The 72,089-nt window shown below is 37.2% G+C and overlaps 1 protein-coding gene across 1 annotated transcript; it reads right to left on the bottom strand.

The window, feature by feature from the left end:
• Positions 1 to 39,697: 39,697 nt before the first annotated feature.
• Positions 39,698 to 40,604, bottom strand: LOC143586962 (uncharacterized). The gene has a single exon (XM_077068387.1). It carries the CDS (start codon positions 40,602 to 40,604, stop codon positions 39,786 to 39,788), a length of 819 nt encoding a protein of 272 aa, XP_076924502.1. The 3' UTR covers positions 39,698 to 39,785.
• Between the last annotated feature and the right edge of the window lie 31,485 nt (positions 40,605 to 72,089).

Genomic DNA, 72,089 nt, shown 5'->3' with positions numbered 1-72,089 from the left:
ATGATAGCCTGATCTAAGGTTTATTCGTGAGAACCAACTTAAACCTTGTAGTTGACCAAACAAATCGTCAATCCGTGGCAACGTATATCGGTTATTCACTGTAAGCTTGTTCAACTCACTATAATTTCTACACATTCTCATACTTCCATCCATCTTCTTAACAAACACACCGGTGCTCCCCAAGGGGAAACACTCGGACTTATAAAACCTTTGTCGAGGAGTTCTTGTAGTTGGGCATCAATTCTTTCATCTCGAATGGTGCTAGACGGTACGGTGCTTTCGCGACGGGTTGTGTTCTTGGTATTAAGTCTATATGAAATTCTATATCTCATTCCGTGGCAACCGCGGAAGATCCTCAGGGAACACTCCCGGGTAGTCGCGCACAATAGTAACATCTTTCACTTCTTTCGTCTCAGCCGTAGCTTTGACGACATACGCCAGGTAAGCACCGCACCCTCGCCCTAACAATCTTTCGGATTTTATCATTGAAATGACATTAAGCCCTGAACTTTCTTTATCACCATAAACCGTCACCGTACCACCATCCAGGGGTTTTAATATTATCAACCTACTCTTACACGAGCCTTAAACTTAGTTGGCCAATCTATCCCAAAACCACATCGAACCCTCCTAAGGTCATAACATATAGGGTAACAGGGAACTCACGTCCCTCTAACTCTATCTTACAATCCTTAACCATTCTCATTATCCTAACCGATGTTTCACTAGAGGTTTCTACTATAAATGTTTCAGGCACACGAAAACATTTCATTTTTGCTAACTTACTACATGGTGTAGCTATGAAACTTTTATTGGAACCTGAATCAAATAATATTGAAGCAGAAATACCATTTACTAGGAACGTACCTATCACAACATCAGGGATCTGCTTGGCTTGTACCTGCGTCATCATGTAGGCCCTGGTCCTTGGCCTTGATGGTTCAACACCTTTTTTTCCGCTTCCTCCAGCTTCAGTACATTCCCTGGCCATTTGACCTGTTTTACCACAGCGGAAACTTGTTGGTTTCTCACTGCACTCATGAGCATAGTGCCCCACCTTTCCGCACTTGTAATAGGCGTTTCATCCAACTCTGCACTCTCATTTGTGCGCCTTCCCACATTTGTGACAAATAAAAGTTCCAACACCCTACTTATACTCACCACCGTGCGTCTTTCCACATGTCTTACATGATTTCCTTTCCCACACAGTCTGTCTCGTATCCTTGGGGTTCCACAACTGAGTACCTGGTTGTTTATCAAGAGCAACACATTTCTTCTCTTTCTTCTCTTCCATCACCACATCGTCCACAGCCAGATCATCATAAACCATATCTGCGAGTTCAACAGCATAGTTGAAAGTAGCAGGTTACTAGCCCTCACTAAGGTGCGAACATTCTGTGGTAGTTCTCTGATGTAACACTTGATTTGCTTGGCTTCAGTATTTACCATGTCAGAAAACAACCTCGACATGTGGTTGAATTCAGTAGTGTACTCGCAGTGTGTGATCTTACCCGCCTTCAGATTCAAAAACTTCATCTCAGCCCTCTCAACCTCAGCATCAGCACATTACCGCTTCATCACCAATTCCTTCAGGTCATCTCACCTCATAGCCTTAATCTCTTCTCGGATCTTTGTCTGTTCCACAATTTCCCACCAAAACATAACCTCATCACCAAACGACTGGGTAGCGTAACCCACCGCTTGATCGGGTCGACACTCGCTAATTCGGATAACCTTGTCCATTGTGGTTATCCACTGGAGAGTGGCAATTGCATCTCCTAAACTAGTCAGCTTTGGCGGGTCACAACATTTGAATGACTTGTAGTTACACCCACCTTGGCTCTCTTTCTGTCATCAACTTTCATAGATAGAACTTCACTCAAGTCACCTTCCTCATTCTCGTCAATTTTCTTTCTCCCATGTCCTTTCAGCGGTCTTTGCAAGGCTTTCAGAAGATCTACCAGGATGTAAATTCTTCACTGCAAAGCTTGAGCAATGGCGGCTTGAATTGTAGGATCAAGTTGATACCCTTCGTTGTCACTCTGGTCCTGCCCAGTTGCATTTCCTTCTTCTCTCGTGTTAGTAACTGGTTCCTTAGAAGGTCCTCGAACAATACGTGCATTTCCAGTACGACCTCCTTGGCCAATAACCTTTCTTGCTCCAGCCATTCGTATTCTATAAGGAAACACAAACGTCATGACTCAATGAACTATTTTGTACAAGGATAGTAAGGTTAACAGGTAATAACAGTGGTCAGCTGTGATTAGATGATCACGTTACTCTCTGTGTCCTATACACTTCCCGTTGTGAGTCCACTTATGCTAGGTTCTACTTTTAACCGGTTGATCAATCAATCACAATCCACAAACAATCAAATAATCCAATCCCTAAAAATTAGGCTAACTTTCTTTCATATTCTTACATTATACATGAAATTACTCATGTACTTTACCTTTACTTAGCTTGATTGAGTGGCACATGACCCTCTTAAACTAGCAACTTCTTTCTTTCTTATTTATGTCACATTCTCTATTCGAGTCTAAGAATGTAGAATCCTTATATATCTCAAATTATGCTCTGATACCAACTAGTAAGGCCCCGATCTCGGTGCCCTACTTTGGACATTTAATTTACTCATAAATACAGTTCTAAATATCATAGTTAATTAAAATTTTTCGCAGAATAATATAACTCAACCAATTCTTGTAAACCATCACAAGTTGTCTTAACATAAAACATTAAGTAAGACATCATTTCCACCTTTAGGTGCCAGTCATTCAATCCATGACATGTTCCATCCTCATGCTAGCTCTTTTAACCTATTTTCTTGCGTGCATACTAAAAGTCAGCTATGCCGCGTAAGTTCTAGTTAATCAGGCAACATACAATTCATACACTTACTTACATATGCGCATCCGAAGATACATATTATATACTTTACCTGTTTACCTTTCTTTTGTACATACATTCATCCATACATACATATTTTCATACTTTCATACTTGCATACTTATTTATGTTTTAAAGGGCATTTCGCCCATTAACCTTCGCATATATTATTAGGGTCTGCAACCTTGTAACATTCGCAGAATTTAGAAGAGTCAGCAACACTTTAACCTTCGCAGATATTATTGGGGACTGCAACCCTTTAATCTTCGCATATATTATTAGGGTCTTCAACCCTTTAACCTTCGCATATATTATTAGGGTCTGCAACCCTGTAAGTAAACAACCATACATATCTTTCCATACATTCATACATACCATACCTACTTTTAGTTATATATATATATTTTCATATACATGTACGTATAACATTCGTATAGCATACACTTACCACTTAAGATAAGTGTATTAACTAAACACATAGGAATATGCACACATCCCTGAAAAACATAAATGGTTATGTAATGAAACCAAGTTGGATGTACCTTTTAAAATAAATTCATAAGTTTGCATCATCATGAAAATGGTTATTATATTATAACCTTGATTATTATCTCTTACTTTATCAAAATACACAAAATGACACGTTTCTATAACGATATACACAAAATTACACGCTCATACACAAAATGACACGATCTTCTAGTGTTTCGATAGTTGTAAAACAATCTTAGTATTCAATTCAAGACCACAACCAAGGTGTGTTATCAGCAATATCATTTTATAATCGATTTTGCAAATTTGGTGTTTTTTTATGATAAGGGAACCGAGTGGAGATCAACATTGAATGGTTCTTTCTATTTTATTTATCGCTACTATTAATTTCTTTGATTTTTATTTGAATTTTTTTAATATGAATTAATTTCGATGATTTCGTATCCCAGCAAATAATTTATTTTTTCTTCATTTGAGCTTGACAACGGCGATAGAGGTTTGGATTTTCCAATATCATTTATATTGATTAAATAATATAGTTTTCACCTAGTGCAAATTACACCGAAAATAAAACTTTTAATTGGATGTGAGGAAGGATTCTCAAAATCCCCCGATCAAATGTTTTATTATGGCTGTGAATTTCAATTCCAAAGAATTCAACAAATAATAAAATATGACTTGCAAATTTGATAAACGATTTGCAAATTTGGTGATTTTGTTTGACGTTTGGGGAATTAGATGGAGATTGACGATGAATGGCTCTTTTATTTGGTTTCTGTGACTTTGCTTCTGACTAATTAATTTTTTATTGGATTTCATTGCTACAAATTTATTCCTATGATTTAGGTTTTCCATAAATTGTTTGATAATTTTTCTTCTTCTGGGTTTGGAAACAACGATGGAGGTTTGTAATAGCATCCTTCCTTATAAGAATCACTATAGTTCAAAGGATATCATTATCATTTAATATAAATTCTACTAGAAATAGAAATTTCGATGAGCAAAAGGATTCTCAGAATCCCTAAAACAAAAGAATATAAAAAAAAATTTACCATTCTAGTCCAATCGCCTATATCATGCTCAACTAAACATGACTTTGTAAGGAATAAATTTTAATTCCAAAGAACTTCATGAACCAAAAAAGGTCGTATTTTTATTGTGTCATCTATACGGTACTAGTGATACCCAAATCCACCCGACAACCAAGACGAATTATCACAATTTGATAATTGATTTGAAATTTTGCAAATAACAAATAAAAAAACACATTATTTCTCATTATTCAAATACTAAAATAGGCTATTAAACTAGCATGGGTCATTTTCTATATCATAATAAAATAAGCCTATTTTTTCTATTTTTAAATGTGTGATACAGAATCCGGTTTAAGGGTGTTTGGGATTCCATATTTTACTTCCACGTAAATTTTTCATAAGCAAATAAGTTACAACTTTGTAACTTATTATCTTCTCACAATAACACACAATACCAAACACGTTTTAACTTTTTCAAAAGTTAGTAAGTCATAAATTGCTTAAAATAAGCAATCCCAAACACCCCTTAGTTAATAAATCAACTCTGTGATTTTGTTTCTTGCGTTACATGCTACTTCTGTATGTTTTCTCTTCTAGTTTGTTTGATTAGTTAGGATGGAATGACAAAAATAAGATTGATTTCACAACGTGTTTTAATTTTAATTTGATTTATAAAAAAGTTAGTTATTATGTAAAAGAGAGCATACCAAATAGCATTTGGTGTATTGATATAAAAATGTATATAAGACTTTGCTTTTTCATGTAAGGTTTCAATATCATGGGTGACAAATAAATCTGGTAATTTAAGGGAGGTGTGCAACATCGAAAACCCGACCTGACCCACATAAAGACCAACCCGAACCGATACTTGACAATTACAACTCGAAGGAAATAATTTCATCAAATCGAAGTGGGTATGCAATTATCAACTGTCTGATGAAAGGTCTAACTCAAGTTACGTTCATAATCACCTAGTTTCTTGATCGTATAATGCGGGTTTCATGATAATATTATTGTTGTTGTACTTGACAATTTGTAACATCCCGAGTTACGTATGGTATTTAAATGACTAGGGTTTAACTGCATTTTAGAAGATAAATGTAATTATCTAAAGTATGAGGGGCCAAGTGTCATTAGATATAAATTAAGCCACCATCTCATTATCTCATTAAATTGTTTCTTCATCAAGTTCTTAAAGAGAGAAACCTCCATTCTAACCCCAAATCCCCTTTTGTAAGGCCCCGATCCCGGTGCCCTACTTTGGACGCTGGATTTACTCATAAACACAGTTTTAAATATCAGAGTTAATTAAAAATTTTCACGGAATAATTAAAGGCAACCATTTCTTACAAACCATAGAATTCTTGTCTTAAAACATCACAAGTTGTCTCAACATAAAACATAATGTAAAGCCCCTATCCCGGTGCCCTACATTATTATTTGATTACTCGTAAACACAATTATAAATATCATAGTGAATTAAAACTTTTCGCGGAATAAATAAAACGATGACCAATCATTACAAAACATTACAAATCTTGTCTTTAAACTTTCAGATTGTCTTGACATCATAACGTTTCTTCACTATATGCCAGTCAGTTCTGTCTATGCCACGTGTTCTCCTCAAGCTAGCTCTTCATCCTATTTGCATGTGTGCATACTAAAAGTCATCTACGCTGAGTGACTTCTAGTTAATTAGGCAACATACATTACATTCATATATATATATATGTATATATATATATATATCCGTAGATACATATTACATACTTAACTTGCTTCTTTCATTCATACGTACACTCATAAATATATTCGTACTTCCATATTTTTCATACTTGCTTTGTTCCATACTTTTATACTTACATTCTTTCATACTTTCATACTTTCTTTCTTTCATACTTTCATTCATACATAACTACCTATATGTTTTAAAGAGCATTTTGCCCGATAACCTTCAGGTTCGCTCAACCAATAAGTGATGTTGAAATCCCGAAGCGTTTCCAAACACCCAACATGAAGGTTTATGATGGCTCAACCGATCCATAGGAACATGTGGCTCAATACAGGGAGAGGATGGAAATCAATCCCATTCCTGAAAGGCTTAAAGAGGGTTGCCTGTGCAAAGGCTTTGGATCCACATTGACTGGATCCACTCTTAAATGGTTGTTAAGTCTTCCTCCCTACTCTGTTACTTCATTTTCACACTTAGTTAATTTGTTCAATAGCCAATTTTCTTGTAGTAGAAAATTTGAAAATTTGACTAGTGATTTATATCGCGTTGTCCAACCTCGTGATGAATCCTTAAGGGATTTTGTCACTAAGTTTGGAAGGGAGGCCTTAGAAATCCTAAATCTTGATATGGCTACGGCTGTTGAGGCATTCAAGATGGGGTTACAAAAGGGCTCCCCATTTTATGATGATCTTGTTATGACCCCATGCAGGACATAAGATGAAGTCATAAACAAGGCACTCATGTTTATAAGACTAGAGGATGATAAGAGGATCCAAGAACGGTTAGGAGCTCCAACAAAACATGAGTCACCTGACAAGAAACAAGGATCCTCATTCAGGAATAATGATCCCAAACAGTACTCAAAGTTCAACAACCGAGTTGTCCGAGCGATCGAAGAAGAAGATGATGATGATGATGATGAAGATTACCCGAGAATTTCCAAGTATTTCTTCTCTGTTGATACTCATGGTTTAATATGTGCTATCAGGGATCTTGGAGAAAAAGCAAGATGGCCATGGAAAAATGAGAAGTCAACATCCTTCAAGGATAAGTCCAAATGGTGTGCATTGCACGAAGATTTCGGCCAACCATTTAACCGATGATTGTATTGGTCTGGGGAGAGAAATTGGGTATCTTCTAAGCAAGGGCCACTTAAAGGAGCTTCTAGGAAGAAAGAAATCAAGGATCCATGATCCTAAAGAAATTCCATAGAAAGCAGCTCCACCACCACCTGATGCACAGATCATCAGTTTTATCTCTAGGGGTTCAGACATTTGTGGAACCTCATTCTGCTCGCCGAAGAGGCACGCCAAGGAAACCAAGTTGGAGAATGGTGAAAGACCCATCCGAACAACCATGCTAACTGATCAAAAGGTTATAACCTTTGATGAAGAGGATCGCATGCACCTTCAGGATCCTCACCACAACAGTTTGATCATAACATTATTTATTGCTAATCACTACGTTCGCAGGATCCTCGTTGATGGCGGAAGTTCAGTGAACATAATTTAGGCCGATGTGCTCAAGAAAATGAACACGTTGGGGGACATCAAGCTACCGATTTACATTGAGGGAGTAAATTCTTTCAAATATTTTGTGTTATAGATAACTTGTCATGTTGCAATGTGATTCTTGGCAGGCCCTGGATACATGAGATGAAAGCAGTAGCCTCCACCTATCATCAATGTATCAAACTCCCAACCCATGGGGAGTAGTGAAGATAGATGGTAACCAAGCGAAAGCAAGGAACTACTATACTTCCTCTACGAAGCCAGCCACAAAGCAAACCATCGCATAGCAATCAATGCACAGTTCAAGAGAGGTACTGGAGGCCCGGGAGAAAGATTTAAAAGAGGTATCCTTGTACCCCGAGGATCCAGATGTAAAGGTGTTTATAGGATCCAATATCCTCAACAATATTGAAGAGGATTTGGTATCCTTCCTCAAACAAAGGAAGTCCATATTTGCCTTCAAACACTCTGATATGACAGGTATATATAAGGATATTATTACTCATAAATTAGGGATAGATACTTCTATCAGGGCTGTCCACCAGAAGCGGAGGAAATTTGCGCCTGAAAGAATTATCATTATCCAAGAAGAAGTTGAAAAACTTCTCAAAGAAGGTATGATACGTGAGGTAAAGTATCCACGATGGTTAGCCAATGTTGTGGTGGTTTCTAAGAAAAACGGAAAGTGGAGGGTATGTGTCGATTTCAATGATTTAAACAAGGCATGTCCCAAGGATCCTTTCCCCTTACCACACATGGACTCTATGGTGGATGCCATGGCAGGACATGAAATGCTCACTTTCAACAAATTCAGATGGAACCATTTGATCAAGAGGATACAACATCCATGACTCCTACCGGCATATATTTTTATATTGCTATGCCGTTCAGACTAAGAAATGCAGGGGGCAACATACCAAAGATTAGTCAACATGATGTTCAAGGATCAGCTAGGCAAGACCATGGAAGTCTACATAGATGACATGGTAGTGAAGTCAAAGAAAGTTGAGGATCACCTCAAAGATCTTGAAGAAGCATTCAACATCCTAAATCAGTACAATATGAAGCTAAACCCGTCAAAATGCCATTTTGGTGTCAAGGCTGGGAAGTTCCTAGGATATATGGTGACCAAGTGGGGAATAGAATAAAGCCCTGAACAAATTGAAGCCATCATCAATTTTGAAGTCTCCCATTAATGCTAAATATGTTCAGAGATTGACGGGAAGGATAGCTGCCCTCAACAGATTCATTTCCATATCCTCAGAGAAGTGCAAAGACTTCTATGATATTTTGAGGAAGAATAAGAAGTTCGAATGGACTTAAAAGCATGAGGATGCACTGAAGGATCTTAAGGATAATCTATCCTCAGCACCGGCCTTGATGAAGCCAATAGATGGTGAGTCGTTATCCTTATACTTAGCCGTTTTAGGTAATGCAGTCAGTGTTGTTCTAGCCAAGGATCATGAAGGTTAACAACATCTGGTATATTATGTAAGTAAAAGCCTCTTAGACGCAGAGGTCAGGTATTCTCACCTTGAAAAATTAATTCTTGCTTTAATTATGGCCTCAACCAAGTTGAGACATTATTTTGAAACACATACTATTATTTTGAGAATAATTATCATGTTAAGAATGTGCTTAGAAAGCCAGAATTGTCAGTAAGGATGGCCAAGTGGGTCGTGAAGCTGAGTGCATATGATATTCAGTATGAGCCTTGAACAGCCATTTATCACAAGCGCTTATAGACTTTGTGGCTGATTTCAGTAGTGGTATGCAAAAGGAAGCTGATATAGAGGTCCAACAACTAGAAGAAACTAAGGATCCTTGGATCCTCTTCACAAATGTATTTTCCAATGTAAGAGGAACATGATTGGGTATCCTACTGAAATCGCCACAGGGGGGCATAATACCCCAGTCGTAGCATGCGAATTTCAAGCCACCAACAATGAGGCAAAATACGAAGCACTTATCGCAGGTTTACTTTTAGCCAAACATATGAGGATCAGGTATCTTCAAATTTATACAGATTCTATACTTATAACTAACCACTTTCATGGTTCTTATACTGTGAAAGGTGAGAATATGATCAAGTATTTAGAAATCGTGAAGGAATTAGCAAAATCCTTCGAGTTGTTTAGTATCATGCAGGTACCGAGAAAAGAAAATGTTGGGACAGATGCCTTACCAAACTTAGCATCATCTTTGAAGATCCCGGATGATATAAAGATACTTATCATTCACATATTATCTCCGGAAATTGGGGGACAGGAAGTTATGGAGGTGACAACGGATTGCGCAGAAGAAGTTAAGGATCCTACATGTTCTCTAAAAATAGGATCTTGGATCCTTCCAAAAAAAAAATTCCTCGAAGATGGAGAAATCCCTACAGGGGAAAATCCTAAAGCTTTCAGAACAAAGGTATCACAATTCATTATTTTACAAGATATTGTATATAGAAAGTATCTTGCAGGTCCCTACTTGAGATATCGAGGATCCTGAAATACAAGAGATACTTCAAGACTTCCATGAAGGAGATTGTGGCAATCACACAGGGGGAAGAGGTCTATTTTCCAGGATACTTAGGACTGGATACTTCTGGCCAACAATGAAGAAAGATGCCATGGAGTACTCAAGGAAGTGTGATGCTTGCCAAAGGCATGGAAACATTCTTCACCAGCCAGTAGAACCAATGTATCCTATATCCTCTTCATGGCATTTCATGAAGTGGGGAACGGATATTGTTGGCAAGCTACCAAAGGCACCAGGCGGAAAAGTCTTTATGCTTGCTATGACAGACTACTTCTCTAAATGAATTGAGGCAGAAGCATTCGTACAAGTCCGAGAAAGGGAAGTTATATCCTTCATTAAAAGAAATATTATAATTAGATTTGGTATCACATCTGAAATTATTTGTGATAATGGATCCCAGTTTATTGAGAAAAGAACTACTAACTTTTGTGATAGTCGGGGTATCAAGATGATCACTTCTACACCAGTTCATCCTCAAGTCAATGGTAAAGCAGAGTCAAGAACCAAGATTATCATCAATAACTTGAAGAAGAAGCTAGGATCCAAGAAAGGCATGTGGGCTCAGGAGCTTCGTTATGTTCGTTGGGCTGATAGAACAACACCAAAGAATGCAATAGGTCAAACACTCTTCTCATTTGTGTTTGGATTAGAAGCTGTAATTCCTACAGAGATGGTGGTTCCCACTGCCAGCACAAACATCCGTGATCCTCAGGCCAACGATGAAATCTTATACAAGATCTAGATACTGTTGATGAGCTTAGAAACCTAGAAAAGATCAGAATGGCTGCATACCGATAATGGATAGTTGGGGCATACAACAAGAAAATCAGGATTTGAAGATTTCAAGAAGGAGATTTTGTCTTAAGGAAGGCTTTCTAAAATACAACATATCCAGCATATGGAAAGCTAGCACCTAAGTGGGAAGGGCCCTACTTGATTAAATCAGAAGCAAGAAAGGGGGCATATCATCTCCTAACCATGGAAGGTGATCGACTTCCAAGAGCATGGAGTGCTATACATCTTAAGAAATACTTTGTCTAGTCAGGATCAAGGATCCTTATACGATCAAGGATCCTAAAGTTGGTAAATTTTATTCTATAATTTATTCATTTTAAATTTACATTACCAACTTAAGGATAATACATTCTAAACATTTATCTTGTGCAAGCTTTAAGTTTATACAGATTTCTGTAAGGATCTCAACGGTTAAGAGGTTGGACACCTCTCCCCCACGTCTAAGCTACATCTTTATTTCCCTGGTCTAATCCCACGATTAAGGTGTGATCCCCGATGATCACATCTTCCAAGGTTTAAAGGTTTTCACCTTTCTCATGAATTAGAGTTTCTACACTCTCACCTGTAGCGCACGCTATCCAAAGTATAGTTCAGGGCAGTGGGACCAGTACACACTTGGTGGCTGACAATTTAATTGCTTTCGGCTATATGGAGGATCCTACGGATTAACGGTAGACGTACCATACACAAGGTTTTAGCGTTTTCACGTCATTCACAAGTAGGCTAAATCTCGGTTCGTGCGAGTCCCTAGTTAACATCCGTATCTTTGGGCCGGTCCCCAGTTTGGGCTTGTCTCCAGTTATTTGGGCTTGTCCCCAGTTGTTGGGCTTGTCCCCTGTTTATTTTTGGGCTTGTCCCCAGTTGTTGGGCTTGTCCCTAGTTTATTTTGGGCTTGTCCCCAGTTGTTAGGCTTGTCCCCGGTTTATTTGGGCTTGTCTCCAGTTTATTGAGTTTAATCTCAGTTAATATGATAAGTCATTTGCATGAGGTATCCTAAGTATAATTACAAGGATCATGTAAACGTCGACACTTGTGGTAACTTAGGTCTAATCAGGCCTTATGGTATGATCTCTACTTATCAACTTACATTTATTTGGTTTAAGTATTTATAAGTTCATATATGTAAGGATCCGGGATCCTTAATCTGTATTTACAAGGATATTCTATCCTTAAAACTTTTTGTTAAAAATATTTCTTAAAACTAGTTTTGGATCTAAACTATAACAGCTATGCTTTCGGAATAATAAACAACAGGCAAGTAGTCAAAAGTTTAAGTTATTATTAATAAAGGTCACCCAAGCTTACCAAATATCCTTAACCCAGATTTCACCATAGAAGGATGGACCATCCACCCGGGATAAACAAGTGTTACTAGATGTTCATGATTTGCAGGGAGAATAAGAGAAGTTGGATATATAGCCGGAAGGGAAGTTCCCAATGAAACTCAATAGATACATGATAATTATATCTAGCTTGTCAAATTTCATCTAATTTTGCAGGAAGTTTGAATTCAAAGACAAAATGACAGTTGTGATCTTATCACAACCGCCATTTTGGGGGCAATTGTTAGGACACAGAAATTTGACGTTGTGGATATATTATCCTGGCATATGTTTTGGATCAGTTATCCTTAGCATGTGTTCCAGATCCTGTAAGGATCAAATATCCTCAGTACTTATTACTTACTAATGATTGTTCTCTTTGTTATATTAATATAAATGCAGTACAACGGCTAGTTACCAAGTCCAACGTATAATTTCACAATTAAAGTCATTAAAAAACGTGGTCAATACATGAAACGGCTACAATGAAGTAGTGGCTTGATTATAGGCTAGAAAATAGGGATATTTTTTATCTTATTCTTGTATATAATGAAGATATGGTCAGCTAGGTTAAACACACAACACATCATACACGACTTACATACTTTTCCCTGTAATTCTAGCAGTATACACATACACTTAGCAATCCTTATAATCATTGATCATATCTTCCAACCATTGTAACACCTTTTTTTATTAATAAAGTGATGATAGACGATTTTTCATCACCCGGGGTTTTGTGCTGGCGACCATCAACCAATCAAGGGCTTTTCCTCATAACAAATCTCTGTGTTCAACCTTATTTCGTTTACATATTCATCATTGTTATACAAGCACTATACCTCACTAACCGAATTTGGTTACATTATCCTTAAACCAACTTTTGACCAAAACAGTGAGCCTCTTTGGGTGTTTTTACTACTTCAAATCTTGAAATGTGTGTTTTTTAATAATGGGTATATGTGAATCTTGTTGTTTGAGTTGAATCTTACTAATTTGTGTTATTGATGCGATTCGGAATGTCGGACAGTTGTATGCTACAGGTTAGTGGTTTTGTGTTGTTGAATGTTGTTTGAATTTGTTTTAGGTAAGTGCAGGATAGTTTATTGATTGAAATTGAATTTAATATATATATATATATATATATATATATATATATATATATATATATATAATGTAATTTGTGTGGATAGTTTATTGAATGAAATTGTTATACAGATTGTTTCTGGATTGAAATTGTGTGATAGTTTTTTGAGTGAAATTGATTTTAAGTTGTGAAATTTTATTAATTAATAGGTTTGGGCTATTGAAGATTTGTTGAATGAAAATTTGTGAAACTATTAATTTTTTGGTTCTGTAGTGTCTTAAAATCATTTGGACGTTGAAATGATACTTTAAATTGTTGGTTATATAATATAGAATCATTTGAACATTGGAATTGTATGATCCTTTGTTGAATGGAATTGATTAAATACCCTTGTGATTGTTGTTTATTGTGTTATTTTCGTTTGGTATTTTGGTAAAATGTAGAACGTGGTAATGATTTTGCCATTGATTAGGTGGTGGTGTCTTATGTACAATGTTACATTTTTTTTCTTTTTTACTTGACTTTTGGTAGGTCAAGAGTCAAGAATATTTGGCAAATATGTCATGCAACAGTGGCTTTGTTCGACATAGTGTAGGTGAGGAACACGATGATGAAGTTGATTCAGATATTTTAAGCAAACTACATTCTCATGTTTGGGAATCTGATGGTATTAAGAAAGTAAGTTGTAAAGCGTGTGGAAGGAGGTACAAGACTGCTTCGGGAACATCTAACTTAAAACGGCATATCCCTATGTGTTTTGATCTTGATGAGCCAGGTCCACCAAGAAAACGTGCCCCTATAGATCTAGAAATTTATAAGGAGAAGATAGCAATTTCTATCATTAAACATAACTATCCTTTTAGTTATGTTGAACATGAGGGGAAAAAGAGATTTGCACAAATTCTCACATCCTGATGTGAAGGACATGACAAGAAACACTACAAATGCTCATATCTCTCATATCTTAAAAGTATATGATCTAGAGAAGATGATTCTTAAAGACAAATTACAAAGTGTAAATAGTAGGATATGTTTGACTTCTGATTTATGGACTTCTCTCACCGCAGACGGATAGATGACATTGACAGCTCATTATGTTGACGATGATTGGGTTCTAAGAAAAAGGTGCTAAACTTTAGACTAATACCCCCCCACCCCATAGTGGTTTCATTATAGAGGAGCACATAATCAATTTGTTAGAAGATTGGGGTATTGAGAAAAAGATTTTTACAATCACACTGGATAATACTAAGTATAATGATGTTTTAGTAGCTTCTTTAAAAAGCCATTTGCTTTTGAATGACGTATTGTTGTGTGATGGAGATTTTACTCATGTGCGTTGTTCAGCCCATGTGTTAAATATTGTTGTTCAAGCTGGATTGAAAGTAATTGAAGGATCCATTGAAAAGGTTCGAGATTCGGTTAAGTATGTGAGAGGAAGTGTGCTCGGAAATGTAAGTTTGCAGATTGCATTGAATCACTATCATTACGATGTGGGAAACATGTTCGTCAAGATATTGTAACGACATGGAATTCTACCTATCTTATGCTTGATTGTGCATTGGCTTATCGTCGGGCTTATTCTCGGTTAGCACTAGTTGATTCCAATTTCAATACAAATCCATCAGAAGAGGAATGGGCAAGGGTGGAAATAATCACCAAAGTTTCGAAACCTTTCTATGATATCACGATTTTGTTTTCTGGAAGCTCGTATCCTGCATCCAACTTATATTTCCATGAAGTGTGGAAAATTCAATTGCATATCGAAGATGTGATTCGCAATACGGATGATGTTATAAGTAAAATGGCAAAAGGCATGAAATAAAAGTTTCATAAATATTGGGAAAGTTATAGTATGGTCTTGTCTTTTGCGGTTATTCTAGATCCATGGTACAAGGTTAAGCTTGTTGAGTATTGTTTTTCGAAACTTGACATGGAAGATGAAGAGCGAAAAGAGAAATTGACAAGTATTGTTGATGGCATGCATAAGCTATTTATGGAGTGTGATATTCAATCAAAGACAATGCATGATTCTTCGATACCCGAGAGTTCAAATGTTGGTGACGACAAGTCTTAGTTAACATTGTATTTAGAGTAACCCCGACTTGACAGAAAACAACAACTTGATGTTTTACCGTACTGGAAGGATAATCAAGGAAGGTACCCAAAATGGCTCCAATGGCTCGCGATATATTGAGCATCCCAATTACTACCGTTGCTTCCGAATCATCTTTTAGTATTGGGGGTCAAGTTTTGAACAAGTATCGAACTTCACTACTATCATCAGATGTTGAGGTGTTGCTATGCACTCAAGATTGGTTGGATGTTTTAGAAGGTATTAAAATATTGTTATCGTTGCAACTTAATTTTATGTTTGTATATATATATATGTTAATAACATTCATTTTTGACATATTTAGATGAAAACGAGGTTGATATTGAGGAACAACTTGTAGAAGACATAGAAGCATTGATTCCGATTCATAATAGTAGCAACTTATGTTGATAAAGAAGGTATAAAAATCTCATTCTCTTTGCAAATTAATTTTATGTTTGCATATTTGTTAATAAACAACTTTCATTTTTTTCATATTTAGAAGAAAATGAGATCAAGGTGAGGAATGATGAGGAGTTGGGGAAGTTGTTGGCTGGTGTGACGATTTCGAATGGTTAGTTGTTAGTGGTAGTTGGATTAGACTTTTGGTATTTGTAACTATTTGGCTTGTTATGAAATGATAAATGGTTATTTTGTTATATGTTCAAATTTGTTTAGCGATAGTTGGACACCTGGACCTAAAACCAAAATTTATTATCCCAAAATTCAGGATGCTACATCTTCATATAATGCGCATATTTCCTTAGTCTATTGAGTTTAAACACCGATTATATTATACTACTAGTTGCTATTGTTGAACCATCACCTCCTTCCATGTTTTCTTACACGTACAACCGATGACATGCTTCCAATTATACATATTTTTACCACAAAATATTCCTCATATTTAACATGTCTAAAAAACAGTCCTTAGAAGCCCACCTTTATATTTTATAACTAGAAAATGATGTGTGTGAACAATTTTCAAAAATATGGCTTTTAGAGTGTTGCGAACAAGAAGTGCACTTACAATGTCGGCTTATCACATCATAACGACAACATAAACTACTATATCAAAACACAATTTCAATGAAACAGTTAAATATTTTCGGATGATGCTACACAACTAACATTTATTATCTTTAACGTATTAATCTTAGAGTTAAAGTGTTGTCTATAGTAAAAACAACTTAATTATTTTTTAAATGTTATTTATTTATACTGTGATATAACTTTTTTATTAGTTTAGAAGTAATGGGAAAGTTTACTCGTAAAGATTAAGATTTTGATATAAAGTTATAAACAAATCAAAGAAATAAAAAACACACAACAAAAACAGTGATGTTTAGATCTAAATCAGCATAAGGTTACTATGGGTTTAAGTAGGAATGGTGAATGAGTCATAATGGATCAAGCTAAAAGTTGGAATTGGTCCAAATGGGTTGAGATCAAAAACCCCTAAAAAAAGTTTAAAAAAAATTGATAAAAAATTCATAAATCAAAATATAAACAAAAAACGAAAAATCTGAAAAAATTGAAATGTTTCCGTCATTATCCTCGTTCAAATAAAACCTAAAACCAGTTCCGACCCGACCCTAACCTGTTCTGACCCAAACCAAAACAACCCTTTTTTGAATAGACTCGTTCTGACCCAAACTCGTTTCAACCCGAACCCGTTTCGAACCATGACCCATTTCGACCCATGACTCGTTCGACCCAACCCAACCCATTTGCCACCCCTATTTGTGAGCAATCAGCTCACGCCCGGTGTCACACCCCAACCTACGGCGAAAATGCTGGGGCGCAAACTGATTGTCACAACTCTCAAAGTTACTATCATGCACAATATAAGTCTCAATATCTATTTAATAATTTCAAACAAATATTCATGTACATTAAAGTTATAAATAAACAATTACATTAAACATCCAAAATTAAGTTCTTGTATCCTTTGTCTAACATGCATCCTAAGTTGCTTCAAACAATCTTGATAATCACGTCACACGATAACCTGCATATGCGTTGAAAATAATTTAGTTTGTCAACACAAGGTTGAGTGAGCAACACACCAGTTTAAATGTACATATATTATATAACAAAAATATGTAGTTACAACAAGTCATATGAGAATAACAAATTAACCAAATGAGCAAGTATAACTGAGATGTCGAGAAGTACAAATGCTAACGACTGGCGTATGATCATACTAGACTGAGATTATGTTGTACCTCTCCGAATGCGGAAGCATACAAAGCAAATAAGCACATAAACACGTAAGGTATAAGTTGTTAACACATAAGACAAAGTTGCAGTTTTGTGTATAAGTATATAAGAGAAATACAATTTACGCATATGTCCCCAAAACGTGAGAAAACAAGTAAAAAGAGGGGAATGTGGTACTCACCTCAAAGACGAACCAACAATTATTTAGATAACAATAAGAATGGCGAAAAAGGATCACGCGTTGACGATATATCCTTGATTGATGACCAAACGAGGGTGAATTGAACGTAACAGGTGGCGGCCAAAGAGTGACAAGAACACGATTAAACAGACAGCTAAAATCCAGTTAATGTTGGGGTTAAGTTGGCGAGGGTTATGAGGTTGTTTCTGGAGATTTAATTACATTAACATAAACGATTATATGTATATCAAATTCTTAATAAGTTTCGGCTGGGTCATTTTAAGAATGACGAATCAAATTGATATAGTTTCTAAATTCAGTTCGTTGGTGGGCCGATTAAGGTGCGAATATTCTATTTCCCAAATTAATTTTATGATTTAACGACGTATAGAACACGAAATAACACCGGGTATTTGAAAGGTAAAATGGGTTCGGGTTGGGGCTTGGATCAGGTTTACTGGGTTGATGGGTTAAAATATTAATATTATATATAGTTTGCATAAAAGCCCCTAAAGTTTGAGTGTGGAATAACTATTGGGTAAAAGTTTAGTTTTGGGTTAAAATGTATATGTTTCAAAGTTAAAGTTTATATAATAAATATATTTATAATAAACAATATAATAATTAAGTGAGAGATAAATAATATTTTTATATTGATTTAAATTTTCCAAAAACGAAAACGGGTCTGGTAAATCTGAGTTCTTACACCCGGCATTTCCGCCTTAAGTTGGGGTGTGACATATCCTAGCTGGACACATGCCGATAAATATAAATAAAGAAAATAATAATCATGTATAGCTAACAATAGGATATAATGCACATATGCATTTAATTGTGGTATTTTCAAACTAATAATAATATTTCATATTTAGGTAGAAAATGATATAGAGTGCATTGTAGCATATTCAAAGAAGTCTTGCCTTTGGTAAAATGTCTCAACATCTTTTAGATGTACTTTGATGGATTGGTAAACATATAATTACATATGCACTCAAACTATAGGATGAGAAATAATCATCTCATGTCAAGGTCTTTCAAAAATTCTCCTTCTAAAAGTTCGAAAGTTTCTCTCGATGATGTGTACATCATCACTGTAAACTGTGATTATATGAACTTTTAAGAGTAAAATTTTGATAAATTATGGTTGTCTATATCCAACTTTTCTCCCCATCTATCAAAATATATCTTGATATGTACCACGCTAAATCCAAATAGTTTAGTTCATATGTAATAAGCATAACTCCATGCATTTTTCAATCCATCATGAACTTATTTCCATCTTGACAAATTATACATGCATATTCACTCCTTTTGAAAGTTTTGGTACATGAATTTATCAATTAACAAATTAATTGCAAAATCTATAATATCCAATTCATTTCCTTTACATATTGTACCATGATTACACATTTTGGATATCATAATCACCAAGTTTAGCTTCTTCCTTTCATGTTTATTGGTGCACAAGGATGACATCTTTAAGATGTTTCAAATACCATTATATACTCAATTAACCCTAGGATGTTTATCGGGAGTTCCAATTATATTCAAGTCATCAATGCATAAAAATAATCATAATGTATTCATAATTGATTCAGTATACAATAGTCATAGAGTTCTCGAGAACTTACTTTACATGAATTTATATATTTAAATCCTTCAAGGAATTCCATGTAAATTTCCATATCATGTGAATCACAAAATTCATAAGACGCATATCAATTCTCTTTTTTTATTACCAGACTATTTAGGTGTCCAAAAGTCAATGATTCCACCATTGGAGAATACGTCTCCTCATATTCAATCATGGATCTTTGCAAAATCCTTGTGCCACCAATTTATGCCTTATATCATCACCTAATTAAATTTTCATAACTCACATAAAAGACATGTTTGCATCTAACACATTCTACAACTTTAGTTGTACGGACTACTGGTCCGAAAACTTTTCGTTATTTAGAGAATTCAACTTTGCCATATTTGCGTCTTTCCACTTTGGCCGATCATTAATATGTTTTCATTCATAATCTTAAATCTTGATCCTCATCATTTCATAATTTAAAGCACTATATTGTTTACAAAAGCCTAACGACGTCGATTTTATTCTGATTCCATATATCTCATAGACATGATAAAATATAATGAGATCTCTTTATTTTCAGGTACCTGAGGTTTTTCGGGAACCATCATGTCAAATGTCTCTTTAAGAGACCTTATTGTTGTACCTCGACTTGACCATCTTCATTACTTGATCCAATATTCGAGGAATTATTATTCTTAGAATCGACTAATCTAGCACGCTTCAGGCATGCCCTAGACTTCCTAGTCATTACCAATGTATGGGCGTCCTTCCAGGACACTTAAATTAGTTAGAGCATAAGCAGTTGATTTATGCGACATGGTCACTCACTCTACATAGGTCAGTGAGCGCGTCTGGTAACTGATTCACTAATTTTTCAATGAACTATTCTTTGTATTATTTTTTCACATAGTTTACTTTGAGGATCAATGATAATTAATTCATACTCACTCCTTTTTTCAACTGTTTTTCGTCACCCCTGATGTTGGGAATTTTAGTTCATTGAAAGTGAAAACCAATGAGCCATAAACACATCTCTCATAAATGACTCTTAAGTATTTTCTTATAGGATCCCGCCAAATACATATTCCCAACTTCATTTGAGGTCTCATCTTTGTGCATTGTGGTGGATCACTTTGAATATATATTGAACAACTAAAAAACCTTAGATGTGAAATATTTGGTTCCTAACAAAAAAAAACAACTTTAATGGGGAGTAAATGTTATGGCTTGATGTGAATTAGTTTTAAGACATGTAATATCATATGTTCTCAAATACAAACATAAACATTTGCTCTCGTAATCGTTGTCTTTGCAACCAATTATAGACGTTGAATAATCTTCTTTAAAAAAACAATTTGCATAAGAACATAATCTTTATGATTGATGTTCAACACTTTTCCCAGTGATCATTAAGTGATTCCTTTTTACCAAAACAAATATCAAATATGGAATAATGTGCTTGCTATCTCATTAGCTAAGCCAAAATTTCTCACAAACTTTAAGTGGTGAATTTGATAACCATTTAGACGATGCATCGAATTAAAACACTAATCATGTTAGGATATTCATATCCTTTATAATTTCCAGAATATTTATGGATTCACACCCTACTTTAGTTGGTAAATAATAATTCTCTTGAGAGAAAACTTTGTATGTCTAATTATCATGAAGAATCTTTCAGTGTTTCAACACATTTCACATCATAATTGACTCGATGTGGTGTAACCGGTCATGTCAACTAATTGAATAATCATGACTCATAAACTTCAGGTTTATGATCATACATGTGTTATGCTTATTTAATACAAAATAGTAAATACGAGGGAACAATTTGCTATCATTTTGAGCAATCACGTCTAGCACTTTACATCTCCATATTTTGTTATAAATGATCAATCTCTTTGCCATTTACGGTGTGTAACAACTCGGGTTTTCCACTACGTGAAAATTGAATTTTAGCCACACATGTGGTCTGGGCGATTTGCCACACTTCGGCTTAAATGTGTGGCTAAAAGGTCTGTGACCACGTTTGAAACCTTCCAGACTAGTTTCAGCCACACATGTTTTTCTTCATTTGACCATTCTATACATACTCAGGTACTTTTCGCCACACTTTGAAGAAAAACTGTGACATAAGCTAGCCACATTATAAAAATGTGTGGCAAAATGTGACCTACAGTCATAGATTGTTTGTCTTTGATACATGTGACCAAAAACACATGTATAGCCACACTCTAAGGGAAAACTATGACATTTAACTACCCACATGTTTTAATAGTGTGGCCAAATGTGACGAATGACTAATGTATTGATAAGAGATGTGTCTAAAAGGTAAAAGATATAGCCACTTATATTACGTTGTGTGACCTAATGTCACATTTGTTATTTTTAATAATGTGGCGAAATATGATGAACAACCATTGTATATAATAGTAATGTGGCTAAAACGATTAAAATATACGGCCACTTATACGAGGTTGTGTGACCAAAGAATAGTTTAGTTTTATATGGCTAAAACGCTTTATTTTCCTAAGTTATTTTTCCTGACTAATAGTGACAGCAAAACAACAAATGTAACTATTATTAGTTAATGGCCACACTTTATGCTTCATGTGGCCATCACCTTCACCTCCTCCCAATTACAAACCTAATCCATAAACATCGATTGAAGCTCATTACTCTTCTTCATCACTTTGATTCTTGCTACAAACTTCATCAACCATCATGCGATCAAATCTAACGGGGGTTTTCAACATGATTAATTAGAACCCTAGAGATATCATAAACATGTTAGGGTTTGAGTTTTGTTGAGAGCAGTTGGCTGACAAATTCGTTATTGTTTATTGATTAGTCTGTAACTCGATGTTAAACAATGATTATTGATGGATTCTTGATTTTAGGATATAGGATTCTGAGTCTAGTTTCCAGAAAGGTAAATTTTGCAATTTTTGGATGAGTATTAAGTACCTTTTCTGATTTTACAAAAACATATGTCAAAGCTGATTTGGAGAGTTATATTCTGGTCCGTTTTTCGGACACCATAACTCCCTAATGACAAACCCAAACGGGCTGGTTCCACTTCTGGAACGTAGTATTATGAGTTTAAAAGATAACCCAATTGGTCTTACACAATTTGGTTTAATGAGTTGATAGAACCATTAAACTAGTTTTTGTTGCGCAATTTGCTGAACTGTTAGTACCTATCTGTAAAGGTTGAATTATTGTGAGTTTTCTATACTTAAGAAAAATATAATAAAAATTGTTTGAGAAACCTGATTCATATATCATATTGTGGTAAATTTTGTAGAATTTATCCTTAATCTTTTCTTTGTGAATATAATCAGTTTGTACATGCCAAAATCTATCTTATGAACTGAATGATTATAAGTTAAGTTGTATGATGAATATTTGGTTGCTTTGCCATGATATGATGTATGGATACATGTTAGGACTTTCGGTAATGTTGACATTACTTATTATCAGCAACGATTCGTCGGGTCAAGTTTGTGTTTGTGTGTGAGTTCAAACGTGGGTCTTAGAGTCATGTGTTGTTGAACATACTCTCATAACTTAAAACACTTGTACTAGGTAACAGTTAGCGAGTCAAATGCATTCATTTGATTTTGAGAAAACTCTGTTACACATGACACCAGGTTTTGGATTGAAAACACGGACATACTTGCATACTGGTTTTGAAAACACTAAACGTTTTCCTATACTTGTTTTCTGGATTGAAAACACAAAACGTTTTGAAGTATTGGTTATGTAACCTGCTGAAATGGGCAAAAACGAGCCGAACTGCTGATTTTTTATTGCTGAATTGCTGCAAAACTAGTCAAAACGCGTTAAAACGATCTGTTGAGTGCTGAAACGAGTTGTTAAGTGCTGAAATGAGCTGTTAAGTGCTGAAACGGACTGAAAAATCGCTGAAACGAGCTGTTTAACATGATGTTTGCTGTAAAAATGAGTTGTTACGTGCTAAAACGAACTGAAAAATTCCTGAAATGAGCTGTTTAACATGCTGTTTGCTGTTAAAAAGAGCTGTTAAGTGCTGAAACGGACTGAAAAATCGCTGAAACGAGCTGTTTAACATGTTGTTTGCTGTAAAAACGAGCTGTTAAGTGCTGAAACGAGCTATTAAGTGCTGAAACGGACTGAAAAATCGCTGAAACGGGTTATTTAACATGATGTTTGCTGTAAAAACGAGCTGTTACGTGCTGAAACGAAACTGAAAACTTACTTAAATGAGCTATTTAACATGTTGTTTTCTGTTAAAACAAGCTGTTAAGTGCTTAAACGGGCTGAAAATTCGCTGAAACGAGCTGTTTAGCATGTTGTTTGCTGTAAAAACGAGTTGTTAAGTGCTGAAACGAGCTGTTAAGTGCATAAACAGACTGAAAAATCGCTGAAACGAGCTGTTTAACATGATGTTTGCTGTAAAAACGAGTTGTTACGTGTTGAAACGAACTGAAAACTTGCTGAAACAAGCTGTTTAACATGTTGTTTGCTGTTAAAACGAGCTGTTAAGTGCTGAAACGGACTGAAAAATCACTGAAACGAGCTGTTTAGCATGTTGTTTGCTGTTAAAATGAGTTGTTAAGTGCTGAAACGAACTGGACTGGAACATGAACTTCAATGATAAAACTAAAACATTTCCTCGGTTGTCCTTGTTAAAAAAAAGACCTGAAACCCGTTTTGACCCGTTTCGACCTTGACCCGTTTCGACCCGGACCCATTATGACCCGAACCTTTTGACCCTGACCCGTTCTGACCCGAACCATAACAACATTTTTTTTAGTTGACCTGTTCCAACCCTGACCCGTTTCGACCCTAACCCGTTTCGACCCAACCCAACTCATTTGCTGCCCCTATGTTTAATGTATATTGACGGGTTAGGCGAGTTGTACCTCTTAAGATACAATTTAAAATTATATGCATAATGGGCCATTAGAGATTTCAATGCCCAATATGGCCCATTAGGATGTGTATGACTTGTTTTTGTCTATTATGGTCTAATATGGTTCCCTATAACCCGATATAACCCTTAAATATCTAATGTTGCATATCACATGACATAATAGGCCACTAAAAAATTTCAAGCCCTAATATGGCCCATTAAAGCGACTATGACATGAAAAAGGCTATAATGGTCCACTAACACCAACAAGGCCCAATAAGACCTATTGATGAAAGTATCACATGTTATCGGCTATTAACATCTAATTATGACTAATGGTATTCCTATACAACTTTATTAGAGCAACTATGATGTGATAAAGGCTATAATGGGCCACAAACACCAGTTAAGGTCCAATAAGGCCCATTGATGAAAGTATGACATATTATTGGGAGTTAACCAAACTATGACTCACTAAACTCATATTCAACCCTTTTAGAGCAACTATGATATGATAGAGACTACAATGGGTCACTAACAACAATCAAGGCCCAAGACGGCCTATTAATGCAAAGTATGACATGTTAGTGGGTGTTAACACCAACTATGAGTCACTACACTCCTATACAACCTGTTAAATTTACTATGACATGATATAGATATATTGGGCCATTAACAACAATCAAGGCCCAATATGTTCCATTAATAAAAGTATAACATGTTATTGGGCGTTGACACATGACTATGGCTCACTACACTCATATACAACCTCCTTGTAGCGACTATGACATGATAGGTGATATAATGGGCCACTAATACCAAATAAGGCCATTTGATGAGACCAACTATGACTCACTACATTCCTATACAACCTGTTAACGTAACTATGACATGATAGAGACCATACTGGCCATTAACAACAATCAAGGTCCAATAAGGCCCATTGATGAAAGTATGACACATTATTGGGCGTAACCAAACTATGAATCGCTAAGCTCATATTCAACCCTTTTAGAGCAACTATGATATGATAGAAACTACGATGGGTCACTAACAACAATCAAGGCCCAAGACGGCCCATTAATGCAAAGTATGAAGGCCAACTATGACTCACTATACTCATATACAACCTGTTAACGTAACTATGACATGATAGAGACATTATTGGCCATTAACAACAATCAAGGCCCAATATGGCCCATTAATAAAAGTATGACATGTTATCAGGCATTGACACATGTCTATGGCTCACTACACTCATATACAACCCTCTTGTAGCAATGGGGACATAATAGATGCTATAATGACCACTAATACCAATCAAGGCCCATTGATGAATGTATAACATGTTAGGTCATTAACACAAATCAAGGCCAAATAAGGCCTATTAAAGAAAGTATGGTGTGTTTCAGGCGTTAACACCTAACCATGACTAATGACACTCCTATACAACTCTTTTAGAGCAACTGTGACATAATAGATGCTATAATGGGACATTAACACCGATCAAGAACTAGTATGACCCACTAATGAAAGTATGGTTTATTGGGCGTTAACACTGATTACTACACTCTTATACAACTCTTTTAGAGCAACTATAAATATCACTTGTATTTATTTTATATGTTTTTATATTTAAAATACAATATCTTATATTATTTAAGGTTTAATTAGTTGTTATATATATATATATATATATATATATATATATATATATATATATATATATATATATTTACACTAACAATTCTTTATTTTAATTATTAAAAATAAATTAAATTCATATTTAGTTCATATTAATTTCACTTCCCTCAAAATTTCAAATTAAATTTACCCCCCTCTTTTCTTCAAAAAATTTTGAATTAACCTCCCATTCTTAAATTTAATTTGACCATATATTTAACCTACCTTTTTTTTTCTCTTCATTCCTTCTTATTGTTCTTCTTCTTCATCTCTTTACACCCACCATAATCCTCAATCATTAATTCTCTAACTCACTCAATTCTTAACCAAATCCTTTGATTCCGGGCTCTAATCTAATTATTTTTGCGATAGCAATTCACGTGTGGTGTCGGTTTCCATCAATTCTATCTCGATTTTTGTCGGATTCGTGTTGAGTGTGAAGAACCCTAAGAACCAAGTTTGGGGATTTTGAATTTTAAGTGTTATTTCTTGTATTTGAAGCTTAGTACATCGTCTTTCATCGCTAAAAAGGTATGTATTTCACTTGTTTGATGACAACAGTTTGCTGATAGATTCGTTTTCATTTATTTATTTGTAAGGCTCCGTTACCGGTGCCTCACATTTGGTCGTTGGATTTACTCATTCACATAGTTCTAATGTCAGAGTTAATAAAAACATACGCGAAATATTATAACTTTCATAAAACATTACATATCAATCCATAACTTGTCTTAATAACACATTGTCTTTCAAATTTAAACATAAGTTAATAAACGTCTGGAGTCTTCGGATGCCAGTCTCTTATTCGTTTGCCACGTGTTCCCCTCAAGTGAGCTGCTTCATTCTACTCACCTGTGTGCATACTAAAAGTCAGCTACGCTGAGTGGGTTCTAGTTAATTATACAACATACCATACATTCATAACTTCATACTTTCGTACAAACTTTATATCCTCTTACTTCGTACATAGTATATATTCTTACCTTCACACTTTATTCTAAATTCTACTTTACATTATTCTATTATGCCTCGAATACTATTAGGGTCCGGTTCCTTTTTCTCCCTTGAGTATTATTAGGGCTCAGTCCCTTTTCTGCCTCGAGATTATATAGGGCTCGGTCCCTTTTCTGCCTTGAGTATTATTAGGGCTCAGTCCATTTTCTACCTTGAGTATTATTAGGGCTCAGTCCCTTTTATTCTATACCTGGCTACTTCTTACATTCATTCATGACATGCGTACATACCATTCATACATCATACATAGCATTATATCCATAATCATAACTTGACCATAAGTGCAATATCTGAAGATCGTTCACGTACCGACAAGCAGTAAATCATACCTTTCACATAATTCACATAAGGCATACATTTATCACTTAGGATAAATGTATTAACAATCACATTGAGTATGCACACAGCCCCGAAAACATAACAAGGAATGGGGCTAGAAACTCACCTGAATACGGTTATGTTCACCGTTAATAGTTATTCCCTTCTTGAGCTGTGCACGGCTAACTGTATAATATTTACATGTATCAATTAACTATGCCACTTAAATCGCATTTCTATCTTTATATAACTCACAACGAACGGGGGTCCGGGGGAAGCGCCCCTGGCAGCGAGGTCCTAGGGGCGGCAGCCCCTAGCAGGATCCAAGGGGCAGAGCCCCTGGCTGGGCTTGGAAAAATTTTATTTTCATTAACTGTCTTTACACATTTTCCATTATGATTTTAATTTATTTTCTAATTCGCTAACTTATAAAGTTCGAGGGTTTCTTTGTAATTAACCCATTCTTTTATAAGTCCAGGGACTGTTCTGTCCTTTCACAAACTTCTAGTTCGTTATCGGGTTCATAACGAATGACCCATTCGTTACTTTTATAACGAATCAAACCGGTCCATGTAACGGATTGGACCCCATAGAGAACTGGTCCTTTGACGAATTGAACCCTATTGCGAATGACCCCTCAGTAACGAATTGAACCTTCTAGTTCGTTATCTTCCTTTAACGAATGAGTATAACGAACTGAGGTTAGTTCGCTATCTTTACTATAACGAATCAGGATACGAACTAGGGCTAGTTCGTTATTCTTTCCTTAGCGAATCAGCTGATGAATTACCTCTAGTTCGTTAATCCTCCGTTAACGAATTAGGGTTAGGTCAGAGAATTTTAGAACATTCTCTGACATCTCTTAACCTCGTACCACTTTTCCGGCGGCGCCGCGGAAAATCGGGATTTCGCCGAAAAACGAGATCTTACTCGTTTTTCATCGTTTTTTGTCCGTTCGATCCAGATCTGAACTAGGGTGACCCTAAACTCATATTATATTCGGTTTATACCCGATTCCACCCGGATCTCATGACTTTAACGGTTTATAGTGTCGGCTCGTCGTTTCGTGACTAAATCTAATGGTTTTGAGTTCATACAATATCATACTATCATTACCTCGGGTCGGTGCTCGGTTTCCTTCTTAGTTTCGGTTTTGAGAAGGGAAGAAACTAGAGAGAAAGCTTAAGTGTGTGTTTTGGTGGTGTATGGAATATGTGTAAATGAATGATTAAATGGTGATTATGGTTTATATATTTATGGGTCATGGGCTTAAGCCCATGGTCTTTCCTTCTTTCATTCTAACCCAAGTCCATAACTCATATCCATTTAACCAACACAAGCCCAACTCATATTCTATTTATCTAAACCGATAACGGCCCACTATAAAATAGACGAAAATTATTTTATTATTATAACCAAAAGTTGGATGTTACATTATTGGTATGTAACTTGATGTTAAACGATGATTAACGATTTTTGATTCTAGGATATAGCACTATGAGTCTAGTTTCCAGAAAGGTAAAGTTTGTAATTTTTGGACACGTTTTGAATAGTTTTTATGATTTTACAAAAACACTAGTCAAAGCTGATTCGGGGAGTTATATTTTGGCATGTCTTTCCGACACCATAACTCCCTAATGACAAAACCAAACGGGTTGTTTCCAGTTCTGAAAGTTAGTATTATGAGTTTTAAAGACAATCCGATTGGTCTTGCACAATTTAGATTAATGAGTTGATAGAACCATTAAACAAGTGTTTGTTGTGCAATCTGCTGAACTGTTGGTACATATCTGTAATGGTTGAATTATTGTGAGTTTTGTATGTGTGAGAAAAATACAATAAAATTTTTTTGAGAAACCTAATTCATATATTCTACTGTGGGTAAATTTTGTAGAATTTATACTTAATCTTTTCTTAGTGAATAAAATCAGTTTGTAAATGCTTTAATCTGTCTTGTGAACTAAGTGATCATAAGTTAAGTTGTATGATGAATGTTTGGTTGATTTGCCAAGATACGATGTGTGAATACATGTTAGGACTTTTTAGTACGGTTTTCATTGATTATTATCACCAACGAGTCATCGATTCAAGTTTTTGTTTCTGTAGACATTATGTCTAATGTGATTGTGCGTGATAGTCGTTGTGCTTTGAGGTTTCGCCTCACATTAACCTTTTACTAGTTATGATGCTAAAATTTTAACAATTTTAGGTTCAAAAAGTTAGAGCCGAAATGGAAAAAGATGAAAGGTAGTCAAGAAACGAGTTGGAAGAACCGAATGGAATAAATGGAAAAAGAACTTAAGGAAAATGAAGAAAGGAGGCAAAAACAATTTGATGAGTTTATGAGAAAGTTTGAGGTCGGTAGTAATTAGTAGTAGTTTCAAATATTTTGAATTCATAACTTATTAGTGAAGGTTTGTTAATGTAAACTTGTTTTGAATTTATGTTATTGTGTTTGTTAAACTTATGAAATAGCCACATTTATCTATGTGTGAACAAAAGTATGATAATAGCCACACTTTATATTACAAAAGCATTATGTGTGACAAATGGTAAGACAATGGCCACACTACAAACTACAAAAGAGTGTTTGACTGGGAAGTTCACATTTTTAGCCACAATACCTCACTATGTGTGACGAAAAGTTTGACAATAGCCACACTTTAAAAAAAGAAAAGCATTATATGTGACAAACGGTAAGACAATAGCCACACTATAATCTACAAAGGAGTGTTTGAATGGCAAGTAAACATTTTTAGCCACTTTTAATGTAATATCCCGTGTCTATATGATATAATTAGCCATACTATTATTAAATTTAAGTGGTCATTGCTTTGTTATATCCACACGATATAGGTCACAATGCACGCTTAACACAACCCTATTGGCCACATTATTATAAAATTCATGTGGCTGAAACATTAATTCATGTGGCTCTATACGTGCAATGCTCACTCATAGTAAATAGTCATGCGGCAATTTTCTACCGTTTAGTCACACTTATTGGAGAGGCTTCTTGATGGCCAGCAACTAATGCCTGTACCCTTTAGCCACACTTATTACCACATAAGGCCACTAAAAACTGTGTGTGGCCATATCATATATACAGTGTCGCGACCTTTGGTCACATATGACTTGAACCAAATGTGTGTGGCTAATGATCTATCACATATGACTTGAACCCGGCATTTCCGCCGTAGATTGGGGTGTGATAGTAACCCACACGATGGGATGAGTTATGTGGACCATCCAATGATCTAAATAATTATGGTCCGGAGCATAATTATTGAAGCTCTCGCACGGAAATCATGATACGTAAAATTGTGTGTCATAATATAAAATCGAAATGAGTTGGGATAACAGTACAAATGTAAAGATGATAAGGACATGGTGCATACGTCGTTGGTACATCATATATATAAGTGTCCTTATCGGATTTTCGTTTGGAGCGTTGTTTTAACTATTCAAGGTTTTGTATTCTGATTAATTATAAAATTTATATTAAAATTTTTCTTTTCCTCAAAATCTAATGGTTTTGTTATAGTACCCTTTAATTTCGGGACGAAATTTCCTAAAGTGGGGGAAACTGCAACAACTCGGGTTTTCCAAATTTATATTACTCGACACGTTTCTATATTCGGGAAATTTTAGTAATAAAACATCGCGTTATTCGAATTAATATTATATTAATATTACTTTTTATTATAATTTATTTAATATATAAATTAACTTTAATTTATATGCAATTTATACCCAAAAACTAAACTTTAATCTCTGTTTGCTTCCATCCCTAATCTTCAAGGGCCAAAGTGCAACATCTGATTTTCTTATTTTATTATTATCCAAATCCAACCCGTATCCATAATCCAATAATCCAACTCGTGATTCGTTTACGTATCTTACACCTTAAGCTTCGATGAAAATTTGGAATTAAATCGCGGACTCTCCATTCTATATTTGGCCTAACCGACGTGAATAGTTAGGAAAACGCGATAAAACTATATACGTATTTCTCATATTACAACCCGTCTAAAACCCGTTTATGATTATACATTAAAACGATCATTATAATTCAATTAAACCTACACGCGGCATCCTCAGACCATCGCAGACATAACCCTCGTATTTAATTATATTTTCTTGATCATCTTTATTGCATTCTTGGACTTCTTCATACCGACGAGTCATCGAGCAATTAACCCGTCAATCTTTGTTGTTAAAGGTAACTAAATACATAAGTATGTTCGTCTAGTTGTGTAGATCAATAACCCCATGATTAATTTAAACCAATATAGCGGGATTAACGGATTGATGAATCTAGGGTTTATGCTCATAAAAGTTTGTCTGGTCTGCTAATTATAGTGTTTCTGTTCTGGTCCTTAACCAACTATTACGCCCAGCTCAGTTGGCTGTCTGGGTGTGTGCTAATTCTTGGAGCCGGTCAATGGCGCAGGTTCGAGTCCTGGCCTTGGCAGTTTTGATTTTATTTTTTTTTTAATTATTTTATGGATCTAAAAGGTTTTAGCAATTTAATATAATTAATATTAAATAAACGTTATTCTATTAAAATCGACATATAAACCGATCTTTTTCCGAACTTTGGTTAAACGCCATATATATTTATATATATGTAATAGAGTATTAAATGTTTTTTTTAAAACGTCCCATTTTAACACGAACCAAAATTAATGAAATAAAATAGAAAATGTCATGAGTTAAAAACTTATCCGATATTTGGCTAGATTAATATATTTATAAAATTAGTAGCAAGATTCCATTTTTAAATGGTCAGTCAACACAAAAGTTAAGCCTAAACAATTTGATGTATTTTATTAAAATAACTTGTTTTAAACCGATTCATTTTAACCGGAACTCATTTTTCTAAGAAACCATATTGGCCCGACCCAAATAGATGTATTTTTTAAAACGGCTCATTTTGACATGAACCAAAATTAATGAAATAAAAAATTAGAAAAAGCTAATTTCTAAAGAAACAAATATTAGTGTATGATTCAAATCATTAGATTTTGAAAAGAAATAAAATTAATGAAATAAATATTTAGAAAATGTCATGTGACACTTTGAAAACATTTGGTTATATATAAAAGAAAATTTGATAAAAATCCACTCTTTTATTATATAGGTAGAGATTTTGAAAAAAAATAATGAAATAAAAAATTAGAAAATGTCATGTCACACTTTGAAGAAATTTGGTTAAATATAAAAGAGAAATTGGTGAAAATTCACTCCTTTTATTATATGGGTAAAAATTTTGAAAAGAATTAAAATTAATGAAATAAAAAATTAGGAAATGCCATGTGACACTTAGAAGACATATGGTTAAATGTAAAAGAGAAATTTGTAGAAATCCACTCTTTTATTATATAGGTAGATAGATAATATTTTATATAATCTTAAACTTGGCTAATTTTATAAATAAAATCATAATTGTATCTTGATGATATTCTTTCTTAATGTTGTAAAAGAAACTATTCAGTTTCACAAGTATATACATGCATAATTCAATCAAATTTTCTTTAAATATGTATTATATATTATAGTAAATCACATCATGTTTTAAAACCGAGATTAGTGTTTAAATCATACGTGTAGCAGTAAATATACATATGTTTGTGATAGGGAACTGGAGTTGAATAGCAATATCATCGAATTGTTTTTTTTTTTAAATATTGATTTCAAAACGATTAAAGATTAAGTGGACACTTTAATCATAAAATAAATCTCATTTTTTTCAAAGATTTTATAGTATACAACTGTTAAATTTTCATCCCACAAAATCGTAACATTAGGAAAATACCAACTAAATTTTAAGTTTATATATTGATATAGAGAAAGGTTCAAATAAGATGTTTGTTTTTCCTAAGAAGGCTAATAAGGAGAGTATTTTAGTGAGTACTACCTTAATATTAAAAACCCACTTAATTTAATTTCAAAAACCCACTTAAATTTTCACTCATCTCCTACAACCACCACCGCCTACCGCCATCCACCGCCACCACCTTGCCGGAAAAGTATTCGGAAATTTCGTCGTAAAATAAAACACAATGGAAAACATTATGGAAAAACACAATGAAAAAAACACAACGGAAAAAACACTACGAAAATAAAACACAATGACAAAAACACAATTAAATTACACAATGTATAAAACACAATGCAAAAAACACTATGAAAAAATAAAACACACTTGTATAACACAATTTTGTAAAACACAATTTTGGTAAAACACACATTGTATAAACCCACGATTTTTTTTATTTTTATATTGCAATATGGTACTCATATAAAAGATAAAAAAACACTCGTTATTAAGGTGAATTTTTTTTTTTTTTTTAAAATATCGTATAAAAAAGTTATGGACGTTTTAAAATGATGGGGGGATTTGACATGTGCCTTGCATGTTGAGAGAGAAAGTCAACAAATGTGTTATCCCTATTATGTCATTATCCTTGTTTTACATTTGATGATTTCTTTAATCTAATCTCAACCATTCAAGTTTAAAATGAATGGACAAGATTATTTCATATCATTCCTACAAAAACTAATCTTCTTATTATAACTCAGAGAAAAGATCAAATAAGAAGTTTGATTATCCTAAGAAGGCTAGGAATGAGGGTATTTTTGTCTAATACCTTAATATTGAAAACTCACTTTATTTAGTTTCAAAAACCCACTTAATTAAAACACACTTAATTAAAAACCACTTAAATTTTCACTTATCTCCTACAACCACCACCGCCCACCGCCACCAACCGCCACCACCTTACCGGAAAAGTCTTCGCAAATTTCGTCGGAAAATAAAACACTATGAAAAACACAATGAAAAAAACACAATGTAAAAAACACAATGGAATAAACACTATGAAAATAAAAACACAATGAAAAACACAATTTTGATAAAACACACTTTGTAAAAAAACCCACGAAATTTTTTTTTATTTTTATATAGCAATATGGTACTCATATAAAAGATAAAAAACACTCGTTATTATGGTGAAATTGTTTTGAGAAAAAAAATATCGTATAAAAAGTTATGAGCGTTTTAAAATGATGGGGGTATTTGACATGTGTCTTGCATGTGGAGAGAGAAAGTCAACATATGTGTTATCCCTATTATGCCCTTACCCTTGTTTTACACTTTATAGTCTCTCTAATCTAATCTCAACTATTCAATTTTAAAATAAATGGACAAGATTATTTTCTATTCTTCTTAGGAAAACTAATCTTATTATAACTCAACCTTTGATATGTATATGAATTTAACGATTTAGTATATATGTATGCCTTTTTTTTTCTTTTCAAAGAGAGATATAAATTACTTTATAAGAACACGTACTATATAAATAAATATTGATAACTTTGTGAATGAACTTGATTGTGGTAAAGATATATTCATGTTTTACAAAAAATCTATATGACAGATGTGATGGACAATATCTCCCATTCATGTAATTTATCGGTCTATATTGTAACATATTTTGAAAATTTATATTACATATTATATTAAATTAAAAAGTAATATATATATCTTGTAAGGATATCTATTATCACCACAACGCCGACCCTCAGATATATACTTTACTATGATAAACTTGGTAACTAGATAAGATTATCAGAATATTAGAATTCATATATCTCATTAAAAATAGGTTTGAACTTTTAAGATGAAACTCGTCGGACTTTCATACCCAAAACCAACAAAGTTCAAAACAAAATTAAAATTACCTTTGTCAATGAGTAACGGTGGTTCATACAACAGTTTGATTGAATGTTGGCATGAGAACGATAAAAGCACTTCGTGTTGATAACGTGTTGTGATATAAGTCTAATAGACAAACAATAAGAGATACAAATATAAAGAGAATAATAAGATGTGTACTACAATAAGGTATAATGAGATGGATATATAAGAAAAGATAACTTGGACAATAAGTCTAATTTATATTAGGTATTGATAACCATTATAATATATATTTATAACATATAAATATGAGCGTACAATCTTTGAAACCCTTTAAGTTTTTCCTGTTTCGTCAATTTTATAGTTTTATTTGTTCCTTTTAAGTTTTTTAAAAATACTATAAATGTGCTTACATGATCATTTTATCTTACTTCAAACTTACTTTTAATAAAAATTTACAATCTATTATACGTTTGTCTAAAACTACTAATGTATTTATAAAATATATAATTTGCAACCTTTAAACGTGTTTCTTATTGAAAATTTTAAAGTGAAAAAGAAACAAATAATGCTCGAAATCGCTTGATTTTTTATCGAAAAATGTTCGATTCGATTTTGACTCGTTTCGGTTTTCGCTCGATTCGAATTTCAGCCGTTCGGTTCGGTTATAAACGAGCCAAGCAACGAGCAAGCTTTCGCTTGGTTTGGTTAGGCTCGTGAACAGCCCTAGAGCAAACGAATCTTGAACAACAAGAACAAGAAACAAGCCCAAACAGCAACAACCCTTTATCTGCTACAACCCCACTAGCATGCATCCACTTGACTCCAGCCCAGCAACTTGAATTATCCGGAGTTCCAGACAATACCTCACACATACAACATTAAATTTAATTAGTATCATTTTATATAACGTGTTATATCTTTCAACAAGATGAAATACACCAAGATAGCCTGTTTTTGAGCTAGATCATAAGGTTTAGTGTTCTTAATTTAAACCAATAGATCTTGAAAAATTGAAAGTGGTAGATGGTAAGGTGTGAGTCTATATATTGTTTACATTGATTAATTTGAATAAACGAGTTGCGTGATATGGTGGAAAACTCTAAGTTGCTCATATTTTAATGATTTTTTTTTTGAATTGATCTGAAACAAAGTTATCTTTGGCTCGTCATCTATCTTTGGTGGCTTTGTTTTGCCTAAAAGATTCTTTACTTAAAATGAAAATAAAATTATTAAAAAAATTAAAAACTACATTTCAACTTAGTTATCTCATTTTTGTTTTGTCACAAGCTATTTGTGTGAAAGTCGTTCTGTCAAAAAAAAAAGAAAAAAAAAGATGGAAATAAGAGAGAAGTTATGGTGAATTTTCTAATTAAAACAATCATGTGTATTTATTTATTATTATTGATTTTATTTTTATTTTTTTTTTGCCAACATGTGGGTCTTGGAGCTTATTTTTTAAAGTGGGTCAATGGTTAAGCATGCTAGAAAGAATTATGGAGAGTAGAGATTGATAACAAAATCGGTATAGTCCTATCAAAAACTATTTACAGGAGGGAATGAAACCTGAATCCAGTGGGCAAAACCAAAACTCGAAGCATTTGGGATGTGCATGGGTCGAATCGAGTATGGGATGACTTTTTAAAATTTTTAGTGGGTATGTGACGGATATGAGATACGGTGATACACTCGTTTACCCCGATTGTACATCCGACATGGTTTTCTTTCTTTTATATATATTTTGATGTATATGTATAATACTTATTTTAAATATTTATACCCGACATGATTTATTTTCTTTTGTTTTTATTTTAATTATCGTTTTTATATACACTCGGCACATACCTGACGAGTTTTGGGTCAAGTATACCCGACGAATATTTTTAACAAACTAACAAGTATACTCGATACCCAATGGATTTTGAGCCGGGTTTGGGAGAAGATTTTTTAATCAGATATCAGGTTGCGATTACCTAAGCTTGACGCGTTGGCGTCCCTAATTTTGTTAGTGGTAAATGTCATAAGTTATTGTTGCTTTTGAGGTTAACAATTGATAACTCGGGCATGGTTGGCAATTCAACGATCATAATAAATATTGTAAGAGATGGCTATAAGAATATGCCATAAAAATAGATCAAGGAATGTGGGATATCACCGTTCCAATCTATAATCTTCTATATAATATATATATATATAAACGAAAACACAAAAATGTTATGTGTCGTGATGTGGTTGCTTCCTTTATTTCTGGATCAATGATATTTTTTTACTTTTTAAAATTGTGTTTTTTGGTTTTAGACTATAGTATTAAAGTCAATATCGATTAGCATTGATGATCATGAAATTGAATTTCTAAATTTCGCCTTTTTTATTTAAATTTGTTATTTCAAAAACTTAAATTTTTACGGTTTTGATTTGTGATTTGTAGGCCCTAGGTTTCTCCTGATTTGTCGAACCACCGTTTTAGGTTTGTTAGATTACCCACTGTCACAACCCAACCCAACCCAACCTTTCAATTAAAAACTAATTTCTCTCTCTTTCACCTACACAACTCAACCCAATCTAAAATTTCACTCACATTCACAACCCAACCTAACCTAATATTTTATTAACTAAATAAGATTTATCACTATTATTTATTATATTAAAAAATAAATACGTTTAAAAATAAAAATTTTAGAAACTAATTTACTATTTATATTTAATATAAATAAAAATACATATTATATAAATAAAAAATTACAATAAAATTTTAAAATGTAAAAACACATAATACTAAACATAATCAACTATATTAAACATAATGACACATACATAACATACAGACTATTTAATTATTCATCACTAAAAAAAACTTTTTCCATTTAATTATTCATCACTAGAAAACTTTTGCCATATATGCTCAATTAGATCGTTTTTAGAGCAACATGAGCTTCTCTATTGCGAAGTTGTGCTCTATTGGTCATATAACTTGATAGGCTTGCAATTCGTTCAGTAGAGTATTGAAAAGGTTGATCATCATCTTCAGCAGATGTTCTTCGTCGCCGATTGGTAGGCTTGTCACCTAGAAACTCGGATGGATCATAATAGTGAATGTATGTGTCTCGTTCATCCTCAACGATCATATTATGAAGTATTATACACGCAATCATAATTTTTTACCCATCATTTCCTTGTCCCACACAAGACATGGGTGTCGAAGAAATGCAAAGCGAGCTTGTAGAACTCGTTCAACATCTTTTCTAGCAGCCTCTTGATGTTTAGCGAACAACTTATGTTTTCGAAGCTGTGGAGAAGTAATGGACTTGACAAAGGCAGCCCATGAAGGGTATATGCCATCAGTGAGATAGTATGCCCTATTATGTTCTCGTCCATTCACGATGTAACTAACATTTGGTGCACGACCTGACAATATGTCATTAAAAAGATGAGATCGGTGAAGGACGTTAATGTCATTGCACGTACCTGGTGTTCCAAAGAACGCATGCCATATCCATAAGTCATATGATGCAACAGCTTCTAAAATTATTGTTGGTTTACCGCTTCTACCCGTATATTCCCCAGCCCAAGCTGTGGGACAATTTTTCCATTCCCAGTGCATACAATCAATGCTGCCTACCATTCCGGGAAACCCACGTTCTTCCCCAACGTGGAGTAGTCTTGCTAAGTCATCATCATTGGGCCTTCGAAGGTACTCTTGACTAAAGCATGCAATAACTCCTTCTACGAACTTTGTAAGAGCATTCCTTGTTGATGTAGCACTCATTCTCAAATATTCATCATCCGCATCTGCTGACGTCCCATACGCTAACACCCGCATAGCTCCAGTACATTTTTGCAATGGTGAAAGACCTTTCCTACCTGTGGCATCTCGCCTTTGTTGGAAATATATGTCATTGGCTGTAATAGCTTCCACAATGCGAAGGAAAAGTGATTTTCGCATGCGAAATCTACGTCGAAAAGTTGCTTGATCATATGTTGGGTTTTAAACAAAGTAATCTTCCATCAAACGTGCTTCACCTTTCTCACGTTCTCGATCACAATACCTCCTTCTTGATGTGCCAGGCATAGGCATATTTAAGAGTAATTCACACATGATAGCATTAAGTTGTAGATCTACTTGAAAAAGTTGTTCTTCCCACTCATTACACTCACTTGAACTCAATGAATCAGAACTCTCAGATGAGTTTTCACTACTAGACATTTTTAGGATATGAAAGCAACTCAACGAACTTTATTTATACATGAAAATAATGTTAGATAATGTTAGATTTTTTATCTAAAGAAAATCTCACAATCCAATCAGAATTTGACAAATGGAAAAAGAAGATAACTCAAATTTACTATATTATTTTAGAAATATATAAATTTATAATATTAAATAGAGATAATGTTAGATTTTTATCTAAGAAATCCAACGATCCAATAAGAATTTGACATTTGGAAAATGAAGATAAGTCAAATTTACTAGATAATCTTGAAAATACATAAATTTATGACAGTAAATAGAGATAACGTTAGATTTTTATCTAAAGAAATCTCAACAATCCAACAAGAATTTGACAACTGGAAACGAAGATAGGGTTAAATTACAAGACAATATTGCACATACAGAAACATAATTGCATTACAAGTGAAGTAGAAATTCAATATCTTACAAATGCATTAAAAACGAAATGAAAGACACAATAAACTAGATTCAGTTTCCATAATACTTCGACAATAGAGAACGTTTGATTTGATCCTCTTCAACCGACAGATGCTCCCTCTGTAACAATGCCTGAAGCAAATGAAGGTCCATTTTCTTTTGCTCTCTTTCATCCTTCCTTTGTTCCTTTCTTTGTTCCTTCTCAATCCTAAGTTGTTCCTTATGTTTCTCAAACTCGAGTTTTTTTTGCAACAAATCACATGTACTAGCTTGAGTAAGCCTCATTCCACGAAGCTCTTCAACAATTTCATTGGAAACCTTACCATTTCCTTTCTTTTTTTTGGCTTCATCTCTGCCCATTGGACGTTGAATCAATGAACCACCACTAACTGGCGATTCTTGGTTGGAATTCACATAATAATCCCCTTCTTCTAAAGTCATTGTTCTTTTCGTACTACCATCACTTTCCTCATCACCCGCTTCACTTTCAGGACGGTGACGTGTTGTGCCACGAGGTAACTCTAAAGCCCATTTTGGGTACTTACACATAACTTCATTGTAAACAATGTAGTCGTTAAACTTTTTCCCACTTTGCTCATATATCTTATGAGCATCACTCTCGATATCTTTTTGTGACGTTCCACTTGTTGCTCGGCGATATGCTTCTCGGTACGCAGCAACCCATTTCCCAGCTGTTTCATTAAGTCGACTAAAACGACCTTTCATTTGATCAACATTTCTTTCACCAAGCTGTTCTGGATTTTCTGCTTGAGCGACATCATACATTTTCTTTACTTCTGCCCATAGTGATGGTTTCTTCTTGTTTTTTCCGTGAATGCTATCTACACTAGCAATACAGTATGCCGACATTAAAGCAACATCTTCAGCAGCCTCCCATTTAGCGGTTTTTGTTTGTTTTTCAGTATTTTGTGATGTTTGAGGATTTTGAGTGAAAGGAAGTTGACTTGGATTTGAAAAAACGAAGAATTTTCATAGTATTGATTATTATGATAATTCTCAGAATTGCCTAGATCCGTATATGAATTTGGAAACAGATCCATTGTTTTGAGTGTATGAAATATAAAAGAGGGATAGAAAATTAGATTTGGATGTGAAATTTTATCTATACCCAACACTATATATATAGAAAAAACTCATAAATTTTTTAACTTTTTATTATATTTTTTTGGATAAGGATAAGTTAAATGTTAGATATTTTTGGATAACTAAAGTTATAAAAAAATCTATCAAACAAATAAAAAATTGACATTTGGCATGGTAGGATAACATTTTAAATAAAAAATAATTTACTAATAAAAAACTAATAAAAACATTAATGAAAAGTAAATAATTAAAAGGAAAAAAAATAATAAAGTAAAGTAGGAACAACTAACAATATTAAATAAAAATTAAATAAAAGGTTTTAAAATAATAGAAAAAGAAACAAATATTATTAGCATGATGACAAGATATATTAAAATAATATTACAATTTGGTTGCAATCGTTAGTTGATGATGCGATCGGGTTGTGACTTTTATTTTTATTTAACATTTTTTAAATGACAACAACTTTTGTCCTTTAGTAAAATATTGCAACCCGTTGAGGCAAATGGTCCTGATAGTGAGTAGTCTTAGGTATTCTTTTCTTAACACATTGTATCTTGAGCTTAGTTTGAACACTAATATTAATTTAATAAGAAGCAACTGCTAGAAACACATGAAGCTTGGGCCGTAGCCAAGAGATTTCAGCTTCATGTCCCGTAAACTTTATATGTATTATTTAGAGATCTAATGTGAATTTTTAGGCCAAATTATTTAGTATATGTAAGTTTTATAAATAGCGCGTTGGCATTATGCTATTTTATATCTAAAGAGCTTATTATTACATATTCAGATCACACTTTAAAGTTTCGAACTTGCTAGAAAGTGATGACTGGCTTGGTGCTTTGAAAACAACAAGTTTGTTTTTCTTTAATTAGCATAAACTTAATTAAAGACTATATAAGTATTTTTTATTAACATTTTTTGCCAATTGTAAAAGTAGGTGTGTGAAACCAGTAACCGTTACGATCAAAGAGAGGTTAAAACTTTTTGAGAAGTCGGTGTAAGAGTTGGAATCTAACGTGAAATTACGGAAAACCAGGTATTATTTATGTTATGAAATCCTTTTTTGTTAATTTAATAAAAATGTTGTGACATGTTTGGCGTTTAATTGTATTTCGACCAATACTTTTTGTAGCGTAGACAAGATAATAAAAACGGATATATATTATTGTAGGGCTACCTTTTTGAAATAAAGGGAAGTTGATTTATGCTTCAAATCTTGATACTTTTGTATGATTGTATCTATTTTATATTAACAAAGAGACTAAAATTATCAATGCTAATGGGCGTATGCTGATCTGGGTTTGGATCTTACTGTGTACACACTGTTAAAAGTTTGGTATGTTGTACAGTATAAATGTATGATGTATGAATTTATGCCCGTAAATGAACCCAACTTTTAGTGAAATGTTTGTGTTTCATTTGATGGGATGTTTGTTTATGTTCGGTCATTATGACGAACATGAACACATGTTTTGTTTGTTCATTTATGTTCATTTTTGAATAAATTGTGGATGATTTATCTAATTAATGTTTTATATTTGTTCGTTTGTGATCATTTAAGTGGGTTCGTTTATGTTTCTTTGTGTTCGTTTACATTTTTTTTAAATTCATTCTTCTTTGTACAATGATGTTAATTTATGTTTGTGAATGATCTCACACAAAAACTTAACGAACAGATATTTGTGTTGATGTCTGTCCGTTTAAGAAATAAATATGTTTAAAGTTAAACGAATGGCACGAAAAACGTATCTAATACACAATTAAATAATTTTTAATTTAGTTAAAAAACTTTGTACAAATAATAAAATTATAATCAACCTAAATAATTAAGGAACCGGACAAATATTTTCACACAAACAAGAAAATTTATAGAGGAATGACAAACGAACTAATAGTTATGTATTAATATAAACAAACTTTGGTACTAAAAATTAAATAAAATCAAATAATCAAAATAAATACTAAACTAAAAATTAAATAAAATCAAATAATCAAAATAAATACTAAAATATTATTATGGAATCAATTTTATAAGTCAACATCAAGTACATTTGTCGTTAATACTATAAAACTAAATGATTTTAAAATTATATACGAAACATAATGAAACCGCATACAATAACAAAAAAAAACGATAAACATCAGACATGTTAAAAGCGTTACATACTACATATTTATTAGATGCACGTGACTGCAAAAGAAACCCACAACAACAGCTCATACAAACATAGTAAAACCCACAAACTAAAATTAAATTCCAAATATAGACATACTAATCTCAATTCAAAGAGCCCTAAGTTTAAAAAATATGATAAACATAATTTGTTGATTCATGTAACCTTTGATTTTAATACAAAATTTACACCTCAAACTTTATATTTAAGTTAACAATTTATCCTTTTCTTAGTGAGTCTGAAGAAGCTTTGGTTGAAGGAGAGAATAATAATGAAAAGATGCACTTATAGAGATGTTTCGGATTGATTATGTAGAAAATTCAACATACATCAACTGTATCCCGAGTCTTTACCATCGTCGATTAGGACCGAGACACATATTCCTAATATTATTTTTGTGCGGACTTTATCAATATTTCACTAATGAGGAGGCTGTTTCTGAAGTCGATCTCTTTTTACAGTGGCCCCCAGAAGGCGGTCCATTTCAGCATTTAATCGACGAAGTTTTGTTTTGTGCAGCCAAGAAAGGCGGTAATTATTAATCCAATTCATTTTTACTTTACGAGTTTATTCAATTTATATTTCATCTCTAACATATAATACTAAAAAAAAGTAGTGAAGAGGTATGTACCCGCCTCAACACCGAGCGAGGCGGGTCAACCCACAAGATAAAGACAAGAAGCGTGAAATCAAGACATTATGAAGGCACTAAGCCAAAACCTACGCGCATGGCGCATATCACATATGCTCAGGCATCATATGCCCAGGCACCACACATGCTCAGGCATCATATGCCCAGGCACCACACATGCTCAGGCATCATATGCCCAGGCACACATATGCTCACGCATATCACATATGCGCGTGGCGCATCAGCGCGCGGCGCATATCACATCTGCGCATGAAACATCTGCGCGTGAGAATAAAGAGAAGACCTCGCGCATCCTCAGGATTGGCGCATATCACACATGCACATAATCAACCTCGTCCTTATCCAAATCAGGATTATGGCAACCTTGATTGTGCACGTCAGACAACCTTCCAGAATGTATCTTTTTAAGGAATAAGAATATACTGATGTTGACAGCTGCCAAATGAAAGGTGGACAACTCAGCATGACACATGTGCTACCACGTGATTACAACCAATGAGAAAGCACCAGGTGTCCCAGAGGACACGTGGCGCAAAGCGATTGGAGGAGGCCAACAAGGCTGAGCCCAATCAGTGGAAACCCTAGCACTATAAATACAGCATCAACTCCACAAGGAGAGACATTCAATCATAACACATTCATTCACATTCAAGCATATTCAATTACATTCACTCACAGACAGTTACATTCAGTAACACTCTCAATCACAGGAAACTACAGAGTATTCAGCTATTAAGCAATACTCTTCAGATTTCCTTACTCACATATTATTATCTTCTCCCACAAATACTTATTCTCACACCGGAGGGTTACCCCAAAGAGGACCCTCTGTCCCTTTCTGAGGGGTAAGTTGACGGTGTTGTTCGTTTTGTAGGTGGAAGAACCCAGATCCATCAAATCCAAGAGAAACCATCGGTGAAATTGCATAATCACACCCGAGGAAAGTAGATCGTCTACCAGTGAGACGATCCACGCTTCTTCATTGGCGCCATCCACTGTTACAACGGCAATCAGATATCATCATAACTATACATAAAAAAATCACCATGGTTTCTGGCGTTCATAACGTTGATCAAGTTCTGGAGGATATTGAACGTGAGGATGTTAATGAGGGACAACAGTTTCTGAGGGCGCCGCGTGATTCTACGCGCACCACCAGTAACCGTCCCTTCATTACAACTCCTCACGGCCAGACTGAAACTCCTCCAGACGATCTTACGTTACAAAATCTTGCCGGCGCGAAACAAAAAGGACCAATGGGTCCAGAAGATGAAACAAATGATCCTAAAGAATGGCTCATAAATGAGCAGCGGCGTTTAATGGACAAGTACAATGAGATGGTCAAGCAGAAAAAGCTAGCCGACTTAACACAACGGCAAGCGCTTGATAAGCAAACTGTTCATGGAACAAAAAGGCCGCGCGCGCCGGAAGAAGGACATTCTGTTCACACTGCACACACTGAGTTCAGTGATGAAGAAGTGCATAGCATGAGGAAGACGCGAGATACTCATGCAGGAGGCTCACAGCTCCGCGCACCTGTGAACATGGCGCCAGGAGCCAGAGCCGATCTGGATCTACACATGCCGTACAGCCCACCAGTTAGAGGGCAAGTGGACGTGACCACACCGTATAGACCAGCCATCTTGGTGAAACATTCAAAGTTCACTGAGCGCATCGCGAAGGCTCCCATCCAGCACAAAACCAAGATGCCAAGTGGTTTGGGTAAATATGACGGCACAACAGATCCAGATGATTTCTTGCAAGGTTTTTACAACACGGGAAACCTAGAAAGCTGGACGATGCCAACATGGTGTCACATGTTTGCTCGCTGCCTCACGGGCGCGGCGCGTGTCTGGTTCGAGAGCTTGCCGACTGGACAAATTGATGGTTTCGAGGAACTATTGGAAAAATACCAAGCCCACTTCGTACAGCAGCGCAGACACACGCGCGACCCTGATGACATCATGCACTGCGTGCGCAGGAATGATGAAACGATTGAAGACTACATCACTCGTTTCAATCAGGAGTCTCTGGCGATCGGAGGGATCACTGAACAACTACTGCGCGTGGCCTTTATACAAGGCGCGCGCAGTGATCAACTCCGCCGAGCTCTCGTAAGCAGAGATGGCATGCCCACCACGTGGGCCAAGTTAATGGAAGCATCGCGAGTTTTCGCGAGGAATGAAAAACAAATTGCCCAAGATAGGGCAAGAGAAAGAGCGCATCAAGCTGAGTCACCGCGCAGCAAAGAAAAGAGGGGCAAGCAGAACTCTGTATGGTCCAGGTTGCAACCAACCAGTTTTTCTTCCGCAGAAAAGCAGGCGCAACCAAGCTCACCCCAGCCTCAGAAAGATGTTCGTAATCGCGGGGAGGGTGACAAGAGGGAAGGCGGCAGAGATCCTAGCAGACCTCTGCCAAGAATATGGACTCCCCTCACTAAAACGCCTTCACAGGTGTTAAACACTGAGAATGTCCAATTCAAAAGCCCCAAGCCACTACACTACAAGGGACCATCAGACAGTGGCAAGTACTGTGAATTTCACAAGTCCACAGGGCACAACACTGATGCATGCCACCACTTGAAGGATGCAATTGAAAAGGACGTGAAATCAGGCAAGCTGGCTCACCTGGTGAAAAACTCAAGACCAGACGATGAACAATCAGGAGCCTCAGCCAGCAAAAAGTACAAAAGAATCTGTGTAGCCGAGGGAGGAAGGCAAGGGCAGACATCAAGAAAAAGAAGCGCGCAAATCCAAGGAGATTCGAGCAACAAGTAATCTTCCCAAGAATCAGGGGAGGCCCTTCCATCAGCAGTCCTCTTGTTATCACTACACACATTGCTCATTACGAGGTGTCAAAAGTCCTGGTGGACACTGGCAGTGAATCAGACATCATGTATGAGCAATGTTTCAGAAAACTTGACCCGGCAGACCAAGCAAGGCTTGAAATTGTGAACGCACCAATCTCTGGTGTTTCAAATGAAATCATTCATCCCCTAGGTCAAATACAATTTGAGCTAACTATGGGGGATGAGAAACACAAGCGAGCTGAAGTTGTTAACTTCTTGGTCTTGCCCACCACTTCTTGCCACAATATGATCTTGGGTAGGGGAACGATTGCACAATTCAACGCCATACCGTCGCCAGCGCACGGCGCGTCGGGGTTCCCAACACCAACAGGTGTAACTTTTGTATACCGAGATCATTTGTGCGCAGTGACAAGTACTCCGCGGGAGGGGAGAATGAAAGTTCCAATGGCAGAAAACGCGCCAGAGGAATGGATTCTCAACCCGAAATTCCCGGAGCAAAAAATCACAATTGGCGCTACGATATCAGACGACACGAGGGTGAGAATGAAAAGATTGCTCACAGCATATATGTCGGTTTTCGCGTGGCAACACTCTGATATGACTGGGGTTCCGCGAGACCTGGCACAACATTCTCTCAACACCTTCAAGTCTGTAGAGCCAATTGCTCAAAAGAAGAGAGTCATGGGGGATGAAAAGGCGAGGGCCATGAATGAGCAGGTTGAGGATCTACTGCGCGCAAACATCATCCGCCCGATACGATACCAGACGTGGGTAGCCAATCCTGTGATGGTAAAGAAAAGTAACGGGTCGTGGAGGATGTGCATTGACTTCAAGGACCTCAACAAAGCGTGCCCAAAGGATTGTTACCCACTCCCAAACATCGACGCAAAGGTGGACTCCGTGGCGCCATTCAATCTAAAATGTTTCCTGGATGCCTACAAAGGCTATCACCAGATTCAAATGGCACCACAAGATGAGGACAAGACCGCCTTCAGAACCGACAAGGGTGTTTTTTGTTACACAAAAATGCCCTTTTGTTTGAAGAATGCGGGCGCCACATACCAAAGACTTATGGATGCCGTTTTCAGCGAGCAAATCGGGAGAAACCTAGAAGTCTATGTGGATGATCTGGTGATCAAGAGCAGGGAGGAAAAGCAAATGCTCAAAGACATCGAAGAAACCCTTGGCCGCCTAAAGGAAGTTAACATGAAGCTCAATCCGAGCAAGTGCACTTTCGGCGTACTAGAGGGAAAATTTCTAGGTGTAATGGTCACCAAGGATGGTTTCAAGGTGAACCCTGAGAAGGTGGAGGCCATCCTTGACATGCCCTCGCCATCCACCATAAAAGAAGTTCAGAAGCTGAATGGTAGATTGGTATCAATCAACAGGTTCCTAGCGAACCATGCAAGCAAATCTACCCCATTTGTCAATACATTGAGAAACTGCTTAAAGAAAAGCCAGTTCAAATGGACTCCTGAGGCCGAACAAGCTTTCAGTGAGATTAAAGAATGTTTGATAAATCTGCCCGCGCTCACAGCTCCACTTCCTGGTGAAACTTTGACATTGTACCTATCAGCAGGAGAGCGCGCCATCGGCGCAGTATTATTGGTGGATCGCAAGGGAATCCAAACGCCAATATACTATGTGAGTCGGGTGCTGACAGATCCTGAGACGCGCTACTCCATCATGGAAAAGTTAGTTTTATCACTAACACACGCGTCGCGCAAGCTTCATAGATATTTCAATGGTCATCCCATTGAAGTTCTGACTGGTTACAACATCCAGCAAGTTTTACGGCGCCCCGCGCTCTCGGGAAGGCTGACAAAGTGGGCGCGGGAATTAGGCGAGCACACGATCGCCTATAAGCCCCGTCCAGCAATAAAGGGACAAATCTTGGCTGATTTCATTGCCGAGGTCCCCGAAGGAAAAATTGAAGAGGCTCAGCGCGAGGTAGACCCTCCGCGAGCCAGTGATAAAGAAAATGTTTGGAGATTGTTCACTGACGGAGCTTCAAACAACGAAGGGTCCGGCGCAGGCCTAAAACTGGTGGATCCAGAGAATCATGAATATACTTACGCCATCAGGTTGGACTTCAAAAGCACCAACAATGAGGCTGAGTATGAAGCCCTGCTGGCTGGCCTGCGCATCGCGCACAAATTCGGGGTTAAAAAGCTAGAGGCCCATGTTGATTCATACTTGGTAGCAGCACAGGTCAATGGCCTTTATGATGCCAAGGAGAACACCATGCCTCTATATCTAGAGCAGGCGAAAAAGCTCATCGAGCAATTTGACTGCTTCAGAATCATTCATATTCCGCGCAGTGAAAACAAATCTGCAGACGCGCTGAGTAAGATGGCATCAACCAGTTTTGATCACTTTGGCAAAGATGTCAGGGTAGAAGTAATGAGCAACCCGTCGGTGGTAGCGAAGTCTGTCCTGGTAACTCATACAACCCCTTCATCATGGATAACTCCAATAACGGAATTCTTGAAGGAGGGAAAGGTACCAGATGATCGCGCGCAAGCGAGGAAGATAAGACATAAGGCGCAGAACTATGAACTGCTTGATGGTACATTGTATCGACGCTCTTATCTTGGGCCGCTCATGAAGTGCCTAGATGCTGAGGAAGCAAGCTATGTGATCAGAGAGATACACGAAGGAATCTGTGGAATTCATGCTGGCCCGCGCATGGTGGTTGCCAAGGCAATGAGCGCAGGCTACTATTGGCCAGGCATGTACTTGGACGCTTTAAAAGAGATCCAAAAGTGCAAAGCATGTCAGAGCTATGCGCCAAACACCATGCGGCCAAAGAACAACTTGATTCCGGTGACCTCCGCATGGCCTTTCCATAAATGGGCAATCGACATTGTGGGTCCCCTACCGCAAGCGCCTGGGCGAGTAAAATTTTTGGTAGTGGCAGTAGACTATTTCACAAAATGGGTTGAAGCCAAGCCACTAGCAAAAATCACAGCTGAAGCGATGAAGCAGTTTATCTGGAGCCACATCATATGCCGTTTTGGCTTGCCCATGGAAATTGTGAGCGATAACGGCAAACAATTCACTGACAAGAAGATATCCAGCTGGCTCAAGGAATTGCGCATCAACCAAATTTTCACTTCAGTTTATCACCCCCAGGGGAATGGACAAGTGGAACGCGCGAATCAAAGTTTGTTAAATGGGCTGAAGAAAAGGTTGGAGGGAGAATCCCATTCTTGGGTTGAAGAGCTACCTAATGTCCTGTGGGCACACAGGACATTAAGCAAAACCAGCAATGGCGAATCCCCGTTCAGCCTAACCTATGGAACAGAGGCAATGATTCCAGCAGAAGTTGGATGCCCATCCCATTGAGTGCTCATGATGAGCAAGATTGATAACGAGCGCGAAAGAAGGTTGGATCTCAACTTACTTGAAGGGCGCAGAGAGGCGGCTATCATTAGTGAAGCCAAATACAAGAAAAAACTGGAAAAATATTACAACCAGCGCGTGAAAGAATGCCACTTCAAGAAAAACGATTTTGTCCTTCGAAACAATGAAGCTAGCCGCGCGATACCCCCAGGAAAAATGTCACCCAATTGGGAGGGACCATATCAAATCTCAGAAAAATTGGGGAAGGGCGCATATGCTTTAAAAGATTTGAATGGAAAGAAGATCCCGCGCGCATGGAACGCAGCACAGCTTAGAAAATGTTTCATGTAAAAAATATCAAGTTTGTAATCAAGGCTTCTTAAGCCATTATGAATAATGATACGCGCTATCTTCTCTTAATGTGGATTCTACTACCTTTTGCATACATGCTTCACACTTCCCTTTATTAGTTTTGAGCAATATGACAACATTGTATTGACATCAAAACGAAATAAAAACGAAGTAAAACATACATGCGCGAGCTACAAGCTCAAACGCGTTAACGAGTTTTAACTCTAAAACGTCAGGGCCTTAGCCCAATTCTACTACCTTTTGCATACATGTTTCACACTTCCCTTTATTAATTTTGAGCAATATGACAACATTGTATTGACATCAAAATAAAATAAAACGAAGTAAAACATACATGCGCAAGCGCGTTAAAGAGTCTTAACTCTAAAACGTCAGGGCCTTAGCCCAATATTGTGAGCCTTAGCTCAAACAATTCACAACATCCATCCTGCATGCTGCGCAGCCTGACCATAAAACACCTAAACACAACTAAGGCAAAGCAAATGCCAAAACATGGTTGTTAAGGTCTCAGATCGAGGTCGCGCATAAAGTTGTAATGGATATCTGAGTAACACATTGACGCGTAAGGCTAAAAAACTCATAATTCCATAAACGCGCGATAACGTCGCGCAAAAGAGGAATAATGAAAGCGCCAAGACACGTGTCAACACAATCAAGATATGGCAAAATCACTTACAATATGACAAGGGTTAAGTATAATAAATTCTTTACAACCTTGTTCTTATTCCAACGTGCAAGCATATCTTATATTCAACAAGCAAACATGCGATATAAAGAGATGAGTGGGAATGCGCAAGATGCGAAGAAGGGAAAAACAAAATTTCATTCCAAAGCATTGAAATTTACAAGTTTACAAGATGAGATACAAACTACATATAAAAAAATAAAAAAAAAACATGAAGGGCTTCTCAAGTCTCCACGTTGACATCAGCCTCTTCATCATCCTCATCATCGCCCTCAGCATCTGGCGCAGCCTGCTCCTCTTCATCTCCAAACTGACCATAGTCAAGTTCTTCATCTTGAATGGAGTCTTCTGGCACAACAGTGTCAGGAGCGGATCCTTTGGCCACGCCAGAGCCGCTAGCAACGCCAGCATTCTTCGCGCCATCATCGCCGCTACCAGCCCCTTCGCACTCGTCAAGTAATTTCTTTAGCGCGCCGAGGTCGGGCTGGTCAGCAAGCGCGGATATCTGCAAATCATAAGCAAAAATATGAGTACAAAAAGACTTAGAAATAAGTCAAGGTAATCTCATTAAGGTTAAAATACCTGCGCAAGGATGGGAATGGGAGTATTCATATACTTCTCCCCCATCGCGGCCATTTCCGCGCAGGCAGCGTCGCTCTGATAAGGGTACTCGGATGGGTTCTTCTTCAACATGCCATATTCATAAACATCCGTGAACCCTTCAGCTCGGCCCACCAGGCGCGCGGCAGCGTTGCAATCCATCACCAGGGCCTGAAACTCGCCTGAGTATTTCATCGCGTAAGCGCAACGAGTCATGCCCTGTGAGATCAGCCATTGGCGATCCTGCGCGAGGCCAGCAACAGACGTCTCGAGGGCAGGAACCTGAGAGTTTAATAACTCAACAGTTTCCTTAGTCTTTTTTAGCTCCTCTTTGTCGGACGTTGCTGCCGCCAAGATTTCTTCTTTTTCCACCCGCGCAGCATCAAGTGCCTCCTGGCTAGACGCTGCCGTCGCCAGGGCTTCATCTTTATCGGCCTGCGCGGCCGCCAGCTCCCTCTTCAGGCGCGCAACCTCACTCTCCAGTGATGATTTTTCAGTTATAGACTGGACAAGAGCTTGGTCACGCGCCTCCGCCTCAAGCTCCAACTCGCGCGCTCGGCGCGAGTACTTGGCCGCGTCCGCCTCCGCCGCATGCAGCTTCTCCCGCGCAGCCTGAAGCTCATGACCGCGCTTCACGAAGGCGCTGTTGGCACTGGCTCTGTTCTCACTGAGCTCGGCCTGGAGCTTCTCAGCTCTCTCGCGAGCATCAGAAAGATGCCAAGCAGACACCTTAGCCTCTTGCTTGGCTTCCGCAAGAGCATCACGTACTTTTACGTAATCAGAGCGAAGCTCTTGGGAGGCAGCAAAGAAGGCCGACCCAGCAAACATATGGTCGTTGAGCAGGTCGTCGCGAGCGCGGTCCTCCTGGAACCTCCTTTTAGATGGAGGCACAGCATGAGCCCAGAATTCCGCACACACACCCATGGACTGAAAGGTGCTGTCTTCAGTAATATTCCATCTCGGGCGGTAAGTGTGATCGGCTTCCTGCAAAAAACAAAGAAATTATCTAAGTCATCAAAACATTAAGATGGAAGTCCGCGCAGCGGAGCAAAAAAGAACCTATACCTGCGGGGATGAAGCAGAAAAGTCATCGCCAGCCCTACGAGAAGGCTCCGCCGCGAAACCTCGTGGCGCTGCAGGGCTGGCGCGGGCGCCCGCGGAGTCTTCAACTTCAAACACCTCACCCTCCTCTGAAATAGGCCTCTTCTCCTGCGACCTAGAATCAAAATCGGTCTCGCGGGGAGGGCTGTGCGCAGGAGAAGGTGAGGGAGGTCTCGACGCCGCCAAGTCGGCGCGCAAAACGGCCTCCTGCTCCTTAGTAATGCCGATGAGGGGAGATTCATCGCTTGCAGTAGCAGGAGCAGTACGGCTTCTATGAAAAAATCAACAACAAGAAATGGTTCAGGACTTGATCTAAAAGAGTCAGAAAATAAGAGCGCAATACGTACCTTGGCGGAACTCCGTTCGCGCAGCAAACATCGCCATGAAGTCCATTCTACCCTTCTTTGAGGGTAAAACGGGGGACTTCGAAGCGACCAAAATGCTAATTCTGGTTTTTCAAGTAGAAATTCTGTCGTTAAGAAACTAGTTGCTGAATTTTGTGAAAGTTGCATGAAACAACGTGATTGCTAATTTATTATCGTGTTTTGACCAAATTGCCCTTGAGGGGAATGATTGCTAATTAATTTTCGTGTTTTGACCAAAATGCCCTTGCGGGGAATAATTGCTAATTGATTGTCATGATTTGACCAAATTGCCCTCGTGGGGAATAATTGCTAGTTAATTGTTATGTGTTGACCAAATTGCCCTTACAGGGAGTAATTGCTAGTGATGTACATTATGAATACATGACACGTAAATAATTGCTCACACATGTAACGTATCACAAATACACTTGTTAAAGTCACACACGATTCACAAACGAAACACGAAACATGTTGTGTGCATAGGTATTATGTGCCGGGTCTAGAGACTCGATAATATTCCGACACTTAGAAAAATCTCTTTGTTGTTTTAGAACGCTAGAGAGAGTTTTTCTGTGACGCGCATCTTGGTGAATTATTTTAGGAATACTTCGCAAACAGTGAGTTTCACTTACCCCTTTAAACTGTTTTAAACGCTTTTCACTTGGGGGAGATAACATACTCCGATAAATGCATTTAAGATTTTGTTAGTAAATTATATATCACTTGTAAAGGCTAAGTGGCAAACGAAACATTTGAAGTCCTACACATCGAACCGGTTAATATTTGGAATAGCGAGTCACTGTTGAGTAGTACTACTGGGTTTGACAAACCCCACCCAACGCTAAACTCGACTGGAGGTCGAGCGGGTGTAATTTTGGCTAACACGTACCATGGTCTGGATGACCTGGTGACAAGGCACTTGATAAACAGTCAGCTTCGGTGTCGAACACTTAGTAATACTTGTTGTATAGGCTAGCTACCTATCGATATATAATTGATTTAACACTATCTGGTAACGCTTAACGCAAAACGCTGAACGCAAGACGCTGAACGCAAACGCTAACGCTTTATTTTATTTAAACTCGTGAACTCACCAACCCTGTGTTGACACTTTTAGTATGTTATTCTCAGGTAGCCGAGGCGGGCGCGCGGTTTAGGATCATGCATTGTTTGAAACACTTTTAATTATGCAAACTTATTTTAAACTGTTATCTTTGGGTTTTAAGTCGTCCTGCGTGACGCAACATTGGTTTTTTATGGTTTTTACGCTTCCGCATTTAATTACTCGTAAACATTTTCATGGTTTTGAAACTTTGTTTTATGGTTTGATTATAACCAATGATTCCGATCCTGTTAGTTCACACCCTATGACGATAAAACTCCGTTAGTGGATTTTGAGGGTGTGACAGATTGGTATCAGAGCCACTGGTTATAGCGAACTAGAAGCTGCATGCATACTAGACTATAACCGCGACGACCCATTAGTTATAATGATACGCACTGCATATGTTTGTGTAGTCTTTGTAATCTTATCTCTTTACCTCTTTCACTCATACGCGCGCATACACGGCTTACCTGTAGGGATGTCGACGCCACCCTCATCATCATCCGATTCGATGACTCATGCTCACGGGAAGGAACCGCAGTTACCTACCGCATCGCCACCCCGAGTAGTCCCGGAACTCGAAGCTTCCGCACCGAAGAGGTATCGCTTATCCGGAGGCATGTACGAAACGAAGTTAGCTGGGATTGGTACCCTAATATGATCAGACGTATGATCTATCGTGAACAAGTTCCCCCATTACCACCCCCGAACCATCATGCTTACCCCAACACCCTACCACCCATAACCGAACCTGTAGAGCGAGTTCTCGCAGCTGTTGTTTCATGCTTGGAGCGTGACGTGGGTTACATGCGCTATACGAGAGCGAACGTTTCCGGACTGTTAAAAGACGGAACCGAGACTAAGGAGGAAATTGCCCGCATGGCAGCGACCATGAAGGAAATGCAGGAGGCTACTGATCAACAGATGAAGATTATGAGAAAGATGCAAGCCGAAATAATAGACTTGCAAGAGCAACTCCAAGTAGCAAGGACCCGAACCGAGATAGCTCTAGAGCGTTGCGATGTCTTACAAATGCAGATTGCTCAGAACGCAGCCGAACCTGAGGCAGAACCTGAGGCAGAGCCTGAGGCAGAGCCTGAAGAGGAACCTGAAGAAGATCCCGAAGAGGAACCTGAGGAGGATCCCGAGGAAGATCCCGAGGAGGAACCTGAAGAAGAACAGGAGGAAGAACCGGCTGAGGAGGAGGCACACTCAGAGGTGTCCTCAGATGATGACATCTAGTAATGATAACACCTAGATGGAGGGGTTGTCTCCATCCGAACTATTATTTTCTATGATATTAAGGATTGGTTTAAATACTTTGTAGCGAATACAATGGTTTTAATCATGAATTATTATTTGGATAAATATATGGTTGTGATGTGATGATGTTTCTTATTTCTTTCTTACCTATCTTTTTATTACATGTATGGTGTGTTGTATATGAAAGAAAATTCATGTTTAACATTTTATACTGTGATTCTAGGAAATGGATGGAAGAAACGCTGGACACGAACGTGGTAACATCAACTTGACTGCAGCAGAACTCCAAACTCTGCTGAATGACCATGCGGCGGCCGCTTTAGCCGCACATGTTCAGAACCAAGCTGGAGGTCCAATTGGAACGTGTACCTTCAAGAACTACCTTGACTGCAAGCCCAGTACGTTTAAGGGCACTGAGGGAGCTATAGGCTTCCTGCGTTGGGCTGAGAAGGCCGAATCGGCGTTTGAGATGTGTAATTGTCCCCCTGCCAGTAGGGTCAAATTCGCTGCTGGAACACTTGAGGATTCTGCCTTCACTTGGTGGAATTCGAACGTACAGATTCTTGGATTGGAACTAGCTAACGCGATGAACTGGGAGGAGTTCAAAAACATGATGCGAGAAGAGTACTGTCCAAGAGAGGAGATTGCAAAGTTGGAGTCAGAATTTTGGTCATTGAAGATGGTGGGTTCGGAAATCGAAGCCTACACTACCCGTTCTCACGAGTTAGCTGTGATGTGTCCTCGGATGGTAGACCCGCCGAGTAAGAGGATTGAAATGTATATTGATGGGTTAGCACCGCAGATTCAGGGCATGGTGACGTCATCCAGACCAGCCACGGTACAACAAGCGATCCGGTTAGCTCACAAGCTGACGGATCAAGCAGTGACCCAAGGTGCGTTACCACCTAGGGGTTCAACCACTAAAGCCCGTGACAACCCGAACACAGGCAACAGCAGTAACAACAACCTGAACAGCGGAAAGAGAAAGTTTGACAATACCAGATCCTCATCCTCGAACCCCCCTCAGCAACACCAATACCGTAAGCCCGAACCCATTCAGAGCTTCAACAATCAGGGTCACAACAACAATAACAACGGTAGCGGGCAGGGTTCGAGCGGATATGCTGGGAGATATCCGAAGTGCAACAGGTGTAATTACCATCATGCTGGCCCGTGTGACCGTGTCAAGTGTCTGAGATGCGGAAAGATGGGTCACCAGGCAAAGGAATGTAGAGGAGACCTTGCGGCAAAGGGTGCTCCTAAACCACCCATGACAACCAAGGGATGTTTTGAGTGTGGACAAGAGGGACATTTTAAGAAGGACTGCCCTAAGCTGAAACAGAACGACAACAATGGAGGTAATGGAAGTGGCAGTGGTGGTGGAAACAATGGTAAAGGAAGAGCTTTTGTTACTGGGTCGGGTCAAGCCCGCAATGATCCGTACGTGGTGACTGGTAAGTTCCCTGTGAACGATTGTTTTGCTTCTGTATTGTTTGACACTGGAGCTGATAGGAGTTTTGTGTCGAAAGCCTTTAGCCAACTCTTAGACTTAACCCCAACCCCGTTAGATGCTAAGTTTCCTGTTGAATTAGCTAACGGTAAGACTATAGTAACGACTCATGTACTTGCGGGATGTAAGTTAAAACTGTCAGGTCATGTCTTTGATATCGACCTTATTCATTTTACGCTTAGTAGTTTCGATGTCGTGGTCGGCATGGACTGGTTATCCGAGAACCGAGCGGAGATTATATGTCACGACAAGATAGTCCACATTACTACCCCTTCCGACGAGATCATTTCGATCTGGGGCGAGAGAAGCGGCATGACCACCAGCGTCATTACCCTCATGAAGGCGCAGAAGTATCTACGAAAGGGTCATCCGGCAATTTTGGCGCAGATTGTTGAGAAACTCGCGGAAGAGAAGCGAATTGAAGATATACCGATTGTGCGAGATTTTCCGGAAGTTTTCCCGAAGGATTTGCCTGGACTCCCTCCTATTCGTCAAGCTGAATTCCAAATCGAGTTGACACCCGGTGCAGCACCCATAGCACGAGCCCCGTATCGGCTCGCACCGGCGGAGCTTCAGGAACTGTCCACTCAGTTGCAAGATTTGTTGGATAAGGGTTTTATCCGACCTAGCTCATCGCCATGGGGAGCCCCTGTCTTATTTGTCAGAAAGTAGGACGGGACTTTCCGAATGTGTATCGACTACCGGGAGTTGAACAAGGTGACGGTCAAGAACCGTTATCCTTTACCACGAATTGATGATCTGTTTGACCAGCTCCAAGGATCGAGTTACTACTCGAAGATCGATCTGCGATCCGGTTACCATCAGCTTAGAGTGCGCGAGGAAGATATTTCAAAGACGGCTTTCAGAACATGGTATGGTCACTATGAGTTTTCGGTTATGCCTTTTGGTCTAACTAACGCACCAGCCGTATTTATGGATCTCATGAATCGGGTGTGCAAGGAGTACCTCGACAAGTTTGTAATTGTGTTTATTGACGATATCCTGGTCTACTCCAAGGACAAGGCTGACCATGAGGAACACATAAGGGTAATTCTGGAATTATTGAAGAAGGAACAACTGTATGCTAAACTCTCGAAATGTGAGTTTTGGCTTCGCGAGGTTCACTTTTTAGGACATGTGATCAACGAGAATGGTATCCATGTCGATCCCGGTAAGGTAGAGGCCATCAAAAACTGGGAAGCACCTAAGACCCCGACTGAGGTGCGGCAATTCCTAGGACTGGCTGGCTACTACCGGCGTTTCATTGAAGGATTTTCAAAGATTGCTCAACCCCTCACCGCTTTGACTCACAAGGGTACTAAGTACAATTGGGGGTGACACGCAAGAATCCGCTTTTCAACTGTTGAAAACCAAACTGTGTAGCGCCCCTACTCTAGCCCTACCCGAGGGAACGGAAAATTTTGAGGTACACTGTGACGCATCGATACAAGGTCTCGGTTGTGTGCTGATGCAACTCGAGAAGGTTATAGCTTATGCCTCTCTACAACTACGGGTTCACGAGAATAACTACACGACCAATGATTTGGAACTCGGAGCAGTGGTGTTTGCCCTTAAGATATGGAGGCATTACTTGTACGGTACCAAGTTTACCATTTACATCGACCACAAGAGTCTCCAGCATATCTACGATCAGAAGGAGCTGAACATGCGACAGCGTCGTTGGGTCGAGCTACTTAAAGATTATGATTGTGCCATCAAGTACCACCCTGGCAAGGCCAATGTAGTGGCCGACGCCCTCAGTAGAAAAGAAACTGATAAACCCAGGCGAGTGCGAGCATTGCAACTCACGATTCATGCCAACTTACCCGATCAAATTCGCGAGGCGCAACTCGAAGCTTTGAAAGATGATAATCTTCCATCAGAACTCATGCGGGGCATGAACAAGCAACTTGAAACCAAATCGGACGGGGTCCGATATTTTGAGAACCGGATTTGGGTTCCACGATACGGAGAGTTGAGAACTCTGGTGATGGACGAAGCACACAAGTCCCGATATTCTATCCACCCTGGCTCAGATAAAATGTATCATGACATAAAGGCACTTTACTGGTGGCCAAACATGAAAGCCGACATTGCCACCTACGTGAGCAAATGCTTGACTTGTGCCAGAGTCAAGATAGAATACCAGAAACCATCTGGCCTGCTACAGCAACCGGAACTTCCAATGTGGAAATGGGAACACATTTCAATGGACTTCATCACGGGATTTCCTAAGACACCGACGGGATGCGATACCATCTGGGTGATCGTTGACCGGTTGACTAAGTCGGCACACTTTTTAGCGATTAAGGAATCGGACAAAATGGAAAGACTGACTCGCGTCTACATGAAGGAAGTAGTGTCTAGACACGGAGTGCCTGTCTCAATCATTTCCGATCGAGATTCTCGTTTCACTTCGCACTTTTGGAAGTCACTACAGAGCGCACTAGGCACCCGTCTTGATATGAGCACAGCATACCATCCTCAGACGGATGGGCAAAGTGAACGAACTATTCAGACCTTAGAGGACATGCTGCGTGCCTGTGTGTTGGATTTCGGAAAAAGTTGGGAACCTCACTTACCTTTGGTAGAGTTTTCGTATAATAACAGCTACCACGCAAGCATTAAAGCAGCGCCGTTTGAAGCGCTGTACGGACGGAAGTGTCGATCACCACTCTGCTGGGCAGAGGTGGGTGACAGCCAAATCACTGGTCCAGAACTGGTACTCGAAACTTCGGAAAAGATTGTTCAAATCCGAAATCGCATGGCAGCAGCACGAGACCGCCAAAAGAGTTACGCCGACAAGCGCCGAAAACCTCTCGAATTTCAAGTGAACGATCGAGTGTTACTCAAAGTCTCACTTTGGAAAGGTGTGGTTCGCTTTGGAAAGCGAAACAAACTCAACCCACGATATGTTGGTCCTTACCGGATAACGGAACGCGTTGGTCCAGTGGCGTACCGGCTGGACTTACCAGCGGAACTCAGCAGTGTACACAATGTTTTTCACGTATCGAATTTAAAGAAATGCCTATCCGATGAAACTCAAGTAGTCCCTTTGGATGAACTGCAAGTTGATGAACAGTTACGCTTCATTGAAGAACCAGTTGAGGTTTTGGATTGGGAAACCAAAACGCTCAAGCACAGCAAAATTCCAATTGTTAAGGTTCGTTGGAACTCGAGACGTGGACCGGAGTTCACGTGGGAACGCGAGGATCAAATGATGAAAAAGTATCCTCACGTTTTTGAAGGGCTGACCAAACACAGAAAACCGCGAAACCCGGCAAACCGTCAGAAATCACCGGAGGTATGAATTAAATTTCGGGAAGAAATTTCTTTCTACTAGGGGATGATATGACAAACTGAAAATTTTTCTTACTTTTTCAGACACTCATCACGACTTGACTCAAATTTTCGGGACGAAAATTCTTTAACATGGGAATGATGTGACAATCGTCAATTTCAGGTTAACTCCGTTAACTCAACTCCGTCAATTCAAACTTTAGATCACTGAATCTATAACGCACACCTCATTACATTTAAACTAGGGTTTAAATGACGCTTAACACTTACTACATGTGTAGTCTTTTGGGAATTGCACCGAAACGCAAACGAGTTGACGCAAACGATTGGTGAATAAACGAGAAACGTCAAAACAATAATTATGTGATAATTATGTGTTAGGATTATGTGTTATGTGATAACATGTTATATAATGTTAACTCAATGTGCAAAACTAAGTTAATTAAGCTAGAGATGTAACATTTGGAAGTTTAGGGACTAAAGTGTAACATGTTATTATTATATAATATTATCAAACCCTAGCTCCCTCTCTCACTTCTCCCAAACCCGACGGCAACTCTAGACCCCCCCCCCTTGTGATCGGCCTCATATACACACATACAATCAATTATTCAAGCTTTTGATTGGAGATTAAGGTGCTAGGAAGGTATAAACGACTATCCCTTGCATCCTTTATACTTAATTTCGATTTTTAATAGGTTAATTGAAAACCCTAGGGGCCGATTTTTGTATGTATGGTGTTCATATGATTGTTGTTGATTTGATGATGTATTGATGATGATTTGATAACTAGTTTTGATATTATTGCATGTTAATTGTTGTGTCTTTGAGTTTGAGATCAAATAAAACCCTAACTATGTATGTATGGTGTAATTGATATGCATGGATAGCAGTTATGGTGTCTAGAATGTTATATGAATGATTTGTGGTCCATAGATAGTTAAATTGTTGAGTTTGGATGCAAACAGTTTCTGGACAGATTGTGTTGTTGATGTTTGATTGACTGTAACGGGGTGTAAAAGTGAAAATTGATTGAGATAATTGATACTACAGTAAACTAGGTTGAGTCTAGTTTCTAAAGAATATAAATTTGCAATTTTTGGACGTGTAAAAGTTAACTTTTATGATTTTACAAAAACGTTGTGCAAAGCTGAGTTGTTAGACCTGCTGTTAGGTTGTTTTGTAAATGTTATATCTCATGAACTACGAGACCAATTGGGTTGGTTCCACTTCTGAAAGTTGACTTGTTGAGTTAGGAACCTAACCCAAATGGTCTTGCATTTATTTTATTTTTCGTTTAACGGGAATTACAAATAAAATTCTGTTGCGCATGAATTTGACTGTTATGAGTTTGCTGTAATGATTTGATTATTGTGAGAAACCCATGTGAAATAAAAATATAATAAAATATGTTCTGGAAACCTAGGACATATATGCTTTTGTGATGATTTTTGGTCAATTAATTGTGATGCTATGATCGGTGGGATAGACTAGTTTTTCAAGTAGAAATTCTGTCGTTAAGAAACTAGTTGCTGAATTTTGTGAAAGTTGCATGAAACAACGTGATTGCTAATTTATTATCGTGTTTTGACCAAATTGCCCTTGAGGGGAATGATTGCTAATTAATTTTCGTGTTTTGACCAAAATGCCCTTGCGGGGAATAATTGCTAATTGAGTGTCATGATTTGACCAAATTGCCCTCGTGGGGAATAATTGCTAGTTAATTGTTATGTGTTGACCAAATTGCCCTTACGGGGAGTAATTGCTAGTGATGTACATTATGAATACATGACACGTAAATAATTGCTCACACATGTAACGTATCACAAATACACTTGTTAAAGTCACACACGATTCACAAACGAAACACGAAACATGTTGTGTGCATAGGTATTATGTGCCGGGTCTAGAGACTCGATAATATTCCGACACTTAGAAAAATCTCTTTGTTGTTTTAGAACGCTAGAGAGAGTTTTTTTGTGACGCGCATCTTGGTGAATTATTTTGGGAATACTTCGCAAACAGTGAGTTTCACTTACCCCTTTAAACTTTTTTAAACGCTTTTCACTTGGGGGAGATAACATACTCCGATAAACGCATTTAAGATTTTGTTAGTAAATTATATATCACTTGTAAAGGCTAAGTGGCAAACGAAACATTTGAAGTCCTACACATCGAACCGGTTAATATTTGGAATAGCGAGTCACTGTTGAGTAGTACTACTGGGTTTGACAAACCCCACCCAACGCTAAACTCGACTGGAGGTCGAGCGGGTGTAATTTTGGCTAACACGTACCATGGTCTGGATGACCTGGTGACAAGGCACTTGATAAACAGTCAGCTTCGGTGTCGAACACTTAGTAATACTTGTTGTATAGGCTAGCTACCTATCGATATATAATTGATTTAACACTATCTGGTAACGCTTAACGCAAAACGCTGAACGCAAAACGCTTAACGCAAGACGCTGAACGCAAACGCTAACGCTTTATTTTATTTAAACTCGTGAACTCACCAACCCTGTGTTGACACTTTTAGTATGTTATTCTCAGGTAGCCGAGGCGGGCGCGCGGTTTAGGATCATGCATTGTTTGAAACACTTTTAATTATGCAAACTTATTTTAAACTGTTATCTTTGGGTTTTAAGTCGTCCTGCGTGACGCAACATTGGTTTTTATGGTTTTTACGCTTCCGCATTTAATTACTCGTAAACATTTTCATGGTTTTGAAACTTTGTTTTATGGTTTGATTATAACTAATGATTCCGATCCTATTAGTTCACACCCTCTGACGGTAAAACTCCGTTAGTGGATTTTGAGGGTGTGACAGTTTAGTTCGGTTTCCATCTCCCAACGAGTTCATAGATGGATTCCATATGCTTAATATCAAAGAACTTGTAAAAATGATTTTTGAAACTCAATCTAGCAATAACATGTTTAAACAATTATTTTAACAAAACTAGTAAACAAAAGTTCGGTTTCCGGTTTGGACTAGTTTCGGTTAAACCGAGGTTAGTCTTATACAAACCCACACCATGGAACTTGTAAATAAGATGAACAAACTAAAGGGTTAGAAGTTAGTCATAAGTGATATGTATAATAAGTTATGTGTGTGTAAATATATATCAAGAACACGAAGTCCTCCATGAAGCCTTGCCTTATGACATTCGAAACTTAACCAACCAAAGTCGGTGAACTAACAAATAAAGGAAACAAGGGGTGTGTATTATATATATGTTGTACCACCATATTCAAGAGTTAGTAATGTTAGATGAACAAGTTAGAATGAAAGACTATAGTTAGTTTGACTTGAGAAGTCAAAACTTCAAGAATACATAAGAAATAACAACCTTGAATCTATGGAGTTTGAGAGAGTTTTTGGAGATGTAGCAAGAGTAAAATGAAGAAGATGGGTGTGTATATATAGGGAAGGAGTGAAGGGTTGGGTATAAAGATTCTTTTATGGTTTGCATAAAAATGGGTATGTTTAAATGGTCAAACAATGCATAATATAAAAAAAAACAATATTTTATATATTTTAAATGACAAGATCCAATATTTTATATATTTGAAATGTTCGGGTTACAAACGGGTCGGGTTTACATAACAAAAGTGACCCGAAATTGACGAATGTCACAGGGAATGTCTTGAATCTTCTTTTCTTTTGGATCATTCACTACCGCTTGGGCTAGGAATGGAACGTACTTTTGGTGTAAGTACTTACAAGATTGAGAGCAAGACATAAGGTTGAGTTTCTTGGGGATCGTTTTGCCAAAAGACTGAGAGAATTTTGCCATTGACGAGCGGGATACGAATGAATTTGTTATAACAAACGACTTCGGCACGGTGCAAAACTAACCAATCCATGCCTACTATGATGTCGAAGCTTCCCATTTGCATCGGGATGAGGTCGATCGAGAACTCGTGCTTGCAAAGAGTGAGGATACAATCGCGAATGACCGAATCGATGATGATGGAATTTCCATTGGCGACTTCGACAGAAAAGGGGCGAGAAAGTTTAGTGCGAGATACGCCAAGAATATATTCGAATTTAAAAGAAACAAAACTCCTATCAACTCCGGTATCAAATAAAATTGAAGCTAAATGCTCATTTACTAAAAACGTACCGTTCACCACATCGTTGGCAACTTGAGCTTGGTTGGCGTTCATCATAAAGGCACGCCCTTGGTTGTCGTGGTTAACTTGTTGAGCTGGAGGAGGTGGGAGAGCTTGCATGACTTGCAGATGTGGTGGAGGAGGAAGGGCTTGCATGGCTTGGATCGGTTGAGCGGGAGGAGCCAAGAGTTGCGGGATTTGGGGTTGATAAGTTTGAACTTGGTACGCTTGGGTATGGTAGTAGGGTGTGGGTATGATTTGGGCTTGGTTAACAAGAGCAAGTCGAGGACAAGAATTGCGGAAGTGATTCGGGTCTCCACAATTGAAACAAGCCCTAGGTTGGGATGGAGGGTTTTAAGAAAAAAGAGTGGGAAGATTTTGGTTGGATGGGGCAAACCTCGGTGGAGCGGGTTGCCCACGAGAGGCTTCTCGACACATGCTGTTAGTGTGACCATAGCGGTTACACTTGGTGCAGTGGCGACAAGCAGGGTAGGAGGGATGATGACGTTGACAAGTGTTACATAATGGGTGCGGGCCGGAATACGGTTTTTGGTTTTGGAGTGCGTGGGATTGAGATTGAGGTTGTGATGGTTCGGTGACAGCATTGTTTCGGTAGTTTGGTTTGATTTTCTTTTTGGTGTGGTGGGTGGAATTGGAGTAGTTGATGGCTTGAGGTTGTAGGTCGACTTTAGCTTGAGGGGTTGGTTTGGGCTTACTCTTGTCACTCGTTTTCTTGATGGAGAGGGTACCGTCTTTGACATTGTTTTCAGAAAGAGCATCGGCGAAGGTAATAACATCATGAAGGGTTTGCGGGTTGCGACTCATCACCGAGTCGCGGATTTGCATAGGCATACCGCCGACATACTTGTCAATAGCCCTTTCGAGGGGAGTGACCAAGTGAGGAACCAAGAGACTAAGCTCGTGAAAGCGGTTGGAGCAGGTGGAGTTGTCACCACTCTCTTGCTTGAGTTCCCAAAATTCGGATTCGAGTTTTTGAAGTTCATGTTTTGGGCAAAACTTTTTCATCATGACTTCTTTGAGCTTGGTCCATGAGTAGGCCATAGCTACTTCCGCTCCATGGGTGGAAATCTCGCTATTCCACCAAGTGCGGGCGGTATTCTCAAACATGCTAGAGGCATACGTGGTCTTTTTGAGTTCGGGGCACTCACAAAGAGTAAACACACTTTCCATTTTCTCGAACCATTGTAACAAAGTGGTGGCATAGTTCATACCAAAGAATTGGGATGGGTTGGCACTAGTGAAGTTTTTCAAAGCGAAAGGTATGGGGTTGGGTGTGGTTTGAATAACGGTGGGTTGGGTGGCTTGGATTTGAGTTATGAGTCCGGGAATCACAGCGGCGATTTCTTTTGCTACCATTGCGGCCATCCGACGACCGGATCTCGGCTTGCGTAGTTGGCGACGGATTGGAGGCATTATAAAATAATAAAAGAGAAATGGTATAAGTTTGGGGTAATTGATATAAGTATGAGGGAAAAAGAGTAAATGTAGGGTTTAATGATTGTGAATCCTAGAGTTATGAGAATGAGAATGTTAGTAAAAACCATTTTATACTTACATCAAAAGATAAAAATGTATATATATTTATAAGTTTCAAACTTTTGCCATTCAAAAATTGGAGGTTTTGAGATTTTGAAATTTATATATATAGTCGGGAAAATCGTACATGAAATCACCAGGGTTTGATATCCCGACAAATAAATTTGTGTAAAATAATAAGTGGAGTCGAACATGTGCACGTACCACCGCGTCTTAATTATGTTGGTGTGACTCAAATAACGATAATAACATATAATAAAAACGGAGATACAACGAGATGTTACAAACAACTTGCATTTTTAACACCAAAAAATATAAGGAGGCAACTGGAACGCTTGCATTCGACAACTTAAAGTATTGACATATATAACACGATTTGTAAGCCTAGAAAACGCACACTATAATTCAACCATCCCAGGTAAGTATATCACCTTCGATTCTTGGAATTTTTTTGTCAAATGGTCGTTTCATAGTGTTTCGCTTTCCATGATGGCTACAAACCCGATATAGATGCAACCTTTAAGGAGATCTTAAATAACGGGATCTAAATTAAGTTTGTGATCCATAAAACACCTTATGAAAACTAATGTTTTTGCGTTTTAAGGTAAGGATACCTTGGAATACTATGAGAGTGTGTGCATGTGTATATTTTTGAAGATTAAATGAAATAAATAAGCAATTAAATGTATAAGTGTAATGAACAATCAAGTAGAGTAACACGTATAAGCAACACGTATAAGGACCCTAAAGCAAAACTATACTAGGCCGTTACGTCTAACCACCTATCTTATAGAACCTGGCTCTGATACCAATCTGTCACACCCCGACCAAAGGCGGCAGAACATGCCAGGGTGCAACGTGATTGGACAAATACACAAGACACTATTAAAGTGACAATATTTAATCAACTCATTAATTTCATTCAATCACCAAAGTAACACATATTGTTCATACAAATAACATCAAAACATAAGAAATAGATATTGTTCATTCTTCTAATAACCTAGCGGTATCAAAATAGAATGACGTCTTCAAACTCCAACTCAAGTAATAATCAAACGTGTAACATGCATAAAATAACATTTGTCAACACGTATGTTGGTGAGCAATTTCATAGTTTTGAGTATATATAATATGAGTGAAATCCACAAACGTATATGAGACTATAAATAAAAGCATCAATCATGGTATGTAAAACATATGTAAATGAGGATCCTTTCTAATCGGTAAGAATACTGACACACTTGGATAATGATGCCCTATTCTACTAGCACAATGCTAAGTAGTTAGGGGAGCGTATGATCATACTTAACGAGGTTCAACAACAACATAAAAATAAACACTCGTGCACGTAAAGCATATGAGACATATAACACACAATAGAGCAAGTATTCTAGCATCATATACCTTAAAGTTTGTGGTTTGAGAAATGAGTATAATATAAATCATTTTTGTTTGAATAAGTATGCATGTTACCCCCAAAAGATAAAAGTGAAAACGGGGGACGAAATGTACTCACGTTAACTAAGTAACTTGAAAGATTGATTCGTGAATAATCGGAGATCGGGTTTAACGAGCAAGACCTAGATTAAACGGGTCTTAAGTTAGTAGGTAGTCTTGGAAGGGTTTAAAATAAAATATGACAAGTAAAGTAAATAAATGAAGTTTATGGTTTAAAAATGTAAATACTTGGGAAATTAAAGACATGTTCTAAAAAGTAAGTTTACTCGAAACCGGGTCTTGGTATTTCATTCATAATTATTACTCAACCTATGTTAAGTAACTTATGTGGGTTATAATGCACTAATGCAAGACCCTTTGGGTATATGAACACCAAAACAAGGTTTTAATCGAGTGTTCGGATTTGTTAACTTGGGTCTAGATAATTAACTAAACTCAAAGTTAACTTTCCAAAATGTTTTGAGATAACTCAATAAAATCGAAAGACTTAACCAAGTATATAGTTCTATTATGAAGAACCTTAACGTCCGTTAAGTGTGTATTTGGTATCACCGGTCCAAGCTTGTTATAAGATCAAGTTGGATACCGACACACCAAGTAAGTTGATAAAATACTTAAAATTAGTTTAAAATACATTCTTGAAGAAAAGATGAGTTTCGATGGCCAAAAACACACTTGTGTGTCTTAGGCAAGTGAACTCGGTTTAGTTCGGTTTTGGTTCGGTCCTTGACTCGGAATGATACCGAGGATGGTTGCCACATACCCAAATACCATAGAACTATCAAAATGGTTTTAGAAGTTACAAGGTTCAAATCTTTCATAAACATGTTTATTTAACTATTTTAAACAAAACTAGTAAACAAAACTATTTAAAACAAAAGCTAGTAAACAAAAGTTCGGTCTTGGTTCGGTCTTGATTCGGGTCTAATCTCGGGATGAAACCGAGACTAGTGACTTCATACCCAACACCATGGAACTCTTTAAACATGAATTAAAACTAAACTACTTACAATATAAACAAAAGCATTAAAGGGAAATAGTATAAACAAGACTAGTAAACAAGAGTTTGGTCTTGGTTCGGTCTTGATTCGGGTCTAATCTTGGGATAAAACCGAGACTAGTGACTTCATAACCAATACCATGAAACTCTTTAAACATGAATTAAAAGCGAAACTACTTACAATATGAACAAAACTAGGAAAGCATTAAAGGAAAATAGTATAAACAGGAACTACAAAGAGTTCTCCATGTCGCCTTGCCTTGTAGCATATCACCTCCCGAAGAAAATGAAAGCCGAAGGAAACAAGGGGTGCATATTATATATATGTTGTGCCACAAGATATGAATTAATAAGTAACAAACAAGAATTAAAGAAGGTTATTGCTTGATTATTAAGAACCTTAGAGGTTAGAGATATGAACTTTATTTGGGAGAGAAAGAAGATGAATGAGCAAAGAATAATGAAGAGGATGGGGTTGTTTATATAGGGAAGGAGTCAAACTTGTTTTCCTTGTTTTATATCAATATTTGCATGTGTTTTTTTTAAAAAAAAGGTTTAAATAATACAATCTAGTAACAAATCCAAAAGGTAAGAGATGATTATGAAACATAAAAATCCAACATTTTATATTAGTGAAAGATTTGTTTTAAAAATTGGATCGGGTTTTGATATAAATACAAATATAAAAAAGATCGAAAATGACGAATGTTAGAGAGACCTTGCAACCTTCACTCCAAATATCCAAACACCTGTGAAGCTAAACCTCATTGATATTTGAGGTCGAGTGATACGGAATATAAAAACATGCCACCAATAATAATAATAAAAAATAAAAGAAAAAAGAATAAGAAAAGTCGAAATCATCATAAAATGAAAACGGATGGCCTACATTGGTACAACATCTACTTATCTCACACTTTGTGGCTTACAATCTCCAAAATATTAACAACCGTCACAAATAAAACCCCACTTAAAAATCTCACATCCACAAACTCATCTTCGTCTTATTCAGAGTGTCTTTCCGATCACCACCACCACTGATCGCATATCGTTGGTCAATTAGGTATCCATGCCTCAATTACACAATCACAATCTTAATGGCGACAAATCCAAAGCCTAACGCAAGAAGACAACGATGGAATCGTGTAATCATGGTATTGCATTCAGTAATATTTTAGTTTAGATAGATAACAACATAGGTCTAAATCAATAGATTTGAAGTTACCCAATATTAAAACTAGATTTTATAGCCGGCAGTGCGTTGTTGAGTACACTATTGGTTGCATGCTAAATTGGCTTTTGACTCAAAGCAACCAAAAAATAGTGGCAGTGGGACTTTGAAAGGTATTTTAAGCTGTCAAGTTGCTTACTTCTCGTTCTTGCTTTGCAATGTTTGAAGTTTTTTGTAAATTATAACGCAGAGAATGGGAAACACGTCCAGAAACAGGCCATGAAATTGTCATGCATTCAAATTTGTTTAGCTTTGAACAAGATCATGGTTGCTTAAATTGCATTTCATGTATGAATTTATCTAGGTCCATTTAAAAGGTTTGTTTGCTATTTTATAGGTAGTCATTTCGACTGCAATAAAAGGGCTTTAACGCCTATTGTTTAAAGTTGTAATAATGATCTAATAAGATGTTTGTGTTTAACAAATGTAATTTTGGGAATTGATGGATAAAATGACCAAAAGGATCATATTGTGAAACTTTTATTACTATTAAACAGACTTATTAAAGGGGATTAAAAGAATAGGCAATTAGGTAATTTATTTTATTTATAGTCTTATAGATATCATGTATGAGATATTATGCATGATGATGTAAACAACCCCATAGGTGTATCAATAGGTGTACACGAGCGGAGCCAAACTCAACAGGGTGTGCTATTCAAGAAGAGGTTTTGACGGTTTCTAGGTCAACATTGGTGGCTATACCATTAGTAACGTTTTCTATTATCATAAACTGAAACCAAACCGTTAAAATTTGAATAACGAACCATTAGGAGCAGTTTCGCTCCTGTTTGGTTTAACAATTTGAAAATTCTAATAACAAAACTTTAAATTCCGGTTTGGTTTCGCTAATAATTGTCATAGCATAGTTAAAGATAATTGATAATTGATAATTCCGGTTTGGTGTGCTATTCAAGAAGAGGTTTTGACGGTTTCTAGGTCAACATTGGTGGCTATACCATTAGTAACGTTTTCTATTATCATAAACTGAAACCAAACCGTTAAAATTTGAATAACGAACCATTAGGAGCAGTTTCGCTCCTGTTTGGTTTAACAATTTGAAAATTCTAATAACAAAACTTTAAATTCCGGTTTGGTTTCGCTAATAATTGTCATAGCATAGTTAAAGATAATTGATAATTGCATAGCAAAAATATATTTAAGTTATAAAGTTAACTATGTCAAGAGTTCCAAGTTCATTGACAATATTTTTCAATCAATCATGCCCAGTAAAATCCCACCGACAGCAAAGCTATAAGTAGGGTATGGAGAGGGTGGGATGTAGGCACACCGTACCTCTATCCAAAGGAATAAAGAGGTGGCTTCCAGAGAGACCCTCGGCTCTAGGTACATGTGTATGAAGCAAAATAAAGGAAATCAAAATTTAACAGTTATATAAAAACTACTACTAATTATAATAATATTAATAATAAGATCACAGTTTAACAGCTATATAAAAGCTAATAATAATTATAAAAATAATAATAATATATGTAAGGGAAATACCATTATGGTATGTGACCTAAATAAGTTAAGTCTAAGCCCTAAGGTATTCAATTCTCTCTAAAAATCCTTAACTTTAATTCTACTTCTCCACGAATTCCTATCCTCAACCATGTCCTCGGAGAGGTTTAGGTCTATCAAATCATGCCTAATCCTCTCATCCCAAGTCAATTTCGGTCGTCCTCTACCCCTCCTCCCCTCTATAGTAATGTTTTCTACGGATCTAACAGGATTCGTCGTCTGTCTTCTCTTTACATGTCCAAACCATCTCAATCTCTATGGGATAGAGGTAAGGCTGTCTACATCTTACCCTCCTCAGACCCTACCATAGCATTGCTATTGGTGGGATATACTGAGTACGATGATGATGTTCATTGACAATCAAAATAAATATTAAGTTGCCAATACTTTGTGCATTTATCAGAAGTTATTTATATTATTTTTGTTTCAATGAATTTCCTTCAAAGTTGAAAACTTCTCTACTCATAGGATATATGCATGTGATTTATTTTTATTACCCATATTGAAATCTAAACATTTTGATATAAGTTGTGTTTGTTATTTTTGTTTTTCATTTGCAGTTTGATAGAGCATTTGGCATGATTGAAGAATTGGAGAAAGTGAATTTACTTCTTATTGCTAGCATGTACAATGCTATAGTGGGTTACTTTTGACAGGTAATTTTCTTTCATGCATATTATACTTGTCATAATAGGTAGGGAAAGTGGACAGTTCAATAACATGTCAAAATGGTGCGAGCCAAAATGAGTGGTTTTTATGTGTAGGTTAACACGAGTCAGGTCGGTTAACCAACCAGGCACCGCTGTCTCTGTTCTTTATATTCTCTTTTTGAATTTTGCAAATTAATTGTTGTATTAAGTATTAACTATGATCTAAAAAACTATATTATGATTTAAGATGGTTTGGTTGAATCCACCCCACATCCTTTGTCTCAGTGTTTTTGTTTAATAAGCGATGCATTAAAGATAACTAGGAAACAACATTGTAAACTAGTACTACAATTTTTTATAAATAAAATGATTTTGGACGATATAACTTGTAAGCACTATTGAATACATGTTAGACCTCTTTTTAACCGT

This window comes from Bidens hawaiensis, unplaced genomic scaffold (genome assembly GCF_021521415.1).
Source record: "Bidens hawaiensis isolate Kalapana, Puna unplaced genomic scaffold, B.hawaiensis_p1.1 tig00035070_1, whole genome shotgun sequence".
Classification (NCBI taxonomy): Eukaryota; Viridiplantae; Streptophyta; class Magnoliopsida; order Asterales; family Asteraceae; genus Bidens; species Bidens hawaiensis.
Note: the sequence above shows the minus strand (reverse complement) of the source record. Positions and strands in the feature narration are given on the sequence as shown.

Excerpts from the sequence above, each read along its gene's own strand:
- LOC143586962 (XM_077068387.1), bottom strand. The coding sequence starts at position 40,604 with ATGTCGGCATACTGTATTGCTAGTGTAGATAGCATTCACGGAAAAAAC.